Here is a 72089-nt window from a genome sequence, read left to right as displayed (position 1 = left end):
CTGGGCCTCAGGGAACGAGTTGTTAAGACATATGGCCAGAGTTGGACTCATTAAAGAAAAAAAGAAAAACCTAAGGACTCCTGTCCAAGCTGAAGATAACTGCGTGGAGACAACAAGAGCATCATTCAGGTATGAAACATGCCGTGGTTTTGAAGAAGCTACACAGGCTACAAACTGACGGCTGATCATGTCTTTGGGCAGTATTCTTGTGGGCTTAAGAGGGTTCCTAACATTTCATTCATTGCGATTTATTTTGGTTATGTGCTTTAAGCCATTCATTACGGTGACATTTTTTATACCGCGACCCATTCAGTCCGGTGACGTTCACTAATATCACCTTAGCAAAAACCTCTAATACTAAGGGTTATATGCAAGCCTGATTCCCGCAGTCTAAGGATAACAAGAGTAGATCGAAAACGGAGTCAAACGGTTGAAGTGGCTAACCTCGCCTGCTCGGTGATCTCTTGTATTTATATTCTTAGTGCCGGCACGCGGCTTTAGTCAGCTGGAGACAGACGTTTATTTCATCTCATGAAGAACCTGTTTAATTTAATGGATAAAAATGTATATACCGCAACAAATTTATTGGTTGTATTATAGTTAGCGCTGGACTATTTTATTATGCTCGGTTAGGTCCAGTACCTACAGGGTTTAACAACTTGCTATTGGTACAGGAGGGTTAGATACAACATTCACAATCCCGTCCATTACTACAGGCTGCCTTAGCTGAGTTAAACTGTCTGGTGTATGGCTGAATAATATAAGCATGGAATAATTATACTGACTTATGTTACATCCGGTAGTTGCTAACCTGCACCACGATGATGCCGTATATTTTCTTCTTGCTACCGTCTTACGCATACACAGTATATTTTTGCTAAGGAAAAACGGTGTAGTGGTATGCTGCCTGGCTCTCACCTGCGAGTCCCTGGTTAGATTCCCAGCATATTGGTAATTTATCAGATGATTTTTCCTGTGTACAGTACAGGTTTCTCTCTTCATTCGGACTTGCCGTAAGTGCTTGGGATAGATTAAAAGCATCTACTTACCCGAGTGCCAGGGGGTTAACTCATCCTCTTGATGCCCACAGTGGGGGCGGAGGGACGTTGGTTACAAGATTGTGACAACGTGAGTTAACTTTTACCTGGTCGTGGTGTAGTGGTATGCTGCCTGGCTCTCACCTGAGAGTCCCTGGTTCGATTCCCAGCATATTGGTAATTTATCAGACCTTTCTATATTGCACACTTGCAGTCATCAGCTGGTGACTGTCAGGCGAGGAATGGGGTGTAATGTAGGGGACATCAAGATTAGAAAGCGATTAGTCGTAAGCAGGCACTATTTCAAATTCATCAACTGTCAACCCTAATTAAAAGTACAATATATACATATTTAAAGTCAATAAAAACAATAATACAGTAAAAAAGTCACATCACTCTGATCAGTCCTGTCTCTCTCAAGAAAGCCATCAATTTATCAGTCATAACAATATCCCCATCACCCAAGACGGTGGAAAGGATGAAGGGGACGTCTGCCGCGCCGCAGTAATTTATAAGTGAAGCACGTTGACGAATAAATCGCCGACAGCGTAGGATGATATGACTGATAGATAACACCGCATCACAGATGTCACAGTGCGGTGGGAATAGTCTCTCTGTGTACGGTTTCATATGAGTTAAAACGGTGGAATTAAGCCGCAATCTTGCCGTATTTTTCCTCAAGGCGACTGGGACGGTTGGCAGTGTTCCAGTCGCCCAGGTACGGCTCACATGTCAGAATATTTAGTCTGGTCCACTGACCTTGCCACAGAAGATTTACTGATTACTTTCCGAGAGAGAGACTCGACCGTAGATCACAAGGAACGTCCCAAGTCTCCTCGAGCTCTACAGCCGACTTTGCAAGTAAGTCAGCCTGCTCATTGCCGTAGATACGACAATGACCAGGCGCCCAGATCAGCGTGAAGGACTTGTCGCACGAATGCATCTCATTAGAGTCCGTGGTATAAGAAGCAATTGCCTGAAAGGCTGATTTGGAATAAGAAAATATGACAAATGAGTTATTCCGAGAAGTTAGAGCATAGTCTATGGCTTTGTCCATAGCAAAAAGTTCAGAGGTAAACACAGATGTATGAGTCGGCAAACGATACCTGAGGGCACATTCAGTCGACCACACCCTAGCACCCACACATTCACTCGACTTGAAGCCGTCGGTGTACAAATGGTGGAACCCCAAGTGACGAACAATGATATTACGAAACAAGTGGTGGACCTCCGCCTCCGGCGCCTTGGCCTTTGGTGCTGGGAGCCATGAAACATCCACGGTAAAGCTCGGTGGCTCCCAAGGCACTATTTTTTTAGTCACCAACTTGTCACAGTCACTGAGATCCACACCAAGCTCCTGGGTTAGTAAGCAGAGGTGAACAGCAAGTGGCCAACGCACCCCCCGCATGAGATGGTGGTATTGACTCAGGGGGGTTACAGGCAATTTTCCTTGATGTTCGTATGCCATAGGGTAAGGCAAGGTGGTCACGGTGAATACGGAGGGGAGGCACATTCGCTTCCACTTCCATACGAGCTACAGGGGTACACTGGACGGCTGCAAGACACATTCGTAAACATTTATTCTGCAATACATCCAATCCTTTCAGCGTGGCATCAGATGCTGAGCCATACACCTGTGTGCCATAGTCTAGCTTCGATCGAATAAGGGACTTATACACCATTAATAAAGATTTTCTGTCGGCACCCTATGTAGTACCCACTAGGTACTTGAGGACACTTAACGGTTTATCACAACGAGCAAGCAAATTATTAACATGAATTCTGAATTTGTGGTAGGCGGGGGCACTCACCATCCACTCACTTGATGTAGTGCTGCCCTCGGGTGTCTGCCCTTTCCTCTCCTTCTTCCTTCTTCCCATCCATCCTCTTCTGTCTTTCTTTCCTTCATTCTTTCCTCTTTCTTCTGCCTGTGGGTGACTTTACTCTCCCTCTTGTGTCTTTCTTTCCTTCATTCTTTTTTCTTCCTTCTGCCTGTGGGTGACTTTACACTGAGTGACGAGCCAAATGGTTTCCTGTACACCAGGAAACCATTTACTACGCTGGATGGTAACCATAGAACCAAATTTTGGCTCCTGGTGGTTTAGTGGGTAATAAAGGTGCTCCAGTCGGAATGAGCCAGTGAAGGTTTATATCCAAGGGATGGTTGGGGTTAATTGCTCACGTAATGCCACTCAGGGATGAGTGAGGCTGGTCACTCTCATCTTAAATGCCAGGACCAACTTTCCTAGCCCCGGGCTCCTACGCTCCTCATGGGACGATGTAGGTTTAGATGATGGATGGATGAATGGATGAATTCTGAAGTTCAAATGATGGTCAAAATATATTCCCAAAAACTTTACAGACTTTTGAAGAGGTACCGCTTGATTATCCATAGTTAAGCACAAAGTAGGTACGGTACGAGTCGTAAAAACTACAACGGCACACTTGGGGACGGAAAACTTAAATTCCCACTGCAAGGCCCATTGGTGAACGGAGTCAAGGGCTGCTTGAATCCGCCCAGCCGAAAATTGTGCATTATGAGAAGAGTGCCATACTGCACAATCGTCAGCATACAGCGAGTATTTAAGATTCCTGGGGATGGGAGCTGATGACAGAATATCATTGATCATAATACTAAATAAAGTGGGACTAAGCACACTTCCCTGTGGCATCCCGTTTTCCTGGATAAATATATCCGATGTTACGTTATGAGGCAATTTGACAGAAAGTCCTGTCCCTTAAGAAATTAGAAATAAAAATAGGCAAATTTCCTCTTAAACCATAAGCATAGAGCTTCATTAGTATACTGTGTCGCCATGTCATGTCATAGGCTTTATGAATGTCCAAGAACACCCTTATCATGAATTCTTTATTGGCAAATGCCTCTGCAATACAATGCTCCAAAATTAAATGATCTAGTGAACTTCTATATTTAAGGAAGCCATATTGTTGTTCGTTTAACAAATTCTTCGACTCTTAAACAAAAAGAAGCCTGTTATTAGCCATACGTTCCATGACCTTACATAGACAAGAAGTCAACACAATAGGACGAAACGAAGTGGGATTCATAAGACGACCAGCCTCTTTGGGTATCGGTATGACGTGTGCAAAGTGCCATGAGTTTGGGAACGTTCAAGACGCCCAAATCTCATTGTACAGTGCTAACATCATAATCAGGTTGTCCTGATTAAGGTGCTGGACCATACCGTATGTAATGGTGTCTGGTCCAGGGCTGGTGTCTTTACAGGATTTAACGGCAAGGAGCAGTTCATCTAGTGTAAACTCTTGGTTGTACAGGGACCCTACATCTTCTGTGGCAAAGTCTATTATCTGTAGCTCAGCCTTGCGTTTATGATGTTGAAAATGTGGATCATAATTGGGTGGGCTACTTACATGAGAAAAACTCCTGGCGAGGATGTTAGCGACGTCCACGGGATCGTCATAGATGGTGTTGTTCACCTGCAGAGTGGTCACAAGGATATTTGGGTGTTTATTATTTAATATTTTAATAGTGAACCAGACTTTACTTAATGGTGTAGTACGAGTCACCGTGGACACAAAGGACCGCCAGAAGTCACGTTATTCTCCTTGCCTCAGCGTGTGCTTGTTTGTATGCAATAAAATTTTCCTCAGTAGGCTGACTATAAAAAATCCTGTATCTCCTATTGCGTTTCCTTAATGTTTGTCGGCAATCCGGCATCCACCAATGTGCCCTATGCTTCGCATGAACTTTAGAAATCTTGGGAATAGCAGCCTCAGCTGCGTGTATTATGGAATTAGTTACATTTTCGACCTTAACATCTATGGTCTCCCCAGATATATCTAAATTGGAGAGCCTTGAGAAGGATCCCCAGTCTGCTTTCTTATAGCTAGATTTTGGGGGTAGAGGGTCCACAACGATGTCGCATGTATAAGAAAGACAGATGGGTAAATGATCACTTCCCAAGGAGTCGTCATAAGGGTCCCACGAGAAATCTTGATGTATACCAGAGGAGGCCAGAGATAAGTCAATAGCCGAAAAGTTACCAGTACGATCATCTACACGAGTCGCTCTACCATCGTTCAGAAGACAGAGGTTGGACTGTAGTATTAGGTCGGCTACTTGCTCTCCATGACCATCGATCCTCAAGTTACCTCATTGATAGTGATGAGCGTTGAAGTCGCCCAACACTTATTCCCAGGAAGATGTTCAAATAGTAAATTTAAAGCATCACTATCAATGAGGCCATGTGGAGGACAGTACAGAGAGCAAATAGACGGATATGTGTTATTAAATTTTACTCTGCACACGATCGCTTCCAGAGTAGAATTTAGAATCACTTCCGTTTGTGGGTGTGATTTGTGTGTGTATATGGCGACTCTGTGCCCCTCATATCTTCTATATGAGTGGTAGTGTTTGAACTGTGGAGGATCAGGATGATCCTCCAGGCGCATCTCCTGTGTATGGAAAGCAAGATTGCTATATTTTAGAATTTATTCCCAACACCTCTACAATCCCACTGTAATATAGTGAATGGTGCGGTTCAAGATTTACGAGGGTGGCAAGTGCTCTTAGTCTATGTCACCCGCCAACAGGCGAGCGAGTACCGAGGGACCTATCCCGGTGCTTGGTGACGGAAACCTGCTTATTTTCTTCAACACTGAGGGTCTCAGATTCCACCGAGGAAGAGCTACCCTTTCTCTCCCTCGCTGGGCCTGGAGCAGGAAGAACGTGAGGTCGTGACTTGGTGAGTGTGGTCATATTACTCTTGCTAGAGTTGTCAGACTTCAGTTTAGGCTTGAGTGACTGAGAGGCAGTAGCAGCCTGAGAGTAGGAAGTTGCAACAGGGGTGTCAGTTTGAGAGGTGGATTGGACAGGAGGCTGAGATGGAGAGGTAGAGTGTGTGGCAAGAGGAACAAGTTCAGTGTCAGTCTGTGTTTCAACAGAACACATAACTGGACGGGACATTACCGCCGAAGCATGGGACCTATTCGGTGTGGGAGTTGCATGCAACTCCTTCACCTTTTTCCTAGCTTCGTAGTAGGAAACGCCCTCATTTGCTTTCACTATGCAGGCCTCTTTCTCCTCCTTCCACTTGGGACAATCCCTAGAGGAAGTGGAGTGTGCGCCCTTGCAGTGAAAACAATGTACCGTCTCCGATGTGCAGTGTTCAGCATCATGTCCCTGTGCTGCACATTTGCCACACAATGACTGGGAAGCCCAACAAGTCTTATCATTGTGCCCATATAATTGACGCCTTAAGCAATGAAGTGGATTGGGGATGTATGGCCTTATGTTAACAATTTCGTAGCCAATTTTGACATGGTCTGGGAGTGAAACTTTGCCAAAAGTCAAGACAATAGTGGCAGTCTTCGTCCTCACGCCGTCAGAATGTCTAGTGATAAACCGGGCATCGATTACATCCTGCTGAGCAAGTTCCCTTGTGATCTCGTCCTCTTCCATAACCATGAGATCCCGGGCATGTGATAACACCCTTGCAGGAATTTATGGAATACGGGATCCTCGGCTCGACATCATATTCGTGGAACTTACACAGTTTCATTAAGTCTTTAACCCGGGATGAATTTACGGTTTTGATGAGTAGGTCTCCAATGCCAAGTCTTTTAGGTGGTTCCACCTTCCCAGCACAGTAATCAATCACTTTCTTGATGAGGAAAGGATTGAGACTGCTCAAGGGAGTGAAACCTAGAGCATGTAGAGTTACATATTGGGTATTATGTACAGGTATGTCCATGGGTGTACAGTACGTGTCTGGGGCCGTTCAGTCTGCAGCCGGTCAGTCCGTCTGTCAGTCGGGGTTTCGTCAGGTCCACCTTCCCCCCTGCAAGGGGGGGAGGCAGCAGGGACATCCGACGTAGCGACCACTTCCTCTTAACTGGGGAAGTGGGAAGGTGGAGAAAAAACGAACAAGGGACAAATAACCCGGGACTACACACCTAGGGCTGAGATTGCCCTCTCAAACCACTCCAGGGAGGCCTGACCATGTTATTTCTCACCCCAGAGAGATCAGTGTGGGGTACCCTCCGTGGGCGAGAAAGCAAAGGTAATCTCAGTAAAGAGGAACAGACACCTACTGTTCCAAACTAACACGGAAGGAAGGCAACTGAGTACTAGCTAATCCTAGACGTCACCAGAAGGGTGAAAAAAAAAAAAAAAAAAACTATTGCCGGTGAGACATCCCTACAAGGCTAGAGAAGAGTGCAACAAAAAGCACGTCTGCACCCCCCGCAACTATGCATAAAAGTCCAGCAGTTGCACTTCGTTGAATCGTTGAAAGATTCACTGCACATATAGTGCAGGCCGGGCCATACATTAGCCCGGTCAGTGGTGTATGGGCTGATTAAAAAAACAGTAAGTGAGGAGGACAGGACCTGGGGATTGCCCAGCACACACGTCCTGTCTCCTGACTGGCTTTGTGGTGTGTATGCAGTTGCACTGTCCCCCTGCCTTTTTATAAGCATCACAGACAGTATTCGGGAATCGGCTAAAACTTTAACTGATTACTTTATACTATTATCGATTCTCTAGGATCTTCATAGAATACAAAAGATACGTTTGCACTCATCACACGTCGAAAAGTGACTTACGATGTTGAAATTTTTGAAATAAGCGTACAGGAACTTTAATCATAATGAAGCCAAATTTCAGTAATTAAGAATTTGAACAGTTTCATTAACCGTTGTCGATTACATGCCTTCGTGACTGTAAACAGGACTCAGTGACAAATTTCGCTTTTCACAAATGACAATCTTCAATAGTCTTACTTCAGGCACCTCTTAATCACCACTGCATAGTTCAAAAGGGGAAATCTATTAACTTCGGCAGGTAAATCTCTAGATCAGAATACGAAGGATGACATTCGCAATTATTTATCTCTGCTAAAATTTCGCGGTTATACATCTTTGTTTCGGAAGAGCTGGTCCATATGTATAACAATCATATTCACATCAGTACTTGACTCAGTACTATCAATATCACAATCATGTTCACATTATGAATATCAGCCAAGATTAAACTTAAATATAGAACTTAACGGTTAAATCATAAGTTATACCTATAACCATACTTAAGCTTAAGATTAAGCTTACAATACTAGCTTATACTAACTAACACTAATACTTAAAATTATGGCACTACATTCTTATACAGAAGGACTGACAAATTTTCAGGATCTATGTAAGCAGAAGTTAGTTGTGAGCAGAAGTTAGTTATGATACAGTTTTTAATCCTTTCATTGTTAGGATTTTTATCGGCAGAATAAAATCGTCTGGTGTTCGATGTGCCTATAGCAGAGATAAGGCTACTCTGGGTAGTTTTTAAGCTTTTGCTTGCTTGAGACTCTCTCAGTTCAAAAAAATATTCTTGTGTTAACTGGAATAAAGTGCCCTGATGCATTAACCACAGCGAAGGGGTTAGTTATGGACAACAAAATACACAAAAAAAGTTACCTGCAACACAAAGGTAGTTAATATTGCCGGCTTTCTGTGTACACGTAAAGGGTGTAAGTATAATATGTTTGCTAATGGGAAACTGATTAGCAAAAGTAATTGTTGTGCCTGGAGGCAAGAGGTAATTAGTTGTCGTGTGGTTTAGTGGCCTAATATACCAGTTGCGGAGACGATTTGATTATGTACAGCAGTTCAAAACACTGATTTTTATATACGGAATCATCTCTAGGAGCAACTTTATTTGTCTGCCTCACACTAACGATTTTTCTACGTGAGGTGCTTCACTCCCGTATACTTTACTAACACTGCGAACCACACATCACACCACACACCATACTATCCCCTTACAACACACCACACAAAATTGTCCTGCCTCACCGCACCACACCAAGGGCATTAACAGAAAGCACTGAAGCTACCCCATACTATGCTTTTTACCTCTTCGATGTTACGATGTCATTCACGATACTTTGGGTATATCCTGTCTCATTTATTCACTCTCCACCCCCTTCCTTCCCTCGCGCGCACACACTCACACACACACACACACATAGTTCAGATAAAACAAAGTGAAAGAAGTGCCTTCGCACACTTCTTATATTCACTGTCATTCCTCACTGCCTTCACCGTTAGTCTTCAATATTTCTCCATATATAACACATCATCATCAATATTTGCTTCCATCATCGCCATCAGCCAGTCCACAACCCCTCATTATCACTCATTTTTCCATGTAAATCACTCCATCTTTCTTCACTATCATAACATCACCATCATCATCATCATTTCCTAAATAATACACCTCACTTTTTTATCACCAGCATCTCTCTCTTTTTCCTAACCTTCACATTCTTCTCATCACCCCATATAAAGTACTCCTCATCACCCCATATACAGTACACTATCTTTTATCTTCTCTCATTCCCATTCGACAACATTCGTATACCCCCCTCTCTCCCATACTCTCTTCTCAGTATTTTCCTCACTCTCTCCACTCCTCACTCCCTCTCCCACACTGTGCATTTCCCACTAATCTCCCACTTTTCATTATCGTCCTTCACTCCTCACCGTCATGCCTCACTTCTATCATCCCTCACTTTCACATGACAACCCTTCACAGCCTCCACCGTCATCGCTCTCAAGATCTTGTTTCAGTCGCTGCTCATATTCATCGCTCATTCTCAAAGACACATTTTATCCCTCTCACTCTCTGCGTCTCACTTTCATTGTACTCCGACCTTCACTCTTCACTTTCTTCTCGACATCATCCCTCAGTCTTGCTACTCCTCACTCTCACTTTGTATCGCTCGCTTTTTGCATCGTCACCTCTCACCATCAGCTTTTCCCCCTGACTTTCTTCCTGTCATTCATTCTTTCCCCTACTCTCACTTTCCTCTCACCTTCACAGTCATCACCACTCTCACCCTTATCTCTCTGTACCCTCTCTTTCATTTCATTCATTTAATCTTCAACTCTCGTTTCCTCCTCACCTTCACCTCATTCACCTCACACCTCCTTTCTCTTCATATCTCTTCCCCTCACACTCACCATTCCCCTACTCTACCCGTACTCTCACTTTATCCTTACTTGTTACTTTCAGTTTCAGCCCTTGGTTCCCCTTGCACCCACTCCTATAAATGCTTCAGGAAAACGTAAAAAAAATTACACTGATGTGTCCAGTGATTAATCCATTACATCAACCTACATTTTCACTGTCCACTCACCTTCACTCTTCATTCTCCTTTCAGCCTATCCCTCTCAGTCTTTCCACCTCTCACTTGCACTTTCACTTTCCCGCATACATTATGCCTCTGCCTCATCTTTACCCTGCACTTTCCCTTCACCTTCACTTTCTGCCTCTTATATTCGGTGACCCTTTACTTTCACTCCCTTTCATCTCACCTTCACTGTTGTTTCCCTGTCTCCACCCATCATTCTCACTCAAACACCCTTAAAAGCTAAAACAGAATGTAATAAGTGCCTTTGAAGTGCTCTGTGCCTTCGTGGTGGTCCGCCTCGCAAGCCTTTGTCTGGCCAAATTAGGTTGTTGCTCCAGCCCGAATAACAACGTGGCAATATGACGCGTCTTAAAAATGGGAGAAACACGAGGAAATGTGGCTTGTTTGTTTTCCGTGATTATATGTCGGAGAGGAAGAATACGGATTTTTTCTTTTTCTTTTCCACCCATCAATTTGTTTTGGTTATTGCCCAGTTACTCTTTTTTTTTTCTTTGGCTGTGTCAGAAAGGGTAACAGGGAGGATGAGGAAGGTGGCTTTTTTTTTTTTTTTTTTTTTTACCTACCCATTTATTTTTTCAGTCATTTGTGGTTAATTTATCTGTTTATTTTTGTTTTATCATTGTTTAACCATATATGTCCTTATATGTGAATGAGAGAATATAGAATGAGAGGGTCTTATTCCCCCCTCCCTTTATTTGTTTCACTGGATAACTTCTACTGTATTCATATTGTTTTTTGCTCTTTCATTAATTGCGCAACGGAAGGAAAGGGGGAATGTGTGTGTGTGTGTGTGTGTGTGTGTGTGTGTGTGTGTGTGTGTGTGTGTGTGTGTCAAAGGAAGACAGAGGAACCTTTCTTTTCTTTTCTTTTTTTTTTTTTACCTTCATCTCACTATCTCATCCACCATCTGGTTTTTTTTTTTTTTTATGTGTCCGACTTCTGGGCATAGGCTTCACAGCCTGCTCTCAAGGCCCAGTAGTCCTCCTACATACCATACACCTCTCTACATGTCACCACTTCGGCGCTAACACCCACCGTCCATATTGAATACATGCTAGGGCTGTCTCATACAGGACTGGTGTATTGGTATTAGCGGGGGTACTTTTATGACATGTCGGCGGGTTATCTGGTAGATCAGGAAAGTCTGCTTGCCTGTTTGTATCTCGCCCTTTATTTTATAGTTTGCTGTTTATTGCAAATAGTGTTACAAAGAGAAAGAGTGGACTTCTACTGCTGTATTTATTATGTGTGTTAAAGTTATAGACAGCGAGGAGTGTGTACAACAGCACAAGCTATTGATTTGTGATATGGTGCTTAAAGAATGAGTGATGAAAAAGAGGACTTATGTACCCTAGGAGGAAAATATGGAAGCTGGAAAACCAAGTAGTATGGGATGCCTTCTATAGCGAGATTAGGAGAGTGGTGGCTGAACAGGGAGCCGCAGACGGAGGTGTTAATGAACAGTACAAAACCCTCAAGAACAATCTCTTGAGAGTTACTGATGCAATATGCGGTTGGACAAGCGGCCCACCAAGACATAAAGTAACTTGGTAGTGGGATGAGGGTGTAGAAGCTGCAGTTAAGGAGAAAAGAAGGCATTTCCGGGAATGGAAGAAGGGTGGTAACAAGGAGGACTACTTGGCTGCCAAGCGTAGGGCTGGAAGAGAGGTATACAGGGCGATGTCTGAGTCACAGAGACTTTTACCTGATAACCTAAATCGTGGGGAAAGGAAAATTATGATATTTATTTGCCACGAGGGTGTGGGAAGTATTTCCATCTTGTGCATTGTTTGTGATAAATGGGTGCATAAGAGATGTAGTGGTATCAGAGGTAGACTGCGAGATAATGCTGATTTTATGTGTGCAGCGTGTCGGGGAGAGCAGGTGGAGATTGTCAAGGCGCGAAAGGATTGAACTTGCTGGTGAATCTCTTGAGTGTGTGGAAGAGTTTTGTTATTTGGGAGACATGTTATGTGCTGGAGGTGGGGCTGGTGCTAGCTCTGTGGCTAGGGTGAAAAGTGGTTGGAAGAAGTTCAGGGAGCTGTTGCCTTTCCCGATATTGAGAGGACTCTTCCTACGTGCTAAGGGGTCTTTGTACGCAGCATGTGTTAGGAGTGTGATGCTGTATGGTAGTGAGACCTGGGCAGTAAATGAAGAGGATATTCGCAGGCTCAAACGTACAGAAATGGCAATGATTAGGTGGATGTGCAGTGCGTCCCTGCGTGCAAGGCCTGTGGGAGCTGGGTTTACGATGGAAGAGTTGAGAGGTAGGATGGGACTGGAGTGTATTGGTGTTGTGATGAGGAGAGGTAGATTGAGATGGTTTGGGCATGTGGAGAGGATGGAGGATGATAATTGGGTGCAGAAGGTGAGAAGTGTTAATATTGGGGGTGGGGCTGCGAGGGGTAGACGGAGAAAGACGTGGGACGAGGTCATTAAGTGTGACCTCATAGTTAAGGGACTGAACAGTGAGACTGCCATGGATCGCGCAGCATGGAGAGCCGCCATTAGGTGACCAAGGCCGACGCATGCAAGCATGTTGGAGCCTTCAAAAACGAACGAACGAACGAACGAACCCACCTCTCTCTCTCTCTCTATCTCCAGCTGTTTGTTGTATATATGTACACTATATTTTTATCTATACCCGTGCTCAGGAATCGATTTGTTTTGCACGACGTGAGTGTGTGTGTGTGTGTGTGTGTGTGTGTGTGTTAAAGTTGGCTTTGCATTTCTCTTGTGACACGAGTCGCTAGGAACTGTTTCATCTGGACATGAGTAAAACGTCTTGGAGTGCATGAGTGAGACATTCAGTATGATGCGCCTTGGACCCTGAGAGTCTTGCACATGTAGAAGCATTGGCTGCTGGTTTGTTTTAGGGCTACTATTACGTGCATTTACCCTGCCAATGAGCTGGTCACTCGAAAGGAATATCGCAGTAGAAACTCTTGTGTTGTACAGAGTACAGTGACTCGGTTTATGCATCAGCTGTTGAGGCATCAGTCTGTTATGTCTCCTTGAGGAGGAACTGTTGGATATCAAAAGTGGTAGTAACCTCTTATATTCAGTGAAGTACTCATAAATACAGTGATACTTGGACAGAACTGGAGAGTACCAACTATCTCCGAGTGTGCTGCTGACGTGATGTTGCTATTTATGATAACAGATTTGTGTTAAATAATCCTCTCAGCATTAACATTTGCAGTATAAACAACAATAAGAGATCATAAGCGAAGTCACTAAATGAGGAACTCTTTTTTTTTTTTTTTTTTTTCATGTAAAAGAACAACAACTGAGTTCCTCAAAAAAGGCACAAATTCCTCACTGACTATCAGTGAAGATATGTATTTATTTTCTGGGAAAAACATTTTCACTTACAATTATTACAGAATGTTATAATGAAATTTTCCATTTTACTTGGTTCTGGAAATACAAATGCTGTCATATACCGCATGTGCAGCCAATAACCTGTCTCTGTAAGATTGCCCGAGTTATTCTTTTTAGGAAAAATATTATTTTAACTACTGATCCCATGTGAAGTAAAGAAATGCGCACCATTGCATGCACTCAGAATAATCGTGATTCCATTATTTTGCAGATTCCTTGAACCCACACCAAAAATCGACAAGTTACTTTAAATATTGCTGTATCTTTTCGTCATTTGTTTGCAAAAATAAGAATAATTTAATGCAATTCTAACGCTTATCAGTACTATTATTTCTTAATTGGGCTGCAAAAGGCTAAAATATTGAATAATGTGCCGTGAAGAAAAACGATTGTGGAGCACTGGACTGTAGGACAGTTTCCTGTTAGGCTCGTCCTCCACACCGATCGACAGTGAGTCAGTAATTATAATGTGTCAGTACCATCGCCTGTGGAGTGGAGAGAACTGAAAAGTCCCACAGTAATACGAAAAATTCACACTACAGTTTATAGCTTGTTAGTCTGCAGGTTGTATATAGCTTATCCTCTTGGTTAGTGGGTTACAGTACCGGTATGTCAAAAATATTTAGAATGAGATAGCTTTAGCTCTTTGTAAACGAGACGTCACTTCAGTACCTTATAGATTTTATTTTGCCTGCCACAAGACGACTCTAATTAGCTACGTGACACCTCTATCCAACAAAATGTTAATTTAGCTCTGACTCAACTATGCATTCGTTAGCTGTACAGCATAGCAGTTTTACTCCTGTAAAGCATCCAGATAACAGATGTCCTTAATATATACGGGTTTCACATTATGAGTTGCAACCAGTCAGAGAAAATAAATTAAGTTCCTCAGAGACTACAGCGACGCCGCGTCCCAACTCTGACGTTGACCCATGACCTTGACCTCTTGTGGATCTGCACCAAAATGGAATTAGTTCTTACCATCCCCCTCCCTCCCCACACACAATGTGTTTGACAGTTTTGATCCAGATCTGGTCTCGCATCCATGAAATAACGTCCCACACTTAACTTTGAATTTGACCCAAGACTTTTGACCTTTGATATACCTGCATCAAAATCTGATCACATTAGTCATTTCGTATCCACAATGTATGTGCTGGTTTTGATCCAGTCTGACAAAAGCACTATTGATGTATATAATTTGTTAACATGCACACATACATACATACATTCTCGTACAAATATACATACATACTAGCACTGCCGATATTTTGTTAAAATGCATACATACATACATACATACATACATACGTACATACATACAATGTAGCATTGCCGGAGTTTTGTTGTACATACATACATACAAAAAAATCTACTCGATCATAATAGCTACGCCTTCGGTGCTGTTAATGGCAAAATTCCACAGCAAGAAGCAGCTCCATTTCCTGAGCTGCATCCTTTCTAACAAAAGGCCACAGTGATGAAAACCCATACGGGTATGATTCACATTAACCAGCAGCCGACTTGAGAAATCAGCTCAGTGGTAGAAATCCAAAATACTGTTGCATGGGTGTGTGCGTGCCAAGTCACATGAGGCCACCTAATGCTAGAGCAAAGGAACGTTTCCAGTGTAGCAATTTCACAGTATTAATCTGAAGGCCTGACTCCGCTGCACCGTAGTTTCATGTTGCTCGAGTCCTGTCATTGGACGCTCGCCACTACGTTACGCACAATAGAAAAAACTCTTTTATAATTTCTGCTGATGTTACTTCTTATTGCTTAGGGGAGTGGATTCCTTGGATAAGACTGCCAGGCGGGATTATACGAGTAATTTGGACCCTGCCAGTTGAATTAACTTCCGGATCCTGGTGATATCAATTTCCATGTTTTCTTTCAAAGTTCCTTACGATTTCATTCAATTTAGATTATGCGTTTTATTAATGGACGGGTTAATTATAGTGCTAATAAAATTTTAATCTCCCAGTCGCCTAGTAATAGGAATGAGGTAATAAAGAACGTCACACCGAATCAAGGTTAAGGGGTTAGGTATGAGGATTGGGAGTGTAGAGCACTTTTTCAGACTCCTTTTTTCAGCCCTCAGACCTTGTTATAATTAAATCCAAGACAGACAGGCCCCTCAAGCCTTTGCCGAACTCCTTTCTATTTCGACTGAATTATATCATTTGGCGATAATTAGAATAATTATATGCATCTAAGTAACGTTCTGTCTGACAAAAGACGGTCCTAAGTTTTAGATATTTTACTTAACACACACACACACACACACACACAGACACACACACACACAGACACACACACACACACACACACACACACACACACACACACACACACACACACACACACACACACACACACACACACACGCTGACAAAATTATGATTCAGCTACTCAGGAAACATAATGATAAGATGAAAATCACATAATAGTTGTTCTGTAAGATTACCCCTGTCACAGAAGTTGGGAGTAGTGACTCGTGTTTGTAGCCGACAAACTTCCATGACTTACTCCCAGTTGAGTATTTTCGTGTGCCGTTAGCTAGAGTAGAGCTAATGTTTTGTCAGGCAAGAGAGGGTTAATATTCACGTTGTCATGACTCCTCATTAGCAGAGTAAAATTACTTGGCGTCAGCTGGAACAGCTGACAATAGTTGTCCCGATCATTACCTCGCCCGGATGGAGTCCGGCCAGATATTGTTTTCGGTTGAGTGTGTTACCTCGCCCGGACGGAGCCCGACAAAGTATTGTTTTTGGTCGAGTTGGTTGTTTGTATCTTTGTTTGTTAGCAACATTACGGGAAAAAGGCTGAATGAAGTTATATGAAACTTTCAGAGTGTGTGGGCAGTGGTCCCCCCAAGAAAGTGATTAAATTTTGGAGGTAATCGAGTGCCCTTGAAAAGTCAAAATCAAGGTCACGGATTTTCAGAGGGATATAACTTGAAAACGGTTGAAGATAGAAGTTTACTATTTAGAATATACAGGAACTCGTAAGAATGGCTTTCATTTGGCACCAAGACCTTTGACCATGAATAACCTTGAAAGGTCAAACTCAAGGTCATTGATATTCGGGGGGCTGTAACTCGAAACTTTCTTTTTTTTTTTTTTTTTTTTTTTTTTTTTGTGACAATGGATGAAGGAAGGAAAAACAAAGGAAATTAAAAAAAAAATCCATGTGCCCAAAGGCATCTTTCATACTTAACTGGATTTAAATAAAAGTGGATTAAATGTTTGTGGGAAGCAACTCCCAGGAAGTGAATTCCAGAGCTCTGGGTATAAATGAATTTTGATAAGCAGAGGTTCTGCATTGCGAGGGAGAGAGTGTGAGTTCATGGGCGCTCCCAGCTGCCCGAGTATTTCGGGAGAAAATTGAAAGGGAGGTACATTGGAAGTAAGTTCGTCAGAGCACTTACGGTAAAAATATCAGTAAAATAATGCTATAGAAGCAACATCTCTACGTACTGATAATGGAGGAAGGTCCTGCGTAATAGCAGGATTATTGATTAATCTGATGGCTTTATTTTGAATTTTGTCCAACTACCTTAATGCAACCGCTCCACATCCATTCCACAGTGGCGAACAGTATTCGATCTGAGAACGCACATGACTCTTGTATATTGTGGCCAACTGTTCGTCAGTGAAGAATTCACGAACTCTGTACAGAAGTCTCAATTTTTTAGAAGCGTTTTTAGCTAGGGATTTAACATAAGCTGTCCAGCTTAGGTTGGTGTTTAGTGTGACACCTTGGATATTAACTGTAGTGGATATGAGGATATTGACATCATTTAATATCATGTGTGAGTCTGAAGGATTGTTTCTGGTGGAGAAATTAATGTATTTAATTCCCTGAAGATTAAATGAGACCAGATTTGTTTGTCCCCATTGATTAATTTTAGAAACATCCTGGTTCAGAGAAATTGCTGTGTTTATTTGAGAATTTATATCAAATTGTGTAAAGGAGGTACTAAATGTGAAAGAACTATGAAGTGTCGAGTCATCAGCATAAGAGTGTATTGGGCTGTGAGTGACAGATAGGAGGTCATTTATTTGAATGAGAAAGAGGGTTGGGGTCAAAACTGATCCATGAGGTACGCCAGCATTTATGGAATGAAATTGGGATTAAATTCCATTTACCATTACCTGTATTTTTCTCTTAAGAATGTAAGAAGAAATTAGAGGAACCAGTAATGCAAGGCCATAGCGTGATATCTTAGACAATATGGCCTGGTGCCATACTCTGTCAAATTCTTTTGAAATATCAAGTGCTACTGTGTGTGTTTGTTTATGTTGATCTATTGTTTTGTTAGTCTGATGGGTAAGAAGGCAAAGAATGTCTACAGTTGAACGTTCTTGTCTAAATTCATACTGCCGATCATTGATTAATTTATTGATTTCTAGGTGCTTGACAATATGTTTGTTTATTACTGTCTCAAAAACTTTACCGAGAACGGAAGTTATAGCGATTGGTCAGTTGTTTAATGGATCAGAAGTGGCCCCTTTTTTAGGAACAGGATGGATATTTGCTTCTTTCCAAGAGGCTGGCAAACTTGAGGTACAGATATATAAGCAGAAAATTTTTGCCAATACAGGATCCATCGCTGGGGAGCAATTTATAAGTACTACTGAAGGAATTTCATCTATACCAGTAACTTTGTCTACTGAGAGATTCTGTAATATAGCTTGTACATATCTTGTGTGAATTTTGAAAGGGCATAATTGAGGGGAATCAAAATCAAGTACAGGAATATTGTGATTTTCCTTATTTAAGGTTGAATTTGTTGACAAAATATCAACAAGAAGGTTGGCTTTTTCTCGTGGGTCACTTATTAGATTTCCACTGGGGGACTGTAACGGTGGAATGGAAGAGGTGGTAATGAAGTTATATTTGAATGAATTAAGGGTAGACCAGAATATTTTATTATCATTTGGGTTGTTTAGTAGTTTGTTAGCTTGTCTATGAAGAAAGTTTGATTTAGAAAAATTGATAATAGTTACGTCATAGTTTCTGGTATTTCTTTAATAGTTAAAGGCTTCTTTAGCTTTGGTCCTCGTATGAGTGTTATAGGCTGTTGTTTTGTGTTCTGTTACTCTAGCACAATTGTGATCAAACCATTTAGGTGAATTACATCTTATTCAATACCTATGATGGGGAATGAATACTTCCATGTCAATTTTAGTGAAATCCTGTATGTGGCCCAATGTGGAGTTTGCATCTTGAGAGATAAAGGAAGTCCAAGGAACATCCATGAAAAATTTTTGGAGACCCTCCCAGTCTGCCCTGTCCTAGTGCCATGTAGTCACCATGACAGGTTCAGAGCAGGAGGGTGTGGTAGGTGTTGAACTGGTGGTTTGTATCAGACAATGATCAGAGGATCCGAAGGGGGACTTCACCTCGACATTATAATTATCTGAATCGGTTGTTAGAAGCAAATACAATAGGTAGGGATTTTGATTGGGGTTGTCTGGTACAAGGGTGGGTTGACTGACTAACTGGGTGAGATTAAATAAGTCTGCAAATAGCTCATATCAAGACCAGAGTCATCAGTTCAGGCTGAATAAGTGAGCCATTCATCATTATGGACGTTAAAATCACCCAGAATAGTAATCTCTGATGCAGTATTAATGATGAGGACGCTTAGTTGTGAAGACAGAGAATTAAATAAACTCGGCTCTGGAGGGGCATTAGGGGAACGATAAACACAACAGAAATACTTAATTTTACCAAAAGAATTGAATTTGTATATGAAGTAGTCGAAAAAAGGACAATTAGATTTAGTAATCTCCTCCAGGGCAATTTCTGTTTTAGCAAGGCAACATACGCCTCCTTTGGGTCTGAAATTTTGAATCATAATATAACCAGGAAAATTAAATCTAGCTAAATCAGAGGTGGAGCTTACTTGTGTCTCTGTCAGAAATAGCAGATCTGTGGATTCAGACCGGAGGAAATTGTGAACAGAGTTGATATTGGAATGAAGTCTCCCAGTATTGCAGAAAATTTTTCTGCACTGATGAGCAGTTTTGGGGCACCGCAACACTGGAGGCTGAAGATAGAGAAATTTACTATTATCTACATATAGGAAATCCCACATGGGTTTTCAACTGGTGCTTTGACCTTTGACCGTATGTGACCTTGAAAGGTCCAACTCAAGGTCAGGCATATTCAAGAGGCTATAACTCGAAACTCGTTGAAGATATATTTACTGCTACCAAGATGTAGAAAGTTTCATACAGGCTTTCATTTGACAGCATGAGCTTTGACCTTGAGTGACCTTGAAAGGTCAAATGCAAGATCATGGATTTTCTGACGGCGTAACTTGAAAACATTTGCGCCATTACCTTAGACTTTAATTGTGCTCTGACGCTAAATGGCAGAAACGAGTCGGTATTTAACAGTAATATAATAATTGCTCTCGGGCGAGGTTTGTTGAGCCTGGCACCACTTGTTTGTTTCGTTGTTAGCAACATTACGGAAAAACGGCTGAATGAAATTACATTAAACTTTCAGGATATGTGGACATTGGTCCCAAAAGAAAGTTATTAAATTTTGGAGGTAATCGAGTGGCCCTGAAAGGTCAAAATCAAGGTCACGGATTTTCGATGGGCAATAACTTGAGACTAGTTGAAGCTAGAGATATTTACCATCATCAGTGTACAGTGAGGTGGTTTGGACATGTGGAGAGAATGGAGAATGAAAAGCTGACTAAGAGGGTGTACGTAGGTGATGTGGAGGGAGGGAGAGGGAGGGGAAGACCGAGGATGAGGTGGAGGGACGGAGTTGAGAGGTATATGACGGAGGGGGTAGTGAGCTGCGGCCACTCTTTGCGGGATTAGGGCGTTGGGCTATAGATAGATAGATAGTATACAGGAACTCCCACGTGGGCTTTTGTTTGACACTAAAACCTGATCTTGAGTGAACTTGAAAGGTCAAACTCAAGGTCAGAGATAATCTGGAGGCAATTATTCGAAACTGGATTCAGATTGATATTTACTATTATCCACATAGAGGAAGTCCCATCTGGGCTTTTAATTGGTACCATGACCTTTGACCTTAATTGACCATGAATGGTCAAGCTCAAGTCATGGTTATTCAGGGGGCTACAACTAGAATCTGGTGAAGGTAGATATTTGTCATAATTAACATATAGAAAGTCCCATATTGGTTTTCCATTGGTACCATGACCTTTGATCTTAAATGATCTTCAGAGGTCAAACCCAAGGTCACGGATATTCAGGGGGCTATAACTCAAAGCTGGCTGAAGATAGAGATATTTACTATTATCAAGAAGTCTCATGTGGGCTATTATTTAACAGCATGACCTTGGACCTTGAGTGACCTTGAAAGGTCAAATGCAAGATCACGGATTTTCAGAGGGCTGTAACTTGAAAACAGCTGAAAATTAAACAGCTACCGCCTGGCAAGGTTTGTTGTGCCTGGCACCACGTGTTTAATGTTAGGGTTATGGTGGAAGTAATGGCTCTTTGGCTTTTATTATTCCACTCACAGCTGCGTATAATCGTCTAGCATTATATGGATTTGTAGGCAAGAGTTGTCCCAACGGTGCGAAGGTTAAGTGGTGGACGTCTCAGAAATATTCAGAGTGAGGATGTCTTTCTCATTTTGGTCTTTCTACCTCCAAACGATTTTACGCAGTTTCGGACAAACCTTTAGTTTTGTAGACATTAGCAACGATAACATTGTCTCTTTGGCGTACTGTAAGTTTATTTATCATTAATTCTTTCGCTGTGAGGACGTACATTATTTTGTTTAATTATTGCTATCTCCGGGCAATTTTATTTAGCCTTGGCAAGACTTTTCGAGCTGTAAGAGTTGGTTACAGCCTTCATTCACTCCGTCCGTCTCAGGGGGATCTTCTAAACTGAAATATGTCGCCTGGCAGCAGCGATAATAGAATACATAATACGTCCTCAAATTGATGAGGTTTACTTCATTAATTCATCTGGCTGATATTTGTTTGAACCAGGAAAATGTACCTGCATCTGTTATTATAAAATGGTGAAAAATTGTACAGTAATTGATCAACAATATTAAAAAGTAGCTCATCTGAAGCCAGCATGGAAGTTCTAAAGATTTAAAAGTGACGGAAAAATACAGTGTTCTGCATTGTCTTTACTATCAGTATTACACTTCATACTGTTCTTTTGAACGTTCTGCTTCAAGGCGGACATGCAGCTTAGGCTTTCCAGCATACATAGCAATTTCTTTTAAGTCCAGCTCTACTGTCAAAAATAGTCGATTTTCTCATTTATATATACTTGCACAACTAATTCAAATTTTGGTCTACGCGTGTAAAGTTATGCTACAAAACACATTTCTGAAGTAGTTTTCTTTGTTCAGGTCTCCCAGGAGAACTCTCGCAGATAGCCAGGGATAGAGGTATGTGCTGTACCAGGTGCTTTATTAAACCTTCATTTTTCGGTTCTGAACAACTGCAATACCATTCCGTTTCGCTCACTTGCTTTATGAATGAACTTTTAACCTGAGCGTCTATATGGTATGGAGCTGAATTATAGTAAACAACATTTCTCGTCGTGGTGATGATGGCAGTGGTGGCGGTGGTGGTAATGATGGTAGTGGTGGTGCTGATGATAGTCTTTTGATGGTGGTGACGTTAGACAGTGATGGTGGTGGTGGCATGGTCGTGATGATAGTAGTGATGGTGTTGTTTGTGTCAGTGGGTATATATGTGACGGTGATCATGGAAGCGGTGATGATGATGTTGACAGTGATGTTGACGGTGATGTTGATAATGATGAAGTCATGATTACAGTGGTGACAGTTATACCAGACCGCATTAATATTATTATGATAATGATGCTGAAAACAATTATGAGTGTGATGGTGACGAAAATGAGGCCTACTCATGATGGCGGTGTCTGTTCTGTTCAGGGTCAGTTGGTTCCAGTTATCTTTTGTAATAATATGTTTATTAGACCCTGGCAAATATCTGCATACTTAATTTAGGTCCAGTAATTATGTTATTGTTTCCATAATTGGAATTGTCTCTTGGTACAGGGCAGTAATAAATTCATTCCATAATTGATAGTACTCTTACTGTTAAAATTCTGTTAAAATCTTGATTATTCTTATGACCAAGAAAGGTAGTTTTGAGAGAGAAAAATCACCTTACACCCCCCCACACACCCACTACCATAATACCACTCCTACTACATCAACATTCTAGCACCAGCACTCCCACACCAACACTCCCACACCAACACTCCAGCACAAGCACTCCCAGCACCAACACTCCAGTACCAACACTCACATACCAAAACAACAGCACTGCAGCACCAACTCTCCAACACCAAACTCAAGCACCAACAGCCACTCACCAAAACTCCAGCACCAACACTCTCACACCAACGCCCTCACACCATCACCCTCGCACCAACATTCCAGCACTAAACTCCAGCACAACACTCCCCCACAAACACCCCATACTAACACTCCAGCACCAACACTACCACACTAATACTCCAACACCAACACTCCCACACTAACACTCTCATACCAAAACTCCAACTCCAACACTCCAGCAACAAACCCAGTACCAACACCCTCACGCCAACTCTCCCACACCACCATTTGTACATCAACATTCCTTCACCAATACTCCAGCACCAACACTCCCACACCAACATTCCAGCTCCAACATTCCCAAACCATCATTACATCACCAGCACTGCAGCACCGACACTCCCACACCAACACTCACATACCAAAACTCCAACACCAGCACTGCAGCACCAACGCTCCGACACCAAACTCAAACACCAACACTCTCACACCAACACTCCAGCACCAAACCTATCACACCAACATTCTCGCACCAACACTCCAGCACTAAACTCCAGCACCAACACTCCCACACCAACACCCCCATACTAACACTCCAGCACCTACACCACACTAATACTCCCTCACCAACACTCCCACACCAACACTCCCACACCAACACTCATATACCAGAACTCTAACTCTAACACTCCAGCAACAAACCCAACACCAACTCTCTCACACCAGCTCTCCCATACCAACACTTCCACACCAACATTCCAGCACCAACAGTCCAGCACCAACACTTCTACAATAACATTACATCACCAGCACTCCAGCACCAACACTGTATCACCAACACTCCCACACCAACATTCCAACACCTACACTACCATACCAACATACCCACACAAACACTCCAGCATCAACACTACTACACCAACACTCCCACAATAACACTCTCCACTACCAACACTACCACGCCAACACTACAGCACCCACATTCCCTCACCAACACTCCCACACCAACACTCCCACACCAACGCTCCCACCCATTACTCCAGTATCAACATTCCAATACCAACATTCCAACACCAGTACTCCAGCACCAACACTCCAGCACCAATACTCCAGCACCAATACTCCAGCACCAATACACCAGCACCAATACTCCAGCACCAACACTCCAGCACCAACACTCCAGCACCAACATTCCAACACCAATACTCCAGTACCAATACTCCAGCACCAACACTCCAGCACCAACACTCCAGCACCAACACTCTAGCACCAATAATCCAGCACCAATACTCCAGCACCAATACTCCAGCACCAATACTCCAGCACCAACACTCCAGCACCAACACTCCAGCACCAATACTCCAGCACCAATACTCCAGCACCAATACTCCAGCACCAACACTCCGGCACCAACACTCCAGCACCAACACTCCAGCACCAACACTCCAGCACCAATTCTCCAGCACCAACACTTCCACACCAACACTCCAGCATCAACACTCTTACGCCAACACTCCAGCACCAACACTTCTACACCAGCACCCTAGTACCAACAGTCCCACACTAATTCCCACAAGAACAACACTCCCACACACACTCAAGCACGAACGCTCTAGCACCAACACTCCGACACCAACACTGCGGCACCAACACTCTAGCACCACCATTACCACACCAACACTCCCACACCAACAATCCAGCACCAGTACTACTACACCAACACTCCAGCTGCAAAACTATCACACCAACACTCTCACACTAACACTCCAGTAACAACACTCTAACACTAACAATCAAGCACCAACACTCTAGCAACAATACTCCTGCACCAACACCCCGTCACCATCACTCCAACACCAACACCCCAGAACCAACACTCCTACACTGCACCACTCCAGCACCAACAGTCCCACACCACCATTCAAGGACCAACAGTACCACATCAACATTCCAGCACCAACACTTCAGCAACAAAAATCTCACACTAACACACACGAAGACCGTCAGATCAACACTCCCAAATCTGATGTCCCATACCAGCACTCTCTCACCAGAGCTATGGCACTAACACATACTGTTATAACACTACTCGTACTCACACTAAAACTCACTCAGACGCCAGCATTCTCACACTGACACTCTCACCGAATCTCTCTCGCCAACATTCACTCTCATATCAACACCGATTGTCACAACCAACACTATGACATCAAGATTGTCATGGCAACACTCATTCTCACACCAACATGCACACCCTGGCATCAGCACTCTCACACAGGCACTCATCCTCACTCACTTTTACACCAGCACTCTCAATAACACTCACACCATTACACATCACCAATCAGTTTCGCACCCATACATTCACAGCAGCGCTCACTGTAATACCATCACCCATACCAGCGTTTATTGTCACACCAGTACTCAAACACTGACTTTCTATACCAACATCCTCATGAAAATGCTATCTTAGCAGCACTATGGAATTAAAACTCTGTCTCACACCAACATATTCACACCAACACTCTCACACCAACACTCGCAGACATACTTCCACACCTACGCTTCCATCCACACACAACCGCATCAACTTGCACTCGCGAAGCACTTGTACCTTTCTTACTTTCACAACAAGCTGTCATTTAATTTTCCATAATCATTCTTTCATATTCATATCAACATTCATTCTGCCACATTCATTCTGCCACTCACGGTTACTTCCTTACTCTGCAACATTCACTTCCTCTCTCACTACATTTGACTCAAAACTCATCCTTTCTCCCCGTAGCTTACTCCCTCTCTGCCTTTCATACACTCTCACTTTATTCTCAAGCAAAATTCTGACTTCGAAACTTGTCACATAAATTTCTTTTTTTCTCTTTGCTTCCCCTCAATCTCTGTTTTACTACCACTTGCATCCTTTATCTTTTGTTTCAGTGTATACAGTATATTCTCTATATTTTCTGTTCTTCCCCCCGTCTCTCCTCTTTCTAAAGCTTTTCATACTCAATCTAACTGTCTATATCTATCTATCTATATGTCCATATATGTTGCATTTTCCTTGACATACCTTCCTTTTTTTCTCTTTCTCTCGATTAACTGTCAGCATTATTTGTTTTCAGTGTGTGTGTGTGTGTGTGTGTGTGTGTGTGTGTGTGTGTGTGTGTGTGTGTGTGTGTGTGTGTGTCCTTAATTTGCTTTTTCTCTCTCTCAGTCTATCTCCAGTTTTTGTTTTAGTCTTTCTCTTTCCTTGTCTTTCTTATATTTTTTTTCTCCGATGCGTATTCCTCCACATCTTCTTCAATCTATCTCCCTCTCCCTTCCATCTTCTGTCAACTCCTTGCCATCCCTTTCTAATATTTGTGTATCTTTATTTTTTACCCAGTTTATAGTTGTACGAATATAATCTCACTAGTCCCCCACTCTTGTTCCCTGCTGCTTTCTCTCCCTTTCTCCTCCTGTTTACATCATTGGTATAACACGTATCTATCCATGTTCTTAACCATAACATATTCTCACAAAGTCTTTTCTCTCCCTCCTTGATCTCTCTCTGCACCCATCCATCTCGCGGGTTGCCAGCATAAACACCATTCCTCAACCACTGTTTATCTCTATACGTCAGTTTTTACGCATCTTTTATTCTGTGCTTTTTCCATCCTTGGCCATTACTTTTATGAGTCTGTTCATGGCATTTTTCTTTATAGCTAGACACTCTTTCCATCCATAATTATTCTACATTCTCACACCGTTTTTATTCATCGCTGATATCCACTCATCTGTCAATGTCCTTTTCCACTCTTTCTAAAGCCTCCTAGTATCTAATACCATATCCATCTTCTTATACATCTTCCATTTTCCCACAGTTCCCACTTTTATCATTTTCAGTATTCATCAGTCTGTCCATCCTCACAACCATTCTGTCCGTTCCTTTTTATCCATCGACTGTAATAATCAGCCATCTATTTCTGATCAATTGTCTGTCCTCTCATTTTTGTCTGTCCTCTGTAACTATCAACATGTCCATTCATCCGTACATCTGTCCTGTAAAACCTCCTCGAATACTCGTTAATCGATCCATCTCGCGAACCCTCAAGAAATATGCCTTCCCCCTATATATAGCCTTCATCATTATTTATCTCTATCTTTAACAGCAATAACACCAGATGGGTAGACGGATTTGTGGGGCGCGCAGGATGGGAGTGTGGGTGGGCAGGGTTCGTGGGAAGTGGGGAAATAGTTCCACGGGAAATAATGGGTGAATGAGGAATATATATCCCTGGAGAAATGAGCCCAAGGGAGAACTTTCAGCGGGTAACATGGGACCCCAGGAAGGAGTGGTCATCCAGCATCCCAGGTAATGCCGGTTACCACTGCTAGTATATCTGTCAATCTGTTTATCTATGTACTTACCTATCTTCTATATATATATATATATATATATATATATATATCAGTCTGTCGATATACCTATCAATATATACTGTACAGTATATGACCTCATGCGAGCCATTATCCTCTTTTCTGAGGCCAAGGAGAGAGCTGGGAGTAGTTTGTATAACCGGACAGCAGAGAGATGCCATCATCTGAAGACGTCCCTCTCCAGGTGACAGATAGTGAACGGAAATGAATCGGAGCAATATGATAAATATTTCCTGATGGCGCACCGGAAAATACGGAAGAAAAACAAAAGGTTGAGAGGCTAATGGATGAATGTGTCAAAGTTTTAAAGGCAAAAAAACAGATTGTTTCGGCAGCTGAAGGTTTTTGTGGCCTGGTGAGGGGGAGGGAGTGAGGAGTTCTGGTCTCTGCTGTCTTGACTTATTCTGGTAGTTCTCACTTTTCTTAACATGTTAAAGTCTTTAAGTTTAGTAGAGAAGTGAGGGAAACAAACCAAACTTGTGCGTGGAAGGTATTTGAGTTTTAGCCCCTTAGGTTTCAGGTTCTTCATTTATGTAAACGCAGGTAGGTTTCGCTCTGTTGTTAGATATCGTGGCTCTAAAAGATGAAAAATGATCCAGGTTATTCTATTCACCCCCATGACTGCACTTAGATATTTTATTTCCGGTTAAGACAAGGCGATTTTGTTCAGATGATATTATCTCAGCAATCATCGAGTCAAAATCTGTATCGACAAATTCTGTTGCCTCTGTGTACGCAACGTACATATACTGTTCAGGCATACACAGGACGTACTGTACGTATTCAGTGGAGGGAGAACCGACCAGTCATAAGGTTAAACACTCAATTATCCCCTTCAGTCCGGTGACATAATTTTTTCATGCCATTCTTGTTTCCCTTGAACGGCCATATTCAGCTTCGATAACTACTCTTGTTAGAAGAGAATAATGAAGGTTGTAGTTAACCTCTCAAGTTCGTAGTCTCTCCTAAGCTAAATATAATGGTATGAAGGTAGTAACATTAAGCTATAAAATCGTTAACAGAATGAAGTAGTTAATCATTTCATGTCTATGCCCATCACCAAAACATTTTACTTACACTAGCCACTGTGCAATTTTTTTCATCTATGAGAAGCCCTACCAGTCAAAGCTTCACTCCGTCAGTACGGTGACGTCTTGTTATCATCTAGTCTTGCTAGGTACAGACGATTATTTTAAACTGAGGAATCCCCTCATAGTAACAGGATCGATGAAAGCTGTATTTGTCATCTACAGATAGAAAAATCTATCTTAAGCAGAATGGAATCCCCTGATGATAGCAAGAATAAAGGAGAAAACACGCTGTTGTAGTATTAATGACTTTATTCCGATCACGTTTTTAAAATTCTTTTATTGCAACCACCAGACAGTTTTTCATAAGCTCTGGAGTAACAGTTTGCAGTGACAGGGTTATAAGCAGTTTCCATTAACCTCTTCACAACCTAGTATCTTTCCCTTAGTTGACTAAAATCGTTTGAACGTAACAAAAATATACAAAGAATATTAATTTACCAGACAAAAGGTACTAAGTGTAAGAAGTTTACAATAGTGTGCTGTAAACAGGGATGAAAATATCGTAGAGAGAAAAGTATAGATGGAGGACAGGCATAACGAAGGAAACATATAGATTGATGAAGCATGGAGAAAAGAGGCAGAGATGAGAGGCACAGAGAGGAGAGGCATATAGAGAGAAGCATCAGGATATGAGGGAACAGTGAAACCAGAAACATAAAAATGACAAACATTAATAGTGGGTAGAGAGAATAAAAAAAAATCATGTCAGCGAATAAAGATAACGACCCATATTAACGCTTAAACTTGTGGTAGAATCACTTTTTGTAGTTTCCGCTAAGAATACTTAATCAGTACCTTCACCATAATTGTCATCACCATTGTTATCAACATATTCATTATTGTCATCTTATAATCATTGTCATTATTACTGTTATCATCAGTATTATCACTGCACTTATCAGTACCGTCGTCGCCATCACCATCATCATTTTCGTCATCGTCGTCGTCACAATATCTCACTATCTCACGCTTTCATAAGTGGAATGGGTTGAATCTAATGTAGGAAACGCAAAAAAGGAAAGTCCATCATCAGAGAAGCCATTTTAATAGGCCATGGATCCATTCACTCGTTATTCTGGCCAACAAATACGTAATAACTCTATCATTCAACTGTGTCACAGTGCAATTCAGTCACCACAGTAATGAACCTATTAAGTTACTAATGTCCATCGTTCAACCCTCATGCTCAGTTAATAAGCCTTTGAATTACAGGGTTTCACTAAGCTGAAAATATGGTCCGGCATCTGCCACAATAGAAGACTTAAAATGCGCCCATAGCAACGAAGTAATGCCACGGGAGATCGAGTAGAATAATGAACTGCAAGGTTTTCCCTCACCTGAAAAGAAAATTGTCTGCTATTAGCCAAAGTGGACTGCTAGTGTGTCCATTACAGAGAAATGATTAATTGGATTTACTAGGATACGTTACTGAAGGTTAAGACGTCGTCCATTTAGACAAAATCACTTCGTCTTAGGCAGAATGAAACACCAATACAGTATATAACTAGATGTATAGCAGCAAAGGGGTGTAAGTACGATAACTGGTATTTCTTATGCCATCTCTTAGCAGAAGTGAAAAATATATTGATGGAAAAGGTGGGAGACAATTGTGGTAGAAGTCGATTTTGAATGGAGCTACGGGGTAATCTTTTCAGGATGTGCCGTGGGCAAAAGTACTACTTATTCATCGGTATGCAAAGATTGCTTTTCAGTCTCTGATTAACCATTAAGGTTATGTCCTCTATTTCTGATATTTTTCAGTCTACTTTACATAAGCTGTATTCTCGTGGGATTAAAAAAGCTCACCATCACCTCTTCCTTAGTAATATATCTTTCATACTGATCCTCACTGGTCTCCTACGTGCTGTTTAAAGCAATCTTATATCGACACGATGTGCATAAGGACTTACAGCAGAATATTCACCAGACATGAAAAAGGTGCTTGAGAAATTCCGATAACCACGAGAAAATAGCTCCATGACTCCTTCCTTCTCTATCACACAAACACAGCCAGTTCTATTTTCTGCCTGGTATCATGTCTTTCTTCTTTTATCGCAGTGTCATATTTCTCCTCCCTCCTTTCTCTCTCTGTCTCTCTCTGTCTCTGTCTCTCTCTCTCTCTCTCTCTCTCTCTCTCTCTCTCTCTCTCTCTCTCTCTCTCTCTCTCTGTATATATATCTTCCCTGTTCGTGCTGTCTTTGCCCGCCTCACAAGAGATCTTCAGTGCCTCGGTACACACACAAACACTCCCCCCACCCACACACACACTTCCCAGCAGACGATATTTGTCGTTCACGACCCACACCTGTTCCTGTACAAACACAGAGACACACAGACGCACACACACAAAAAAAGGCACGTCATCTCTAACTGAATGTTTTATTCAGTTATGAGAGAAATGAGCTTCTGTGGTATTATGATTCGTTTCTTTTCTTGGTGAATGTAAACGAGCATTTAGCTGCACTGTTTAGTCAGCGATGATACGAGTCATTGCTATGTTTAATATGCAGCATAATATGGTTCAGCAGTAAGATTAATCTATCATTCGTATATTTACAAATGTCTGACACCTTCAGACAAAGATATCTCGCTGGAACTGAAAGAATTGTAGGGCAAACAAGAATAAGTAAGTACAAAAATACTTGAGTCAGGAGTTTCGGAGTCTCTTGGTCAATGTTTTGGTGTGCTGCGGTGTGGTGTGGTGTGGGAGGGTAATTTTGTGTGGTTTGGTCTGGGAGGGTGCTGTGGTGACCTGGCGTCGCTAAAGTCTAAGTTACTAAGAGACAGATGTACAGGGTCGCTAACATCTAACACACAGTCCCCTAGCTGAAGGGGCAAAGTACACCGCTTCCCGTTCGATCAGCGAAGTTAAGCAACGTTGGGTCTGGTTAGTACTTGGATGGGTGACCGCCTGGGAACACCAGATGCTGTTGGCATCCCTACGTCAAGTGGGGTTGGTGGAGGATTAGTGCCCCTCCTTGTAAAACAACTAACTCTAAGCCCTTGGCCACCCTGTCTGGGATACATGGCGTCTGGCAATGGATGGATGGATAATTTTGTTCTATCTATTTATGACTCCAAAAGATAATTCTCTTCACTTAAACCTTCGAAGTTATATTAATTGTAGCAATTTGTATGGTTGCTTTGGTAGTTGACTCTGTGATGATGATGATGATACTCGGCAGGGCTGTGAAAACTTGGGGTGAGATTGGCCAGATAAGGTTAGGCCATCTGCAGCAAAGCAAGTCCAGTTAATGAGTACAACTGTTTTGAGAACTGGTGGGTGGGATGGTAGGGCGAGAGGCTGAGGGTACACAATGGGGAATAGGTAAGGGTAAGGAAGGAGATGGGGTAAGGGTAATGGAGGGGATGACGTGACGATAAGGAAGGGAAAACGGAGAGGGTACACAATGGGGAATAGGTGACGGTAAGGAAGGGGATGGGGTAAGGGTAATGGAGGGGGGTGACGTGACGATAAGGAAAGGAACACGGAGAGGGTAATGAAAGAGGATTGAAGGTGAGGCAGGGGGAAGAAATGAGGGTAAGGAAAGGGGAGTTAAGAGACAAAGATAGGGATAAGGGTAATGCTAAGAAAGTGGGAAGGATGATGTTAGGAAAGGATTAGGTAAGGAATGGGAAAGGTATGAGGAAAGAAGTGGAAAAGAGTAAGGGAAAGGAAGAGAAGGATCAGGTGAGGGATGGAAAGAGAGTAGGGATGGAGAGAGGGAATTCGAGGCTAGGAGATGAGAGCTGTAGCTTGTGTGTAAAAAGCAGGGCCTGTGCATTGTGGCATCGGTCGTAAAATTCGCAAACACACACACACACACACACACACACACACACACACACACACACACAACCACCCGCTTAGGCGTCCTAGAATTTCACCGAAAACAATGATAATTACTGTTAAAAACCATTTACGAGTATCTCCATTAGATTCAGTTTCTAGATCGTAGGTATGACTGTACCTGACATGTACTAAAAGCCGAAATGTATATCTGTTTGTTTCATTATCTATGTTACCAATAATAAGATATTAGTTTCGATGTATATAAGGCAAAATATATTTATGTCTCAGTTTCATTTCAGATTCAAGATGTTGTTGATGACATTTTTTTTTTTTTCTGTCGGAAGAAATAGTATTCAGAACAGGAAAATTAGATAACGTGATTGAAAAAAAAGAGTAAGTGGTGCCAAGCACAACAAACCTCGTCAGACAGCAGTTGTTTTATTGCTGTTAAATACTGAATCAATACAGCCATTTAGTGTCAGTACGGTATACAATTTAAGTCTAAGGTAATGGCGCAAATGTTTTGAAGTTACCATCCATCCATCCATCATCCAATCCTATGTCACCCCTTGAGGAGCTTAGGAGCCCGGGGCTAGGCAAGTTGGTCCTGACATTTAAGATGAGAGTGAAAGTCCTCTGAAAATCCGTGATCTTCCGTCAGATCTTTCAAGGTCACTCAAGGTCAGATAAAAGCCCATATGAGGCTTCCTATATCTTGATAATAGTAAATATCTATCTTCAACGAGTTTTGAGTTATAGCTCCCTGAATATCTGTGACCTCGCATTTGACCTTTCAAGGTCACTTACGGTCAAAGGTCATGTTATCAATTAAAAGCCTATATGGGAATTTCTATATGTTGATAATAGTAAATACCTCTCTATCTTCAACCAGTTTCGAGTTATAGCCCCCTGGCTATTCGTAACCTTGAGTTTGACCTTTCAGAGTCACTCAAGGTAAAAGGTCTTGGTGCCAAATGAAAGCCCATATTATGAGTTCCTGTATGTTCATAATAGTAAATATCTCTGTCTTAACCGGTTTAAATTTATGGCCCTCTGAAAATCCGTGACTTTGATATTGACCTTTCAGTGTCACTCAATTACCTCCAAAATTTATTCACTTTCTTTTGGCACCAGTGCCCATTTATCCTGAAAGTTTCATGTAATTTCATTCAGCCGTATTTCCGTAATGTTGTTAACAATCAAACAAACAGACAAACTTGACCAAAAACAATGCCTCATCGGACTCCGTCTTGGCGAGGTAAATATCTTGGTAGTGGAAAAGAATACTTGCGCTTGATGGTATGATCGGTAAACAAGGTGATAGTATTCTGTTAATATGAGAAGAACGGTGCATCAAATGAGATTAGCTGTATCGAGTGGTATTATATAGTCCCATATCAACTGAGGTCAGACTTTGTAGTAAGGAAGATTACTGGCTTCAGCTGGGAATAATGGTAATCAGAAGCTGAAAATGTTACGTAGGGTGAATGATTATTTATATACATCATATGGTATCAGGATGAAGTTGAAACTGTTATGTACGGTACTTGTCTGCTAGCATGAGAGAATAAGTGTATCACTCGATACTAACGGAAAACAGTGAAAATATCTGTGTAGCGCGAGGTGTCAGAAATGGTGTTGGCATACGGGTGTGATATATTCATGGCAGTAAATGACACCTGTCGCTCCTGTGACGACACCCATAGCTCTGCACCACATTGCTCTGTCCTATTAACCCCCCCACCACCCATACCTGCCCCATTTATACACCTCTCCATTACTTATTTACCGACATACAAACCTAACCTTACACACATATCAAGTTAGCAAGCTAACCCTTCACACAAACCAACGTAGTCCCACATTCATACAAACCTAGGCCTATACCCATACCATCCTGACCCTACACACATACCGATACCATCTTAATCCTACACACATACCAACCTAACCCTACACACATACCCACCTAGCCCTACACACATACCAACCTAACCCTACACACATACCAACCTAACCCTACACACATACATTCTAACCCTACACACATACCAACCTAACCCTCCTACACACATACCCACCTATCCCGACACTCAAACCAACCTAACCTAACACACATACTAACCTAACTCCACACTCATACCTGCAGCCTAACCCAATGCACATGCCAACCCTACCCCACACGTCATTTTTTTGTATTTTTCACACACATTATTCCCATTCCTCCTTACCCCGCTCCTCAGCACCCTTCTCTACACTCCATATCTCTCCATATCACTTCACCCCACACCTCCTGTTACCTTCACCCCACACCTCCTGTTACCTTCACCCCACACCTCCTGTTACCTTTCCCTTACCCATCCTCTATACCAGGGGTCGGCAACCCTAGGCACGCGTGCCAGACTTGGCACGTGAAGTGCTATACTATGGTACTCAACGTGATCCAGTGTAACGAAGAAAATATTGAAAATGCAAAGCGAGAGAGAGAGAGAGAGAGGTGGGCACATCCATCCATACTAAATCAATTAACACTGTCGCTACAGTGTTAAAAAAACTTACCTGACACGCAAAGTGGCGAAAAAATTGGCATTAATTATAAATTGGCACACCATGTTCAAAAGGTTGCCGACCCTCGCTCTATACCTTTCCCTTACCCATCCTCTATACCTTTTACGCCTCAGATACTCTCCCCTACTCCCACCTCAGTTCCCTTTTACACCCCTCACCCCATTCTAAACTATTCCTTCCCCTCCTCCACCCTAACTGTCCTGAACACCAGTGTTTTCCAAGCTTTTGTGATCGCCCCCCAAAATACGCTCTTTCCCATCCTGTTAACCCGCATTTTGGAATTGGGTGATTTACTCGACATTTAGAAATGGTATAGGAGTAGTTAAACCTCATATAGCCGTGTATTTTCGTGTGTTTATTCCAGCCAAAGCCAGACGATTTTATTCTGCGGAGAGTGAACCATAGCAGCCTTAATCTTAGTACTAGCACCATTAAGCCTTTCGTGGGCAGGACAACTCCGGTATTCTATTTCAGCTAAGGCAAGATGATTTATTCAGCTGGGAGTCATGGGCAATATAAATCTCTCTCTCTCTCTCTCTCTCTCTCTCTCTCTCTCTCTCTCTCTCTAATTATCGTGTTTGTCAGACAAAATGAGAAACATATTATATTTTTTTGATGTGAATGAGATGAAGATTCGGTGGTGAAAAGGAGGTTGTGTGAATGAGCTTGACCGTAATGGAAATGGTGGACGCTGAATATGAATGTCAACAGATATGATAAATGAGTGTGGGGAAAGCGGGGTATGAAAACTGGTGAAGCTTGGGAACTAACAAGGGATTAAAATGGATGAATGCAGTATACGAGTATACTGAGAAAACACAGTGGCCTGGCACCAGCTTTTGAACATGACTCAATGCCATAACTGTATATGACGCGGATCTGTAAAAGATAAAAAGAATGTGATGATGGTTTTGCTTGTGAGCTGAAGGCCAATTTTTGGTGACTGGATATTGTATGTATGTGTGGGAGGCTTATTTTCGTGGGCATGATGTATGATACTTCTCATGATTTTTCACTCACCTTTCTTTCGTTCTTTCATTTTTTTTTTTTTTAAGAATGTTTCGCCCCCTCTTTTGCTTGGAATGAAGGTAAAAGTGATGATGGTAATGGTGATAATGATGATTAAAAATTCAATATAAAAGAAAATCAGTGCCTGTGCTCTTGCTGTCTTGGTTTTAAGTTAACACTCAGATTAAAACATAGGAAAAGCGTTTCATGTGGTTCTATACCTAAAAATACGGGCCATATCTTAGTCATCTTAGGGAGCTTTCTTCCAACTCTTCCTGGGTGATTCACTGTAAGTATTTCACTTTATTATTTCATTCGTTTTCTCTTCTATTATCTCTCGCATCTTTTACAATAATCAGTGCATAAATTGCAAGCAAGAAACTATTAAAATTGTCCATACCGAAGTATACAAGGAAGAGGTGCTTCGGAAACATCTTATTTAGTTTTAGCCTGATGACAAATTTTGACATTTTATTCATAGTGCTTGGGTTCATGTTCACTTTAGGTTATATTTCGCAATGGAAAGGTTAGATATCCTTAATAAACCGGTTCACAATTACAGATCCTCTCAGAACTGGATAAAATCGTCATTAGGCAACAACAAAGAAAAAAAAAATACTCTCTCGAACTGGAAGTGCATACCGTCTAGAATACTGTCCTTGGTCGTTACAAGGCCTCATTCACCTTATTGACAGAGTAGAAGTAGACGGTTGGAAAAGCGACCTTCTAGTGTTAGAGCAGGATTATCTTTGCCACACACACACACACACACACACACACACACACACTAGTCATCACAAATTATCTATAATTAGAAAAAAAAAACTTCCTTTTTTCTTAACCTCCACTTTTAATTACCCTGTCCCCTCCCTCCAAGCCTTTATCCCTCTTTCCGCTTCACCTCCACCTCTCTCTTCTTCCCTTGCCCTCTGTTAACCTTCCTACAAATTTTTTCCTCCTCTTCTTCCCCTTATCCAATCCATCTCCCTTTCAGTTACTTCCTCCCCCGTCCCCTTTACCCTCTCCTCCCTCATCATTACCCTCCCACCTCTTCATCCTCCTTATCCCCTTGTCTCCTCCATTTTTCCTCCCTTTTACCACTACCTTTTCCTCCTCATCCTTTTCCTCTCTCCCCCTCTCCCCTTCACCTCATCTCCCTTTTCCAACCCCCTCCCTTCGGCTTCCCTCTCCCTCCCTGAGACTTTCCCTTTATCTCTGTTCCCTCTCTGTCCATCTTCCTTTCCTCCAGACTTCCCTCTGGTTTCCAATTCCTTCCCATACCTTCCTTTTCCTGTCCCCTTTCTCCCCCCGTCCCCTCCTCATCCCTTTATTAACCTTTCCTTTCCCACCCCTCCCCTGCTCCATATGTTTTGCCCTCCATACATCTCTTGCCCCTGCTCTCACCCTCCTTCCTTCTGTTCCTCCATATGCCCGTATATGTTCTCCATTCTTCCACGTTAACGTTTTTTTTCTCAAACTCTTCTCTCTCTTTCTTCATTCTACTTTTTTCCAGCAATCTTCCCCTCAATCCCATTTTCACCCCTTCCCCCACACCCCCCAGTAAGTTCTCCCCTCTTTTTTTAACGCTTGTCTCCAGCCCTTTATAGATATTCCCCTTTCCCCTTCCCATTTTCCCTGTCCTCAGTTTCCCTTCATCCCTCCTCCTTCCCATTCTTCCCATCCATCCTGCCCTTCCTACGTACCCTTTCTAGGTTACCTTTCCTTTACCGTGGTCTCCTTTATCACCTTTTTTGTTTCCTTTCCTTCTTTCCTTCTCTCTTCCACGTACCTTATCCTCATTCCTTCCTGCATTTGCTGTAGTCTTTCTCTTCATCCTTCTTATCTATATACTCTCACTTTCCCTCCTCTCCTTCCTTCTAGCTTCCTCTCTTAGTTTCTTTTACCATCACATCTCTCATTTCCTTCCTCAGTTCCCACCATAATTACATTGTCTGTATCCTTATTCTGTGAGGTGCCACCTAGACAATAGGGCTTCTATTTTTGTCCCTAATCACTAACAGCTTCTCAAGACACACTTTAACTCCTTATATAATCTGGCATTTTATCTCTCCACCTCGATCTCAAGATCTCTCTCCTATTCTTCCTAAGCACCTCACACTCTGACACTCTCCGGTCAATCTCTCACTCTCCATTATCTCCACATGCTCGCAGTGCCTCAAGGGTGTCTGTTAATTTTTCCCACATTTGCCTCCACACCACATTTTTCACGAATCCTTCCGTTTACCCACTTCCCTTTCTATTTCATTTCACAGTCACTTCTGAAGAAACTTGTTTCAACACTTCTGGTTCTTGACTTATATATCTTAAAAATCGTTCACACTCCACCACCTCATGTTTGGGTTGTAACTAATAAATGGTTCGATTATGAAATGATGTCTTCACTGTCACGCTTACAAATCCATTTGTGTCACTGGTGTCACTGCCCCTGTTTTTTTTTTTTTCTTCACCCTCTCCTTCTCTTCACTATACACATTACCATCATTGTTCACAACTATGATGAAATACTTGACCCCAGCACATTTTCCATTTCTGTATCATTCACTTTTCGTTTTCGTCTCTTACACACACACTACCAAATTTCGCTACCAGACCCCGTAACTCCACTCATCCCCTGTTAACACTGCATTATTTTGAAGCAGAAATGGAGACAGCTCCAACTAACTAATTTCTCTCTTCATTTCCATATCACATGTCCTTACTTTCACTTCTTTCATTACTCAGATCAAATAAACATGAAACGTTCCTGGTGGCATACAGCCAATTTAATCCAGCACTCAAGCTGAACGTCTCAGTGCACCATCCACTCTCATAGCTGCTTTTACCGCATCATAAATACTCTAGAATATCCTGAGTAACCTACCTTCCACTCCATATACTTTTACTGTCTTCCTCAATATCGTCCTATCTTCTCCGTCATAATTACAGTATATGAGGCGGAAGGTAGATTATACTCATTTAAACTCCTCTAAATCTTTCTCTCCTACCGCTTTCCTCCTTTACAACCCTTCCATCTTACCCCCGACGCTGGATGTCTTTATTCCTACGTCTGTGCAAAGCTGTCTTCTTTTCCCTCCCGTCTGACATCCCTCCTGCTTGTTTCTCCATTTCTCCCTCTCCTCCCTCCCTTTTCTTCTTCCTCCCGTTTTCATCCTTCTCTCTTATTTTATTCCTCCTCCCTCACACTCCTCTGCCTCAGTGTGGAACTCTCTAACATCCTCCCTCACATATCTTTCCTCCACCTTCCTTCATTTTTCTCCTTTACCCCACTCCCCATCTCCATCTTTTTTCTCACCGTTCTTTTTTCTGGTCCCCTTCTCCTTATCCTTCCTGACCTATGCCCTTTTCCTCTCCCCTTATCTCTGTTCTCCTCTATTTACTTAGTCTCTCATAACATAACTCCTCCTTCCCCTCTCTTTCCCCTTCCTTCCACTCTTTACTCCTAGTATCACCCCCTTTTTCCTCTCTCCTTTAACACCCCCCCTCTCACCTTTCCCCTTTTAATACTTCTCCCTTTCCCCCGTCCTAAGCCATCTTTCCGCGTCTCTCTGCTCTCTCGTCTTTTGTTTATGCCATACCTCATTATTTTTTTCTTCTCTCCATCTTTGTATGCTCTTCACCTATCCTTCCTCCCACCTTCCTCTTTCCTTCAACACCCGCCTCTCACTTCTTCCTTTTCCTTCAACACCCTTGCTCATTACGCGCCCCATTTTACCTACTTTAATTTTTCCGTCCTTCCCCCTTACTCCTTTTCCCTCTGACCTTTCCATTTTCCTCTGTCTGTCTGTCTGTCTGTCTGTCTCTCTCTCTCTCTCTCTCTCTCTCTCTCTCTCTCTCTCTCTCTCTCCCCCTCTCTCCCCCTTCACTGTTCATTAAGTCTCTCACTTCATTCGTATCCCTCTCTTTCTTTTTTTTATCAGTTCTTCCCCCTTTCACTCTCCTCCACTCTTTCCCACGTCCCCCTGCCCCCCTCCCTTGCGTCCTTTTCTTTGCCCGTCCCTCTCACTCACTTCTCACCTCCTTCCTCTCACCTTTCACTCTCCCTCACCTCACCTCCTTGACTAGTGAGTATTACAGCGGTGAGGGCGTAATAGGGAATCATCACACCTACTCCCACTCTCACTACCTCCACTCTCACCCCGGGGTTTACACACGCTGTCAATCCCTCCCTGGTGATGATGGCGGTGAGTCATGGTGCTGAGCGGTGTTGGTGGTGTTGGTGGTGGAAGTGTTAATATTGATGATCAGTGGTGTTGTTGATGCTGGTGGTGATGATGAGGGTGATGGTGTCGGTGTTGGTAGTAGTGGTGATGATGATAGGTGTTGGTGATTATGATAGTGGTACTGGTAATGATGATGGTCGTGTTTGTGATGCTAATACAAAGGAGTAGAACGGAGAGCAAAGAACAACAAACCTATTGGTACTTTCGAGGCTACTTCTTATAGGGTAGGATAATACTATTATAACTCTTCAGTGAGTTAGAGAAAAGGATTGAAAAGCAGGAAAGCTCCCCCTCCTCCCTCCCTCCAAACCCTCCAGCCGAAGCTAACAGGAAAGAGTAAATAGGACTACTGTGCAATGATGATGAAGTACAGTGAATGTGAAAGTAGTGGTCTTTCTTGCCGGGGATACTGTGGCTGATGATGTTTGTGGTGTCATGATGGTGTGCAGTGGTAGTTGGAGATGTGTCATCGTACTGAAGGAGTTCAAGTAGTGATAGAGATGATGGTAGAGATGGAGAGACCTAATTGTAATTACCTGTGTCGGGCAGTGGTTAGGCTGTGATGGAGATGGCTGGGTATGGTGTATGATGTATGATTTGCATACGAGTATTGATGTTAAAACAAGATACTCTAGTGGTGAAAGGTGCTATGATGATGGTGATGTACTGGCATGATGGGCATATTGATGACAGTGACACTATAGTGCCCGTGTGTGGGGAAGGAGTGGGAGGAGAAGGAGAAGGAGAAGGAATATCGATGTACTTAAGCTGTATTTGTCGTGTGTGTGTAATAATAATAATAGTAATAATAATAATAATAATAATAATAATAATAATAATCCATCCATCCATCCATCCATCATCCAATCCTACGTTGCCCCATGAGAAGCGTTGGAGCCCGGGGCTAAGCAAGTTGGTCCTGACATTTAAGATGAGAGTGACCAGCCTCACTCATTCCTGAGTGGTATTACGTGAGCAATGAACTCCAATCACCCCTTGGATATAAACCTTCATCGGCTCAATCCGATTGGAGTGCCGTAATTACGCACTAAACCACCAGGCGCCAAAATTTGGTTATATGGTTACCACCCAGCGTAGTAAATGGTTTCCTGGTGTACAGGAAACCATTTGGCTTGTCACTCAGTGTAGAACCACCCATAGGCAGAAGGAAGAGGAAAGAATGAAAGAAAGTAGGACAGAAGAGGGAGTGTAAAGTCACCCAGTAGGCAGAAGGACGAGGAAAGAATGAAGGAGAGAAAGACAGAAGAGGATGGAAGGAAAGAAGGATGGAGGAGAGGAATAGATAATATTGTTTTATATACAAGTGGCAAAATTAGGAAAACTCTATTGTCATACAAGAACTATGACAAAAATCCCTTTCAGCATTTCCCCCAAATTTTCCCAGGGGGGGCAAACTGTCCTCCCTGCCCCCCCAGTGGCTACGTGTATGTATACCATACACCTACACATGTCACCACTTCAGCGCTAACACTTACACTTCTGGTTCACTGATATAGTGGAGGTATTTTAAAGACATGTCGGCGGGTCCTCTGGTAGATCAATAAAGTCTGCTTTATAAAATTCAGATCCTTCAACTGTTGCCTGCCCCAGCCGGGACTCGATCCTGGGTCTATTGGGCCACCTCTCTAATGAGTCATCCACTTCGTCTATACAAAAAGTATGAAACATACTGTTCCAACAGTAATATAACTCATAAAATATAGTTTTGGACAACTGGTACTCGTGCTCATTGGTACCTCTGCCAACAGAGTTGGAAGGGGATATGCATTCACCACTGTTTGTCTGTCTGTTAGTTTGTCCACAAGACATCTCAAAACGTTATTGATGGGTTTCAATGAAGTTTTGTGGATAAATGGGTCGTGGGTCAAAGGGGAGTTGATAAAATTTTCGTGGTGATCTGAGTTGTTTGGGATAGGCGTTGGTGGAGATAGGCGCTCTCTAAGTGCTGTATTCTTGTTTCTGTAGTATATTGTAATGAAATTGCGTACAGTGTGTCCCGACATTATCATTATATAACAATAATATGGTCTTGGTTGTTGCTGTTGTCGAGCACTCGCCGACTGTCTAACTCGAGATCCATCAACCGCAAGCAACCGTCCCTGCGGTACCGCTGCGTGCGGCGACCCGATGATCCTCTGCTGTACGAGTAGAGCCGCCTGAAGTGGAAAGAAAATTATTTAAAACTGACTGGAATGATGGGCCAAATCAGAAAAACAGGGGGAAAACACGGAAAGAGAATGAGAAAGGTGAAGGAAGAAGTGGGCAGCAATAGATCATGTGAATGAAAGATTGTCACCAGCACCACGCTTTATAGTACTGGTAATAGGTATACGAGTATGTTAATATGTATATAATGTTTATTATAACCTGCATAATGAAATATTTTGGAATGATAACTAGAATGTGTGCATGAACGTGCTTATTTGTATGTGTGAGAGCTTACTTGTGTGCTTGTGGAGGCTGCAGTGGTTGCTTGTTGTGTGCAAACTGTGTGAGGAAATATATGTAGATGTGTGTGAGTGTTTGTTACCTTAATATGTTTGTGTAGCTGCGTAAACGCACTGCGTATGCATATGTACAGTATAAGAATGTGTGTGTGTGTGTGTGTGTGTTGCCGTGCGTATGCGTGTATGTCGCTTGGTGTTTTGATATGGAGTGGTTGTTTGATATGCAAGAACTGTGTGTAGGATAATAATCGTACACATATAATTACGTGGTGTCTTGATATTCACATGTATATTTCACATGTGGTTTTGTGGTACAGTAGTCTGTGTACGCACGTTTTTGTGGATGGATAGCCATGTGTGTGTGTGTGTGTGTGTGTGTGTGTGTGTAATTCACCGGGTCGGTCAGGATCACTTGATGGTCGTGATCGTCAGCTTTTACCCTCCCGGAAGGGAGCTGAGAGCTCATATAGTCCGATCTAAGGGCAAGGCTGTGACCTTCACACACGCACACACCCGTCCTCTTGCTCAAGGGGGACAGTAACCACCCACTTCGTCAGTGAAACTTTTCGCAACCTGAGCGAGGCGCGAACTCCCGTCCACCAGTTGGCAAGCCAGAGCGTTACCACTGCACCAGCGTGTGTGTGTGTGTGTGTGTGTGTGTGTGTGTGTGTGTGTGTGTGTGTGTGTGTGTGTGTGTACTAAGCTAATAATGGGAGCTGCGTTAATAATAAGTAGCCTTGACCCATTGATAAGTTGTATAATGTTGACCCTTCTTGGTAGCTGTGTAGACAAGAGAATCTCAGTGTTGTCTTCTCAGCCGCTATAGCGGAATATTGTACAACCTACCTTTTTATATTTTTTCCCTAATTGTGTGTGTGTGTGTGTGTGTGTGTGTGTGTGTGTGTGTGTGTGTGTGTGTGTGTGTATTCCTATAAGTTTGGTGTTCTTTTTGGTTATTACTGTTTTTATTTTAATTTTACCTTTTCAGAAATATTTTTATAACAAATTCTTCCTTTTTCGTCATTGTATTTTCTGCTGCATTCTGACTTCTGGGTATTAATTCTGGTGTTTTCGTGGAAGCAGAGTGAAAGCAGAGTTCTGGGCAAGTGTGGAAACATGCATGGAAAAGTTCGAGAGGAATGAGAGAGTGTTTCTGACTGGAGATCTGGATGGAAAAGTAGGGAATGTGAAGGTGGTTGAAGTAGCTGGTGAGTGGGGTGTGCCTGCAGAAGTGGATGAGAATGGCAGTGCTCTAGTGGACATTTTTGCCGAGAGGGGGATGGTGATAGCCAATATCCACTTTAGGCACAAAATGATCCACAGGTATAGGTGGTGAGTGATGAGAAGGGTGGGTGGAAAACTGAATGAACAGATGGCAATGATTGATTATGTGTGTGTGTGTGGATGGCAGAATGAGATGGTATGTAATGGGTGCAAAAACATACAGAGGTTGAGGGAGTCGATTTTCTGACCATCACTTGGTGAAAGTCAAGGTTCAAGTGCAATGGAGGAACAGAAGAAGGGAAGGACAGGAGGAAGTAGTCCACACAAGGACGGTTGAAAGGTTGCAAGTGGAAAAAAAAAAAAGGCAGAATATAATGGAGAAATGGAGCAGCGATTGGGTAAACATAATCTGGAGCAGATGAAGGAGGTGGAAAGTGTGTAAGATATTCACAGGAGAAATCTGTGCAGCATGTGAGGTGGTGTGTGGGGCGAAGAAAAGACGAAAGGGAGTGCAAGGAACGGTATGGTGGAATGAAGCAGTGAGACAAACTATGGCGCAAAAGAAGAAGCATATAGTGCGTAGATGGGAAGCATGGAGGAAGTTGAGAGCTGGAAGAGAGAGGTATATACAGAGATGAAAAGTGAGGTGAAATGAGTAGTACGTGAGAGTAAGAAGAGAGCAGTTGAGGGATTTAGAAGGAATTTGAGTGTAAAGTCGAAGGAATGTAAGAAAATGTTCTGGAAGGAGGTAAAGACAGTTAGACAGGCTGATAAAGAAGTAAGTAGGAGAGTGAAAGATAAAAATGGTAGATTGACAGTGGACAAGGGGGACAAATTGAGCAGATGGAGAGAACACTTTAATGAAATGTTATGAAAGTAATGCGAGTATAAGTGGCTGGGAAATGGCTAGGAGAAGGAGGGATGTGAAAAAGGAGGAAGAGATCAGTAGGTTGGAAGTAGTGGAAGCAATGAAGAAAGTCAAAATGGGGAAAGCCCCAGGAATTGATGGAGTGCATGGTGAAATGCTGAAGCATTGGGGAAAGACAATAGGAAAATGGGCATGGAAGACGTTCATATTGGCCTGGGAGGAAGGTAGAGTCCCGGAGGATTAGAAGTCAGGTATAATTATTCCCCTGTACAAGGAAAATGGGGAAAAGAAGTGTGTAGTAATCATAGGGACATTTGTCTTCTTAGTGTAACATGCAAAGTACATGGTAGGGTACTTATTGACAGAGTTAAGGAAATGACAGAGGAATTAGTTGGAGAAGAACAGGGAGGTTTTAGGAAGGGAAGAGGTAGTTAAGATCAGATATTCATTCTTAGGTCTTTAATGGAAAAGTTTCTAGAAAAGTTGTAAGATTCTTCATGGAAAAGCATATGACAGAGTGGATAGGCAAGGAAAGTGGAAAACATTACGAATATATGGGGTAAATTGGAAGTTGATGAATGCCGTGAGGAATATGTATGAGGATGCTAAGGCTGCAGTGTGTGGATAGTGAACTGAGTGAATTTTTTTGTCTGAAAATTTGATTGAAACAGGGATGTGTCATTTCTCCATGGTTGTTCAATCTGTATTTGGATGGGGTTATAAAAGAGATACAAGGTAGAACAGTGGATGTTGGAGGGACCTAATGAATGTGGGCAGCATTTGGGAACATCCTGAATCCTGAATTGTTCAGTGAAAACGAAGGGGAACTGCAAGGCTTGGTGAATGAATTTCCTTCAGGGTGTAATTGGAGGCACACTTGCTCTGCAGTCTTCAAATTCTAGGTTCGATTCCTGAGCTGGCAATGAGATCGCTGGACAAGGTCTTGTTTGTACATAGACGTGAAATAGGGACCTGTTTTTTTTTTTTTTTTAATTCGACGGTTGAGTGCCAGTCTAAGGAAAAACTGGGGAAGCTAAATGTCTGCCTTGATGAGCCAAGTGTACTCATCAGGAAACAATTTTCTTCTTCCTCCACAGTTTCCGGTTTGAATCGAGTCTGCTTTAGATGACACACGACTTTATTATTAAAAGTTAGGCTGTAAAGGTGTGGACAAGCCTCAGGATAATCCGGCGCAATTTCCGGCGTACGTACGAGTATGACTCTTCTGTACCTTTACAAACTATACTCTGCAATGAGCGATGGAGGCTATGCACATATAATAATTACAGGTGTTGTGTAAATAAATATTTGATAAACAAGAGCATATTTTGACCTTCACACACCAAGTTCCAATAACATGACCGTTAATCATCCTTCCTGGACCTCACGTAACATAGATAATTTACACAGACTTCTTCCTTCCTTCCTTCCTGGGTCTTCCTTCTTTCTCTGATCCTGTATTTCACAGCTGACATACCCAGTACAATACATTCAAAAGCAGCATATGGTTCATCACATGAAGTGAGTAACTTCGAAGCTGTGAGACAATGAAAACATAACGCTTATTATTTACACTCATTCCGTCTGTCGTAAAGCAAATGACAGGCCTAAGCGATAATAACGCGTGCTTACTTTTCATTCCGACTCTGAAAAAACGCCATCGCTCTGATTTGCGGCGTTTCTAATTGCAGTGTAGGAAAACGAAAATCATTTGTAGTAAAACATGAGTCGTAGGTAAATTTATCAGAACGTGCAACCTAACTCTGTAAAATTATATAACTTTCTGCTAAAGTATGCATAGCCTGTGACTAGATAATACTATGTAGATGGGAGGGGCTACTTTCTCTTCAGAGTTAACAAATAGTCATAAGACAAGACAGATGTTTGTAAATAAAAATATGATAAATATACTGAGAGAGAGAGAGAGAGAGAGAGAGAGAATATTACATGTACTAAATATGATCCGGTAACCACCCATGGGCTCCTTGACAGTGGTATTGTGATGGTTGTGTCGTTTAACCCATTAGTTCCCCGGGATACTGTGTCAGGAGTTTTGCTGGAAGGGTAAGAGGAATACCGCCCTCCGCCTATCAGCTCATAGTCGAGAAGTTCATAGGATCTAACCGTGGGGTTCTCCCTTCATTACCTTTGGAAAATGCCCAGTTCCGTCCCCTGTTTACGACACTGGACACAAATGGGTTATGCACGCAGGGAATAACAAAGAAACAGAGTGTGTACATGTGACAAAATTAAATACAGGTAAATGATATAATCACAGGAAAGATAGTGGACAAAATCTTGTTTTCCACATTCACGCACTCACGCACGCACTCAAGCACGTGCGTAAACACACACACACACACACACACACACACACACACACACACACACACACACAACACCGCTCGCTGGTGCAGTGGTAACGCTCTCGCCTGCCAACTGATGGACGGGAGTTCGCGCCTCGCTCAGGTTGCAAAAAGTTTCACTGACGAAGTGGGTGGTTACTGTCCCCCTTGAGCAAGGGAACGGGTGTGTGGATGTGTGAAGGTCACAGCCTTGCCCTTAGATCGGACTATATGAGCTCTCAGCTCCCTTCCGGGAGGGTAAAAGCTGACGATCACGACCATCAAGTGATCCTGACCTACCCGGTGAGTTACACACACACACACACACACACACACAGTCGCACGCACGCACGCGCACACACATACACACACATACACACACACACACACACACACAGACGTACTCACGTGCAGAGAGAGAGAGAGAGAGAGAGAGAGAAGTCAGTGTATAGCCTTTGAAGATAATTTAAGAAATTAGAAATTTCACGTGATTAAAATGAGACAGTGAGAGAGGGTTTCCTTAGCTGCCTCATGATACTGTGACAGAGGTTTGGTGGTTGTCTGATCTGATGTGCACGAAAAACAAAGACTAAAGGGTGCTGAAGTAGACTGCTTATGTGACAAAATTTAGTATCACAAAGACAGTGGAATATTTGATACTAGATCTTGCTTCCCTAACCATATGAGGAAGGAGTGAGAGCGATGCGGTGGCGGTCTCCCTTAAGACTGCGCCCCCCAAAAAGAATTCAGACAGTGAGGGGAAACCGGAAAATGTACAGTATATGAGGCAAAACAGCACAAAAACCATTGAAGAAGAGTGCATTTGCAGCTATACAGGTAACATCGTAAAGCAGGAGAACGTTGATTACATGTACCTGTAAATTCATCAACGAAGGAAAGCCACAACATAAAAGTGCACATGTGAAGAAATTACGCCTAAGAGGATACGTATGGGTTTCAGCTTCTTTTCCCAACATTGATATTCCGTGAGAGTAGTATAGTATTGGTTTCCTTGACGAACATAGGAAAACAAAAACGTAATAAGAGTTTACGCGAACAAAAATCAAAGACTGAAATGAAAAGAGAATAATATATGGTCTTACACCTTGTTTTATTAACCGCTTGAGCAGCAGTGACAGAGGTATGTTCAAGGCCTTGGTATGTTGATAGTCTCCTTTAAGAACACAACCTTTGACTCTCACAAGTCTTCCGGGGCCGGCCAGAATAAATAAGAGCCGGAGAAAAGTTTAAGACTCACTGATTAGCAACTTAATGAACTCAGCGAGGGGGTGAGTTAGGCACTTGCTTTTATAATATACTGTATAATAGGTTGTAGGAAGTGTGTGTGTGTGTGTGTGTGTGTGTGTGTGTGTGTGTGTGTGTGTGTGTGTGTGTGTGTGTGTGTGTGTGTGTTTATGTTCTTAGCTTGGACCGTTGTGAGATTGCTTAGCTCTTCACCTCGAGGACGTCATTTTCTATTCGTGCTGCTTTTGAGACAGTTTATTCGCATCTAGCAATGAACGAATTAATTAAAGCTATTTCAAAGATCCCTGAGTATTCTCTTTCTGGAAACACGGTGTCTCAAGGGTTAGGGTGGATGCCTTTCGATCTCCCCTCACCCTGAGCCTGGGCTGGAATTATAATGGGCACGGGGAGTATGTTCATTAGTTTGCTAACTTTGGTTCACATCCTCACCTTTGACAGTACAGTGATGACATATATAGACTCAGACACACACAAAAAGGCAGTGTAACATTTCCTATATCACAGGGAGTAGTCTCGCTACAGGCATGTCTCCCTCATCCTGTTTTTGTCAGCATGAGGAATGGTAAATTATAGGTATCATTTTCCCTCAAAGGAGGATATTTGGTTCTACAATTGACCTCTTACGGACTGATAATTATGTTTACAGATTGTTTCATCTCCATCCCAAGAAATTATCTACTTAATCAAAATATAAAATGTAATAAATTCAATGAACTAGCTGTATCTATTTATTTGTATTCTTCTCCTTAGGCAGGCAGCTAGGAAGGTTACAGGTACCTTAGAAAGAACCATTATTTATAGGACCATGATGGTGAACTTTTTTTTTTTTTTTACCTTCGCCAAGGAGGTTATGTTTTTGCCGGCACTAGTTTGTTTTTCTATTTGTTCCTTGCCGGAATTGAAAGATTAGACAAGCTTGTTGGTCAGTTACGTATGTTTGACTGTCAGTCTGTCTGCTCTCTACGGGTCACAGTTTTGCTCCAATCGTTCTGAGGAAAGTTCAGAAGGTAGACATCCGTAAACTTGGAGGCCTGTTATTTTTCATCAAAACCAGTCAAAGGCCCTGGGCTGGGTAGGGGGTTAAACCCCTCAATGGCCATGAGTCCGGAAATCGTCGGGAAGCAGTGGCCGGCCCGCCCCGGCACCATTTGTTTCAGACTTCGAAAAACGATTTTTTTTTTCTTATCAAATTGAAGAGAAACGTCTGGCGCACTTGGCAATGCAATTTTTAGCTTCCAAAACCCATCCTGTGCTTCGCAATGAAACGCGAAAAAATTCCCCAAATGACTGTCCACACGCCAGTGAAAACTATGCAGACAATCGGATCCATCCGGCAAGTGGGGAAGAGGGGGGAAGCGGGGAGGAAGGAAGAAGAGGGGAAGACAGGGGGAAGAGGGGGGGGGGATCCATCCATCAAGCTCTCTGCCGATGGCAGGTTCATCAGTTTGTCCATTAACAGGATTAGTCAAAAAGTTATAAACGGATTTTGCTGAAATTTTTTGGAGGGGTAGCGTATGCCCAAGGAACAATCTGTTAGATTTTTAGTGGTGATCCGGATCATCATCCGGACAAAGGAATTTTTTGTTTGTTTGTCCACACGATATCCTCAAATGTTCTCAATGAATTTCAATGAAATGTTGTGGAAGGGTGGGCCATGGGCCCAGAAAGAATTGATTAAATTTGGGGGCGGATACGGATCCGGATCCTGCAATAGCATTGGTAGATGTATACACTTCCTGAGTGCTTTCTATTTTTTTTTTTTTTTTACGTGTGTTTGTCACTGAAAACGAGAGTGAGAAGAGGAAGATGATAAGCAATGAAGGAAGGAGTGCTGACGAGTTAAGGAATGTGTATATTATGTTCTTTATGTTCTCTGTAATCATGTACTGTATACGGATGTATCGATACTGTTTGTGTGTGTGTGTGTGTGTGTGTGTGTGTGTGTGTGTGTGTGTACATTCTTATGCCCTGTATGCTCTAATTCCCGTACTAGATTAAACTACGGCGCCTCCTCCCCCTGGCAGCCGCGCACAGAGGTCGGTGTCAGGGGTGACTCAAGTAAGCCACCAACCCACTCCAGCCGCCAACCCCAGCCCACACACCTGGCTTCATATCTGGGTGAGCAGCGGGAAACTTGCCCTTGTTACCCAACTAAACCCCATAATTTTGGCGCGAGTTTGCAATTTTTTTTTCTTAACTATCAGACCAGCTTACTCGGTTCATTAATCGGAAATGAGGGCTGGAAGGGTGGAAGGGGGGGCAAACATGGGGGTGATATGGAATGGAAACTAAGAGTGACAGAGAGAGGGGATGACAGGGAGGAGGGAAAGGGGACAGCAGACAGGGAGGGCAAGTTTTAACAGAGAGAGAGAAAGAAAGAGAGAGAGAGAGATCTGTTAGATTAATTCTTATTCTCAGAGCACAGCTGGCACCCATTTTCCCCTTCCTACCAGTATGTTTCAGCATCCGACACTTTAGTAATATCATGTATGGTAAATATTGAATGCACGGGTGTAGTTTTTTTTTTTTTTTTTTTTTAAGGAAATTATGGTTGAATTACAAAGAGAAGAGAACAGCAACAGACTTATAGACCGTCTAAAGGCCCTTTTTCTTAAGGTATGCTCCATCCACCCACCAACTCCTCATACAGCAGAAACCAACAGGAAAAACTGAACTCCGCCATGCATAAAATACAAACTACGTTGGAGAGTTTATAGGAAGCTAAAGTAGAAAACGTACTGGACGCTGCGATAACATGCAAGGGACGATAATACGAAGTTAACATCAGGCGCTTAACGATATTACTGTGCTGTTTCATCCTCAAAGACCTGGACTGAAGAAAATGCAGTATAAGTAGTAAATGTATTATAGGTGAACACGTTACTTAAGCTGGGAATTACAAGTCATATACTTGTCCAAGCGTCTGTTTAATGATAATTCTGCATCAAATTCTAGCAGACTAAGAATATATCTCTAAGGAAGAGTAGTTAAGGAGTCTCATAAAAGATAGTGCAGCTCAGTAAACACATGCAGAAAAAGGTTAAGAGGGAAAGCAAACTGGGGAAGGAGTAAGTGAGAATATTTTAACGAGGAAAACGTTAGAAAACATCCAGGAGGAAATACGAATATTGAAATATGAAGACAACGGGAGAAACTGGATATGAAAAATTTGGTCGGATAATAAATATGGAGAGAGAGAGAGAGAGAGAGAGAGAGAGAAGGCAAGAGAAAGGAGATGAGAAAATCAGAAAAGATGGAGAGGGGAGGAGAACAGAGGCGGGTAATGGAAAAATTAAGTAAAGAGGAGGAGAGGAGGGAATAGGGCAAAGGAGAGGAGGAAAGAAGAGGAGGAAGAGATAAAGTGAAGAGGAAGGGTAGGAGAGGAGAGCAGACAATACGAAAAAGAGGAAATAAAGGGAATAAAGGGAAGATGAGAAAAGAAGACAGGCGAGAGTAGGGAATAGCATCGAAAAGGAGAGGAGAAAGGATGGGAGAGGAGAAAAAGGCAGATAGGAGAGGAGCGAGGAGAGAAGAGGAAAGGCTTATAATGAAGAGAAGACGATACAAGAAGAAGCAAAAACTCCATTTAGGGATGCATCGAGGTGTATAAAATATATATATATTTTAAAGAGAAACATGGAACTAAAGTAAAAGCAAGAAGGAAAATGGAGGAATATTAGGCGAGCCATGATGAAAGAAACTGTTGAGAGAGAGAGAGAGAGAGAGAGAGAGAGAGAGAGAGAGAGAGAGAAACTTGTCAAAATAATACCATTAAAGCCAATTACCTGTGTAAGGCATTATATTTGGCTGCCAGTCTCGGAATTCGAACCGTATTAGAATTGACAGAATATGATCAAGTATTAGTTCGGAATTTATTTGTAATTTTCTCTGTTCGTGGATGTAGCCATTCTTTAATGACTGTGACGATGATGATGATGATGATTAAAAATAAGAATGATTACGATGACGATAAAAATAATGATGATGATGAGTAGGAGGTGGAGGATAGTTCGACTTTTTCAACTTTCTTCATTTCTGGAACCAACACTTCTCCATTGTGTTGGTGAAGACGGGGATGATGATGGTGATGATGATGATGATGATGAGGATAGATTGTTTATATTTTTTTGTCTGTGAAATTAACCTGCCTTATTATATGTGGATGATGAATGAATGGATGGATTTTTGTTTATAGTACGAGGAAACTGGGTTCTGATAATGATACGATGATGATTATGATTTTGATAATAATGATGATGAGGAGGAGGAGAGGGAGACAGGAGGAATAAATAACAGCAACCAGCTAAATACAAACTAGACTGTAATATATAAAGCCTCTGGGAAAAAGGGAAAGACAGTGTGAGGGAGGAAGTTCGTGGCAGAGGAAGACAGGATGAGGAGGATGAGGATAAGGAGGAATATAGAGTAAGGGACAAAGAGGCTGAGGAGGACAACAGTATGAGGAAGGAAGACAGGATGAGCGAGGTAGAACGGGAGAGAAAGCAGACAGGGTGAGGGAGGAAGATAAGATGAGGGAAGAAGAGACACGTTGAGAGAGGAAGGCGGGATAAGTGAGGAAGAGAGAGTGAGGCTGGAAAACGGTGAGAGGGGAGGACATAGGAATGGAAAAAAGTGAAAGAGAGGTGGAGAGAAGTCAGAGGTGAAGGATGAGAGAGAACATGTGATGGGAGGAGGAGAGGGAAGGATATGACTGATGCTTCTACATCTGCTGCTGCTGATGATGATGGAAATGATGATGGTGATGATGGTGATTACAGTGTTGGGGATAAGATTTATAGCAGAAACAATGATGGCAATGGTAATGATAGTAGCGACGATGATTATGATAACAAAGATGATGACGGGTCAACAATAAACACAGTAGGTATCCACAGTACACGAGTTTACAGACGCCAGAGAACGTCGCGAACTAGGAATTCGCATACTGTGAATACATAAACTTATGGGAAAAATTACATACGGGCAGCACCCCCCTTCATGGGCAACCCTTGAGACTCCTTTCAGACCTAAGTATTGTACTGTACAGGGAAACTATCTGAGACATATACCTAAGATAAAGTAAACCAACAAGATTATGGCTTTACTAAATCAACAAGAATATGACTTAACTAAACCAACAAGAATATGGCTGCTCATCTTAACCCAGGAGGACAACAGGCTTGATGGAGGTAAGAAGGGGATCCGAGGCAGGATGAGGCACCTAGCGTGCATCTCCTGCACCATCCACCACACCACCCAACACACCACCTTCCTCACCACTCTCATCACCAGAACTTTCGACGCTTTCACTACGTAAAGCACTCACTTCGTTCATAAAGTCATTTCTGACACATCGGATATCGCATCATCGCTTCTTAGGGTGGCAATGTCGTGTGCTCGGGGTAACCCTGGGTTTGGGCCACTTTGCTGCCCGTCTTGCATACAGTGAGTTCAGTTCGGGTTCTAATAAAAAAAATACACTAAAATTAAAAAAAAAAAAAATAGGTCCTCACGTACAGTGAGGATCGCGTACTCTGAACTCTCGTACTGTGGGTGCGACTACACTTCCAAAGGGGACGATACAGAGAGAAAAGTGACAGTGATGGATGTAAAATGTTGAAGGTGAGAGGGATGGGTGATGTGAAAGATTTAGAAGCAAAAGAGAAAAACAAAAACGTAAATGATGATGTTGGTAATAGGATGATGTTGGAGTTGATGATAATATAAGAATGAAAATGAAGCTGAGAGGAGAGGAAAAGATACAAACGATGATCATGATGGCGATGGTGATTATGAATTTATGGCGATGATTATGATGGTACTGAGAATGATGCCAGTGAGAACGATGATAGCATGATGGTGGGAATGATGATGTTAGGGTTAATGATCATGAATTAAAAATATATACTGGTACAAAGAATATTTGTAAAGAAAACCCATGAAGATAGAAGACAGTTAAGGTGGAAGGTAAAAATAATAAAAAAAGAAAAGGTGAGAGTTGGGGGAAAGAAGGTCAGAGGTCAAGGGTGAGCGAAGAGAAGTGGATCAATAGAGAGAAGGTGAAGGGAGAAGTGAAGAAAACAGTAAGGAAAAGGACAACGGAGAGGAAAGTGAGAGAGAGAAGGATGTCAGAGGTGAAGGATCAGAGTGGAGGCTGGAAGGGTGGAAGGAGATGAGGGAAGGATACAAATGCCTCCTCATTAACTAAAGTGCACATCGTCCTGTGGGTAAGGCTCTTGAAGAGCTTTTAGTTTTTGTCATATTTTCCTATTAGCCTTAAACAAATCTTTTTCATACATCACACTCCCGTCTCATTGTTCCTGAAATGGGGAAGGGGGTGGAGGCCTTGGACATAGCTCCACAAGGGAAAACTTTTATCTTGCTTTTACTTTTTTCTCCTCCATTTTCACCTCACTGGAATGCAGTCCCATTCTCACATCGGCAAAAAAAATTACATGGGCACAAGTTGAAATTTTGCATGAAAAGTCCTTAGTGTTATACAGATATAATGCATCCTGCTGCACCTGTTTCTGTGTCCTGCCAAGTCCACGCATAATAGTGATAATAAATCATCAAAAAAATGATGTACCAGTCCTAACGTAGTCATTTTATTAGGCTGTGTGGGTGTCATAAGGGTTGTAATTTTTACCTCCGCCAACGAAGCTGGAGGAGGTTATGTATTCGCCTATGTATGTTTGTCTGTCTGTTTGTTCAGACTATATTTCGGAGAGTTCTCAATGAATTTCAATTAAATTTTGTGGGAAGGTGGGCGATGGGCTAAGAAAGAATTGATCAAATTGGGGGACGGATCCGGATCCTATGTAAAATATCTCCAAAAGTTTTTAATGAATTTTAATAAAATTTTGTGAAAGAGTGGTTCATGGGTCACGGAATAATTGACTAAATTTTGGGGCGGATACGGATCCTATGTATTCCACACTATATCTCCACGGATCCGGATCCGGATCCTTTTTAATGGCAATGGCATTGGCAGGAGGTATGCGCTCTCAGAGTGCTTTCTAGTTTTCTTAGTGTTTTGCATTCCAAGCATGAAAACTCCACGTACATATTATATATACGAGGTACAGGAGGTAAAATATATATATACGGTAGTCTCCGCTGACTATATAAACTGAGTTCACATCTATTCATATTTCCTACTTCAGTTGTTAATTTTACTGCAGTAAATCAGTGATATATTGGTTGTACGGTTTATAGCTTCCTTTTCTCGAGTTTGTAACTGGCTTGATGTTGGAGAAAACTGATAAGAATGAGTACGCGTAGTGTAGGCTGTAAAGTTTATTAGATTAAACCGAAGCTAGAATTCGAAATATCGGAAGAGGATATGTATTTATAGCTGCAAAAATGATTCAAGTAGAAGAACATACATAGAGTTTCTGTGCTGCAACAAAATTAACAAATGAGGTAGAAATTATCGCTTAGCCACCGCGGCCAGATGTCCTATTTGTTACTCTGGCTACCGGACGAATGATTTGATGTATTTTAGGGCGAATTCTTGAAGTAAAAATGTTTGTGAAACTAGATCATAACCCCTGACCCCAGGTCCAGATTCATCATATGTCAGTAACATCGTCTGGACGTACTAAGAATTCCGGTATGTACTAAAACTGTCAATGTATAGTAAAAAATAGCCACTTTACTGCGAAAAAGTCTCTTTTACTTTACTCCTGCAGTCTCAATACATTACGATTGTAGACAGCTTCAGTGACTTTAGGAGTGAGTGGGTTTGATATAACTACATTAAATCCGTCAGCAAGAACTGTCCTTCCTAATGTTGGATGAGGTCATCTGGAGGCACCATGACTACATGTACACACAAAAACACGTTGTTGTACTAAAATTGTAAAATTACGAGAAGGACGTGTGTGTGTGTGTGTGTGTGTGTGTGTGTGTGTGTGTGTGTGTGTGTGTGTGTGTGTGTGTGTGTGTATGTGTGTGTGTGTGTGTGTGTGTGTGTGTGTGTGTGTGTGTATGTGTGTGTGTGCTTTTATTCCTGATATTATCAAGAAATATTGGTAAAAGCAGTAGGTGGAGAAAGAGAGCCAAGGAACCTTAGGTACTCCAAGGTTTGGCCTAAAACTGGGATGGAGTGAAGTTAGCACTGGGGCTCGGATGGCCTGGGAACAAGGGAGAGTGAGGTAGGCAAGGCCAGGGTTAACGCGAGCCTGGGATCAAGTGAGGAGGCAACAGAGAGTAACTGACTACATAGACTACTGCAAGAGCTTGTCACTCCATCATATTTGCAGTCCAAGTTGCTGTTATTGCACGAGATAACGTTATGTTTTGCATTGTACATGGGTTCACAAAGTATTCGTAAGGCGTCCACTGCATGATATTACGAGGTCCACAGTAGGCTAAATCTATCTATCTATCTATCTATAGCCCGACGCCCTAATCCCGCAAAGGGTGGCCGCAGACAAAACGCCTCCAAGTCGCTCTGTCACCCACCATTTGACTACCCTCCCCCCAACTCACCCCCACTCCCTCATGTATATACCTCTCAACTCCATCCCTCCACCTCATCCTCGGTCTACCCCTCCCTCTCCCTCCTTCCACCTCACCTACATACACCCTCTTAGTCAGTCTTTCATTCTCCATTCTCTCCACATGTCCAAACCACCTCAGTGCATTTCTCCTAATCTTCTCAACCACATCCACATCCACCCCACAACGTTCCTTCACTTCTTCATTCGTCAACCTGTCCCTCCATGTCACTCCACACACTCCTCTCAAGTTACTCATTTCCACTGCTCCCACTCTTGACTTGTTCCCCTCTTGCAAGGTCCACGCCTCGCTTCCATACGTCAGGGTAGGGATCACAATACTATCATGCAGTGACTTCTTAACTTCCATACTCACCTCCCTATTTCTCATCACTGCTTTCAGTGAACCAACAACCTTCCTTCCCTGCTGTACGCATTCACGCACTTCATCCCCCAAAGTTCCATCCTTACTCATCGCACTACCCAAGTACTTGAATTCACTCACACTCTCCATATCCTCACCATCCAACCTCACTGCACATTCTGTGACTTCATTCCTCTCAAACACCATAACTTTACTTTTGTTTACATTAACTTTCAGATTCCTCTTCCTACACACTGTCCCAAATTCATTCACCAAACCTTGCAACTCCCATTCGTCTTCACTCAACAGTACTGTATCATCAGCAAACAGCAACACCGGAATCTTCCAAATCTCACTCTCATTCATTAGAGCCACCCCCACATCCATTGCCCTACCCTGCACCTCCTTTACAACCCCATCCATGTATATATTAAACAGCCATGGAGACATCACACAACCCTGTTTCAGTCCCACATTGAGATTAAAAAATTCACTCAGCTCATCATCCACTCGCACCGTAGCCCTAGCTCCATCGTGCATACTCTTCACAGCATTCAGCAATTTCCCATCCACTCCATATATTCTTAATACCTTCCACATACCTTGCCTATCTATTCTGTCATAAGCTTCCTCCAAGTCCATGAAGGCAGCATACACTTTCTTTCCCTTCTCTAGATACTTCTCCACTAAACATCTTAGAACAAATATCTGATCTACACACCCTTTTCCCTTCCTAAATCTCCCTTGTTCTTCTCCAACTAGCTCCTCTGTCATATGCCTAACCCTATCAATGAGTATTCTACCATACATTTTACCAGTCACACTAAGAAGGCAAATACCCCTATGGTTACCACATACTTCTCTCTCCCTTTTTCCTTTATATAAAGGAACAATTATACCTGATTTCCAGTCCTCTGGAACCCTTCCCTCTTCCCAAGCCAATCTACAGTACACAACTTCCATATCCATTCCACAACAATCTCACCTCCATACCTCAGCATTTCACCACACACTCCATCAATTCCTGGGGCCTTCCTCAACTTGATCTTCTTCATTGCTTCGACTACTTCCGTCCTGCTGATCTCTTCCTCCCTCCTCTCATCTCTCCATCTCCCAGCCATTCCCCAACCACTTATACTCGCACTGCTGTCACACTCTACATTCAACAAATCCTCAAAGTGCTCCTTCCATCTCCTCAATTTCTCTCTCTTATCCACCAACAATCTATTATTCCTATCTTTTACTCCCCTACTATTTCCCCTTTCACACTGCCTTACTTTCTTTACCTCCTTCCAAAACAGTTTCTTACTCTCCCTCCATTTCACACTCAGATTCCTCCCAAACTCTTCATCCACTTTCTCCTTACTCTCCTTCGCCGGTCTCTTCACCTCCCTTCTCCTACTCACATATACCTCTCTCTTCTCTCTCTTATCTTCTCCCCTACCTCTACTCGCTAACCATTCACTATATGCCTTCTTCTTTTGTTCCACAGCTCCTTTCACCTCTAAATAAAGGAATGTTTTATATCACTCACTGAAACTAACTGAATGTGGTCTCGGACATGTGATACCCCCTGGCAGTGACGCAGCTTTGACTTCAACTTATTGAATGGAAGCGAAGACATTTCTGCTACTGATGCTGGGACTCAAAAGCTATTTTCTTTCGAACCCAACTAAGATTTGTTACTGACAAAGTTACGAGTTAAAATCAGTATGCTTGTACAGGAGGCTGAAGTAAGCGGATTGTAAGAGAAATATTTTTTCAGCGAAAAACAATTGTTGCAATTTGTCATTATTTACTTGGTCAATTAAATCACAGTAATTTGCCACCGAAAGAAAGGTGCTACCTTCAGTTACTATTCAGCAGTGTATACAGCAGACACGGGCAAGAAGCAACCTGCTGCCGCGGTGCACCTGTCGTGCGGACCATCGAGCCATGTAATTGCATGAATGTCCGTCCACAGCTCAGATAAAATGCAACTTACAAATTAGGTAATGACATACTATACCAGATTTGGTACTCTAAACATCCATAAGAACATTTGGTACGATGTATGCTAATTTTGCAATGAATCTATGCTTATATTGTTCAATTTATTTTTTAAAAAGTTAATATCATTTCTTGCATTTATATTATTTAAGTAATATTTGGTAATCCTTAGCTTTAAATTGAATTATTAAGAATCATGCTCCTAGATTAAATATTCCTCCAAGATTTAACCGGCTTGTGTCCAGGCATCTTAACCAAAGACAGCAATGTCGATTAAAGTGCAATACATCCTCTTTTTTATAGTATTAAGAGTAGGTAAACAATTGTCACTGTATACCTTGTCATTACATTTCATCATGTAGCTAGAATATTAGCGTTTCAGTATATATACGACTGTATTTAGAGTGCATCAAAATGCAAATACATAGGGTGTGTTCAGTAATACAATACATATTAGTGATCATTATCATATTTTTTGTATTTTATGTTTTTAAGGTAGTTGCTAAAAATAATGTCATTTAATTCGTATGCATTCATTCGTGCCAAATATACCTTTAGATTAATTTCACAGGAAAGTGTCCTGCCGATCGATAAAAAATTATAGACATGGTAAAAGTATGTAATTCTGATCACCGCCACACAATATTATTCAACCTATGGTAGACATTTTGATTTGTGGGTGTTAGGAGAATCTATTTGCTCTGTTAGTGTAAGATATGTGTAGGAGTCTTTTAATCTGTAGGTGCTAGATGAGCCTGGGAGAATCTTATTAATCTGTAAATGTTATATATACCTTGGCGAGGCTTTCTGATGTTCAGTTGTTAGATATGTTGAGGGATGTCTTGATTTGCAAATATTTGCCATACCCACATGTTTTTTTTTTTATCTTTAGCTGCTGGATATACCACAATAAGTTTTTTTCTTTTTCTTGGTGCTAAAAATAGTCTTCAATAATTCCTTCACTACGGATGAGCCAGCCATAAACTACATAAATAATCTAATGGCAGCAAACATAAGTACAAACGATAGCGAAAGTCTCCACCACTCTGAATAAATTTCGTCCCTAGTAGAAAGAATGAAGCAGAAATGTCATGGTACTGAAGTGTTTTGCAGCAGTTAAAGCGATAGAATGTAGTTAACCTTCTAACAACAACGGCTTATGTGTGTATTAATTCTTGATACCAGCACATAATTTTATTCGTTTTATGATAAACTTTTTTTTTTTATCTCTAACGATCAAATTTACCCTTAATTAGTTCCTTCCTCAAGACAGCGTCTCTTTTAAGCCAAGTGCAGTAACGTAGAGTAGTGATGTAAGAGTAACATATAAACTACGTATTCGAGTCATTCGGGGGATAACTTTGACACCTGTAGTTGCAAAAGTCTTTTCCAAAATCTTGTTGAACAGAATAGAGCCAGTAGTTGATAAAATTTTAAGAGAAGAACAAGCGGGATTTAGAAAGGGTCGAGGTTGTAATGATCAGATTTTTATTGTAAGGCATCTAACGCAACAAGCTAATGAGATGAAAATGCCACTTAGTATGTGTTTTGTCGATTTTGAAAAGGCGTTTGATAGTGTTTCACGTGGAGCTATGTTGAAAATTATGAGATTCTATGGTATACCAGAGAAGTTTGTAAATATTATTAGAAGCCTGCACGAAGGTACTTTTTGTAAGGTTATGGTGGGTGGTTCTTTGAGTGATCCATTTCAAGTTAGGTCAGGAGTGATTCAAGGAGGAGTTCTTTCGCCATTGTTGTTTGTTTTGGTTATGGATTATGTTATGGAAAAGGTTGTAAGGAGAACAGGTGCAGGAATTAACTGGAAAGAAAATAAGAAGCTGATGGATTTGGACTATGCTGATGATATTGTACTGATTTGTGGAAGTATTTACGAGATGCAGAGGGTGCTTGATTGTCTGGTGGAGGAAGGAGAAAAAGTGGGATTGGTAATAAATTGTGGAAAGACTAAAATTATTAAAATGAACGTGGAGAACCAAATCGATTGTGTAATTGGGAATAATGTGGTGAAGAATGTAGAAAACTTTGAATATCTGGGAACGATTGTATCATCTAATGGATCATTAAACAATGAAATTGAGGAGAGGATTAGACAGGCTTGGCGAGCTGTTGGAATGTTGAAATCTGTTTGGAATAATAATATGCTTTCGGTACATACTAAAGTGAAAATTTACAAGTCCATGGTTAGACCAATTCTAATGTATGGGCATGATTCATGGTACAGTACAATTGTAACAGATCAGAAAGTATTAGGATTTGAGAATAAAATACTGAGAAGGATTCTTGGGGTAAAGTGGCAAGACAGAGTTACAAATGCAAGAGTAAGGGATATTACGTGAGTGGAACCAGTTAATGAATATGTGAGACTGTCTCGCTGGAAGTGGCTGGAGCACATATACAGAAAAGAAGGTAGTTTAATACAGGATGTGCCAGAGTGGACTGCTAGAGGAAGAAGAGGTAGAGGTAGGCCGAGGGAAACGTGGTTGAGGACAATGAAAAAGGAAGCAGGAGAGGAGTGTTGGTGGGACCTGAAGGAGATGGCAAGAGACAAATTAATATTGGTGGAGAGAGTTCATTGAGGCCCTATGCATCCCGTTGGGTGTCACAGGAAATGATTGATTGATTGATTCGAGTCAAAGAGGTTAATCTTCTTAGCTGCCTGGGTCTCTTCTTAGTTGGATAAAACCGCCTACTATTATCCGACATATAATAAAGTAGATGTGCAGTTTCCCTCTTGTGCATTTTGCGAAAACATGTAAACTGTATACCTAATGCTGCGATATGCATGACCGTGATGGTGGCATATGTGAAAGGGGTGATATACAAGGATACACTGACCTGTAGTAGTAGTAGTAGTAGTAGTAGTACCAGTAGTAGTAGTAGAAGTAGTAGTAGTAGTTTGCGGATAAGAGCTCTTTCTAGTACATGTACTAAGAATTCAAAGCGATATTTGTCCGCCATCCCCTATTTTGCATCCTTTATAAGGAATGAAGGAGGGAAGGGACTGACCCTCCTGAAAACTGTAGTGGAAAGTTTTGCAAAGTTGAAGACGTCATTAAGGAACCAGACACACTGACCTGAGAAGTTTAGTTGAAGGCCCGTGTTCAATTTCACCTATTTCTTACTGTTCTTATTTTAGAGAGGGGAAGCTGACCCCCTAGAATCGAGGGGGGGAGGGGGTCGCGCTTCCTAAATATCGCATTGTGGATGAGAATCCATTGCCCAACATATAATATCTGCCCTCCTATCATTATTTATTAGATTCTTTTATATGGTGGGGGAGGATGACTGCCCCTAAAAACCATTGCTGGAAAACTGTGTGTAGTGCAAAACCTTCGAAGTAACCAGATGAACTCACCTGGGAAGTTTTTTTCAGATTCATCAAATAGCCTAGGAGGAGTTTAAGCGCGTGCGCACGCACGCACACACACACACACACACACACACACACACACACACACACACACACACACACACACACACACACACACACACACACACACACACACACACACACACACACACACACACACACACAGGGTGAACTCGCGCAACGGTATATGGAGAGTTGCAGAAAATAATACCATCTGGCTTCGCGCGATTGATAAACAGTCGTCTTAACCCAGTCAGTCCGATGTAATATAGTTTTCTTCTACTCTTGCTGTTTACAGATGATTATTCTCAGCTTCGAAAAGAGGCACAGCAATGGAGAGGTTAGTGAAAGCCACAGTATTCGCCAATGCAATTCCTCAATTTCCAACAGCTATTTCTAGAGTGAATAAAAAGTCTGGAAATAGAAAAAAAAAATCACTGGATTCAAAGGGTTAAGAATGAAGTGGTTGATGATGTCTGTTTGTAACCCTGGCGGACTAAGGCTTCGTACCCAGGCTGAAAAAAATAGTGTGAAACTAGCCTATATACGAGTACAATATATGTCCTTGACTGCATGGGTTATTAGCAGTGTAAACAGACTGAGGATTATATACAGTAGTAAGTGAGCAGTGTAAACAGACTGAGGATTATATACAGTAGTAAGTGAGCAGTGTAAACAGACTAAGGATTGTATACTATAGTAAGTGACCTTGGAGACATCGTAGCATATCTTCCTTAGCGATTTATTTTTCATACACCTCTGTATAATCTGGTCCTTTACTGAGACAAATTATGTCGATACAGAAGTTTATACGTAACATTAAAGAAAATAGTTGATTGCAGAAACGCATATACATATCACTGAAAAAGCCACTACGGAGCCCAAATGACAACAAGAACATTGCCATGGTAAGAGATATACTGTTCGAAGCAAGAATCTCTATAAAGATACACGAAAGCGACTCCATATGACTTGAACTTTGACACCTTGACCTTGTTGATCTCGAACCTTCGTACTGTATCGCTGACAAAAGTTTGGTTGAAATCCGTCGTGGGGTTCAGGAGATGTCGCGTCCACAAGGATAAACAAAGTCGACCCCATATGACCTTAATCTTTGTCCCTTTGAGCTAACTGACCTAATGAATTCATCATCTCCTCATACTGCATCACTGACAGATGTTTGGTGAAAATCCGTCAATGGGTTCTGGAGATATCGAGCCATCAAAAGAGTGTTACGGACCCACGGACCCACTCACGCACGGACGGACAGACCAATCACTTAATGCCTCTTTCACCATAGGTGGGCAGAGGCATTAAATACAGATACAATATTATAGTATATCGGTAATCTTAGTAATAAACTAATAATAATATTCATAATTATTTAAGCAGAGAAAGCAAGATTGGTCGCACGAATAGATTTTCAGTCTGAAAACTTCTTTTTGTGTATGAGTTCCTGCCTCCTGATGATTTCCTTTAAATAATATCATTGTTACTGTACGGATGAATTATGGTGAATAACTAGCCTACTCCAGTTCAAAGTCTCTTTTAAGCCGAGCAATAATACTACAGAAATGGCATCCCCAGACTTAACGGTGTTAATTTAGCAGCAATGAACGTCAAAGCAAAGTTAATGCAACAAGCATACAGTTAACAATCATGAATGCAACACCAGCTTTATATCTACCAACAATGAAAAAAGAAGTCATATCAGTATCCTTCGTTCTACAACAGTAAAAATATGCTATATGCAAACGTCAAAAATATATAAAATACAGTATCATTTAAAGGGTGAATTACGAAAAGAATAGCATAAACGATTCGTACAATTAATTGCAGAATTAATAGGCTTTATGGATAATACATACCTACATGCATAAATACATACATACATACATACCTTACATATACAGAAAAGCATACATACATAACTTACATATACATATATGCATACATACATATCTTGCATATACATATATACCAATACATACATATATACCTTACATATAAATAAATAGATCAACACATACATATATACCTTACATATATTTAAATACGTACATGCATACCATACACATACGTGAATACATACATATATACCTTACATAGACAGATGGATAAAACAGCCATACAGTTGATAATATTTTATGCATGCGATTAGCAGAAACAAAAAAGTGAAATAACTACTGTGTTGTGTTGGTGAACATGGGATCATTGGTATTCCGTTGGGTAGGTGGCCTCAACTCTGACAGGGGCGGGGAATAACAGGATTATCCCCACTCCCTCGCCACCCATACTTGATACACACACACACACACACACACACACACACACACACACACACACACACACACACACACACACACACTTACCTGAGGCCATTACACACACCTGATACGTGCTACACCTATTGCCGCCACCTGTACCTCTGTAATCACAACCTCGGGCCGTATCCTAGGTGGCATAGGTGTTGTAGCACTTCTTCCTTACCGATTTATTTTGCGTATCGCACCTAAGCATTCGTTTGTGTGTTGCTTGCGTCGCTTTAATATCGACAGAGTTTGAAGAAAAAAAAAAAACATAAGACATTGAGGTATAACGTGAAATATTATTCGCCAAGGAAGCGATGCAGAGAAATCTCTAAATCATTGAGAATACACACCCACAAGCATAGTGCTACCAAGGGTCGTATTCTGAGTGGTTTTGGTTATTTCGTAACACATTTCCTTTAGTGATTTATGCAGCGTATAATGAATCGGTATCCTCGTGTATACTATTAATGATGCACACTATGTCCATATTAACACGATATGGGTAACATACTAGACACTATGTCATATTAACACGATATACAGTAGGTAACATACTATACACTGTTTACGTTATATTAACACGATATAGGTAACATACTAGACACTGTTTACGTCATATTAAAGTTATACAGGTAAATTACTAGACACTATTTACGTCATATTAAAGTTATACAGGTAACATACTAGACACTGTTTACGTCTGTCATGTGAACAAAATAAAAATGATGTTTTATGAAGTCTGTCTCAGCCACGCAGACTACGTAGACCAGAAACAAGATGTAAAGACACAAGGGTTGGCCACCAGAACCGCGTTCTTTGCCTCACATGACGTCACGATGGCCACATGGCCCATGAGTGTAGTTTAACGGCTCATTTTCCCGCACATGACGTCACGCTGGCCACATGGCCCTAGGGCAGCGGTTCTCAAACTTTTTAGTGGGTGACCCTATTGGGAATATTTCAAGACTTCCCGACCCACGGGGTAGAAAAAAATCACACACCTACACACACACACACACACACACACACACACACACACACACACACACACACACACACACACACACACACACACACACACACACACACACACAGAGTAACCTGTATTTGGCCTATCATAGTTATTATGAATATGCCAGTAGTGTAATAGGGATAATTACAATTTCAATTACGTACATAAAAGATATTAAAAGCATTAGGCCTATTCTATGTCCCTCCGACCATCAAAATTCCTCTCGCGACTCACCGGGTCGCGACCCATAGTTTGAGAATCACTGCCCTAGAGTGTAGTTCTATGTCCAGTGTTCCCGCACATGACATCACGCTGGCCACGTGGCCCAAGAGTGTGGTTCTGTGGCTCATATTCCCGCACATGACGTCACGTTGGCCACGTGGCCCAAGAGTGTGGATCTGTGGCTCATATTCCCGCACATGACATCACGCTGGCCACGTGGCCCAAGAGTGTGGTTTTGTGGCCCTTATTCTGATGCCATACTGTAAGAGGCATCGCTACACCTCTCCTTCCTGCTATGTCCTGATTATATTATAACACTGTCTTGTATACTATTTACGCAATGTTAGTGGCGACTTAGTTTGCATCAGTAACGTACAAGAGGATACTGCGTGTCATGTGCAGAATAATTCGCTCAAGGGGAGGGACTATTAAATTTTCAAGCCACCTAGAATAAGGCGCCATATCGAGCAAATGTTGGCCAACAATCCCCTAAAATCACTATGATCTGCCTCCAATATTTCTCATTCTACCCAGAACATGCGAGTATCCTTCCTTCTCACATGCATATACTGTGTGTTTCTCATCGCTATCACATAAAAATAGTTTATGTAACACTTGTTCTCACCACAGCCGGCAGGGAAGTGTTGGCAAACTTTTGATTGCCATTGTACGTCTATTGGTACGTGGTATCTCACTAGTCAGGAAAATATGCTTACATGGGCAGTTCATAGGCGAAAGCAGCTACCCAAATTTTATCATCAACATCATCACCCTTCCTTTTTTCATACCTAAGGTAAACTGGACATAAAAACTCGCTAAGACAAAGGTTTAGAAGATACAAGCCAGGGGCCGGGTACTTAATACACGCTGTAGTCTTGACGTTCCCCGCACCTCACGTAAATCAAGGTTACCTGGATGTCGTTTATTACAGTTGTACTTAAAACATGAGCATCGCAGTGAGTGCTTGTAACTCCAGTTCATTAATTTGAATACCTCTTACTTTGATAAAAATCTAGTGCGTCCATTAACCCACTGAATCCCCAACTTTTTAAAGTATAATCATGGTGCCAGCAGACGACTTTATTTACGACAATGAAGACTTTTCTAACAATCATATTCATATATATATATATATATATATATATATATATATATATATATATATATATATATATATATATATATATATATATATATATATATATATATATACTGTATATTAGTAGATAGATTCAGACACATTTACGCACTGGACGTTCCTGGGACCTTTGTGTTTAAAGCTGGTTGGCTGTTCTCCTTTGTTGTGTTCACCTGAGTTGGTGGTCTTATCTTGACCAGTCTGGAGAGCACAGTAGCAGAGAGGCAATCAGCTTTAAACACGACAAAGGTCCCAGGAACGTACAGTGTATAAATGTATCTAAATTCCTTACTTTTGTACGGATGGACTCTGTGTTGTCTGAAACACAAGAGGAATAAAGAACTCAAGCTCTTTCCTGTTTTTCCCTCCCACCCATTCTTATCCATTTGTCAAAATGAACCAAGCATATATCTATCTAATATATATATATATATATATACCTCCTTCACTAGTCATATCCCACAACCAGAAAAAAATTGTTTGTAGACGGCAAAAATGAGTAAAAGAGGCCCCCGTGCCGAAGAGGTTATTGCCAAATTCTCCAAAAATAGTTAACCTCTTCGCTCCGGAAACGCTTTTCTCTTATTTTCCCTCCACACGATTTGCCATGTGATGGCATTAAATATATTGTAATTCTGCTTCTTCGCTATTAATACAAAATCTTCCTGGAAGATAATCATTTAGTGGATGCATGAATAAAATTAATGTCATCGGCCTGTAGACGATAAAGCATCATTTTGCAGAATCATGATCAAGCATTACGTGAAACTGAGGAAACAAAAATGAGTGAGAATTTTTGAGAGTAAGAGCAGCTATCAGTTTTAAAAAGGACTTGATTTTATGTTTCTAATCAGTGGCGAGATGTGCAAATTGTTTTATGTGAATCATCATCATCATCATCAGCATTGCTTACATGGGGTTGCGAATTACCTAACACAGCTTTTTGAACTTTCTGGATTACATAACACTTTAAGGCTTCAGTATCTCGTTGCTGAAAATAAAAATGGAGTCAGCTGGATTATAAAACTCGACTTTTTGAACATTCTTTGTGACATAAACATTCAGGCTTTCATGATTCACTTCTAGCTGAATCAAAATATTTGGCGTCAGCAAAAATTTAATACTCGTTGCCCCGACCATGAAACTGTTTACCATAAGAGTAGGTCCCGTTACTTCCAATTTCTCATGCCTGGGAGCAACAGGCTCTTTCTAAACAGGGATTTCGGGTCACAACATCCCTAGGCTTATTCAGAGATCCTGGGTGTCCAACCCCCCCCCCTTTTCTCTCTCTCTCTCTCTCTCTCTCTCTCTCTCTCTCTCTCTCTCTCTCTCTCTCTCTCTCTCTCGTAGCTGGAGAGACATGCAGGAAATACTCATTCTTTCTCCTCGTTGTCCCCCTTAGTTGTTTCACTAATAGACATCAACAAGCTAAATAAAAGCGTCCGGCGGTATAAAGAAAAGTTAAAAATTGTTATTCTACAAATGGGATAAATCTTTCAACCTGACGACGTGACTTGTATTTTACTCAAACGATTTTATAAGCCTGAGGAGAAAAAATTCCAGCTGGAGGATTTAAGATAACGTCTATACGTGGTATTTCTTTGGGTATACATAATCGTCCGATGGTAACAAGAATAAAACAGAAAATGTCACCATCATCATACTGAAGTGGTCAGACAGAGTACAGGTATCCAGATCTCATGGTTTATTCAGTCACGTTCCATCATTCAAACTGGAGGCGTGGTTTAGCCTCAACGGGTTAGAATAAGTGGTTTATGATTCCAGGGAATATCCGAGAGAATTACAGATGTGTGGTTTTTTTACTGGTTTGTTTCTGAAGGAATGAATTTTTCAATGCAAAGCCTAGATTATGGTTTATGTCTTAACGATGGCTTTTACGTTCCTCCTTATTAATTATTGACTTACAAAGTGTAAAAGTGGAGCAAAAGGGGTTTGTAAAATGGGTAGCTGGCAGGATGGGATGGAATGAGTGAGAAGGACAGGATGAAAAGACTGAAGGGAAGGACAAGATGAAGAGTGGATGGGAAAGAATGAAAGGAAGGGTAGGAGAGACAGTGCAGAAAGAGACTGAAAAGGAGGAGAGGATGAAGGAGGAAGGAAAGAAGGCGCGGGGAGGGGGGTGAGAGAAAGAGAAGGGTGAGAGGTAGGGAAGGAGGGACGGGGTAGACATTGCAGTAAGTGGAGGCATGGCAGCGAATTAGGAAGGGAGAGGAAGAGACTTAATCCAGAAGACTTATGGTCGTGTTTTTTAATCAGAGATCGCAAGGAAGTCAAATTCTCAGTATTTTTTTTGTCAGTTTGAAACAAAAGTTGGAAAATAAAAGTTTGGCCTTTTTACCCCATTGTTAATTGCATTATGTACAGCGGAATGGTATCTCCGGACGATTTCCTTCCCCTTAGGATACAGTTGTCGAACTGAAGAGATGATAAACATCCTCCAAAGCTTCTGTACTTAGGGCCTTTCCTAAATTGAATAAAATTATCTGGTTGTTGCAAAATCAAACAGCAAACAGACGTCAGTGTACTGACTGCCAGATTACCTCTACGCTGAATAAAGTCGTCTTGTGTTAGCGTTAACAATACATCTGAGTTCGTTCAAAGCAGAATAAAGATTGACACCATCATTCCGATGATGTAATTTGTCTTGCATCCACTTGACGATCTTACCCAACAGCTGTATTTAACACGAGTTATGAAGGGGTTAATCAAAGGCTTCATCTAACCCATCAAGTCGGATAAATCTCTCCCAGGCTAAATACCGTATATGTGTGGGCGTCCCCAGGCTGAGGGGATTTTTTTTTCTTTAAAATTGTTTCCTTCGTGTTTTATTGGTGCTACCCTTAAATGATTTTATTTTATTAAAAGAGTCATAAATGATGCTAAAATATCCATTAATCTCTTCACTACGAGGTTTACTGTTATACATTCACCTCAGATAAATATATTGCATTATATTCTTGCTGTAGCCGGCCCACTGTATTCAGATTACGCAAACAGTCATGTAATCAAGGAGTTAAAGAAGGCTGTAAATTACCCCGAAGTTCAAGAAGTCTGTCACTGAGCTAATTGAAAACGTCAGGATGTTCGAATAATTAATTACAGAATAGCCTCCATCACCAGAGTGTAGGGATTAAATTCAACAAAATGTCTGGCGATAGTAACAATTAGTTTTAAAGCAGTGGTGATAACAGGAATAAGGAAAAAAAAATAAGACTTGCTGTGGATAGCAAGAATTAATTATGGAAGAAGTTGTGCAGAAGAGATTAACCCCTTTTGCTACGAGGACGTCAGTTTTCAATTTGTTCATCCTACTTCAGCGCCATTTTATTCAGCTTAGGAGAACCAAGTGTTGGCGAAGAGGTTAATGAAGGCTGTCCCTAACCCCTGCAGCTCATGAGATCTACCCTTCCTAAGCTGAAAACTCTTCTGGCGGCATAAAGAATACGGTACAGACGACTATATGTTGGTGAAGAAAAGAACTTTAACAGAAGAGATCATAGTTCGAAGAATTTACCCTGAACTGAATAATAACGTGTGACGGCAGCAGTTACACTGTGTAAAGTATGATCTGCAGCTGAGGGGAATATGTTACCCAGGAGAGTTACAGGAATCTGTTTTCAACAATGATGTTGGCATTTTCCGGTATCAGGAGATAACTTGGAGCTGACTCGAGACGTGACTGGTAATTTGTGCTTTGTCGTGTTGTCTGGCTGCTGATTACAGCGGATGTCTGATATTTCAACCTAAACTGAGTACGATGACGATTTTATTTTGTTCTTGATATCTCTAGACGAATTCATTCTCCTCACGAGGGACAATTCGAACTGAAGAGGTTAGATGTAACCTTCATTTAATTCCTTCAATATGATAGGCCTTTCCTAAGTTGAATAAAATAATTGGGAAGCAGCAGGAATAAGCTGTAGTAAATAATACATCATCGTATTCAGTAGGTTAACCGTTGCAATCCGATGATGTATATTACATATTTTTGCCACCGACATCTCCATTCAGTTTGATACAGCTTACAAGAGAACGCAAGAAATGGAGGGGTAAGCTAAACTCGAACCTAGTCACTCTAGCTAGAAGAACCTCTTAAGCTCATTAGATTCGTGTGAAGGCAGCAGAAGCAAAATTAATATAACGTTCTCGTAGAGAAGGGGTAAAAAGAGGAATTCCAGACACAGTCTATGATCCGAACTCCGTGTCATAAAATAGTCTCAAGATAACAAGAATATATTTTAAAATATGTCATAGGAGTGAAGGGTAAACCCTTGCTTGTGAGGGCGTCTTCTTCACTTTCTATGTGCCATCTCCAGACGATTTTGTTATATGATGTACTGATTACCAATGGTGATTTCATAATCTGTTTTAACCCCATCACTAAGATGATGACGTGCTTATTTATGCTATATTCAGCCAAGTTTGTTTTTTAGCGTGCTGATTACATGGTTGCGTTTGGTATTTTCGTTTATCTGCCTTTTTAGAGTTGAAGGTGTGTAGTGTAAAAAGTTTACAATGGTTTAATTGAGTTAATACCGCGGAATTAGAAGGAAAGGACAAACCTGAACGAGATAAGTAACGGTAGCTTATATTTACCCTGCTGCTGCCACTGACTCACTTGGGCGTAACCTTCAGACTTCGTCCAGACTGCCTTATTCATCAGAGATAACTTCAAGCAGTCCAAAAGTTAATCGAGATAGTTTTAAACACTTTGACTAATGGAATTCCCCGCACCTAATCAAAACTGGTTTGTACCTGCCTGCGTTCAATTGGTGCATCCATAGAGGGAGAAAAGGTTAAAAGAAAACAGGTGAATTTGGTAGTGTACTTATTTCTAACACATTCCATAACTGACGCTGACCGTACTTAGATTACATTTTCTTTGAGTCATTGTTTG

At 41.7% G+C, this 72089-nt stretch overlaps 1 pseudogene; it reads left to right on the top strand.

Annotated features, from left to right (window-relative positions):
* Positions 1–31268: 31268 nt before the first annotated feature.
* On the top strand, positions 31269–31394 carry LOC145399212 (5S ribosomal RNA; annotated as a pseudogene).
* The last annotated feature ends 40695 nt before the right edge of the window (positions 31395–72089 follow it).

Source organism: Coenobita brevimanus, chromosome 5 (genome assembly GCF_032717465.1).
Source record: "Coenobita brevimanus isolate Jiangsu-jjx chromosome 5, ASM3271746v2, whole genome shotgun sequence".
NCBI lineage: Eukaryota > Metazoa > Arthropoda > Malacostraca > Decapoda > Coenobitidae > Coenobita > Coenobita brevimanus.
Note: the sequence above shows the minus strand (reverse complement) of the source record. Positions and strands in the feature narration are given on the sequence as shown.